The 72,089-nt window shown below is 39.1% G+C and overlaps 1 protein-coding gene across 1 annotated transcript; it reads right to left on the reverse strand.

Annotated features, from left to right (window-relative positions):
* Positions 1-3,503: 3,503 nt before the first annotated feature.
* On the reverse strand, positions 3,504-47,986 carry RAD23B (RAD23 homolog B, nucleotide excision repair protein). Its single transcript, XM_082655912.1, has 11 exons — positions 47,936-47,986; positions 47,555-47,723; positions 34,773-34,854; positions 31,827-31,906; positions 28,650-28,924; positions 23,749-23,804; positions 17,198-17,325; positions 13,808-13,940; positions 11,815-11,942; positions 10,098-10,268; positions 3,504-5,185 (listed from the first exon to the last, which is right to left on the reverse strand). Exons 2-11 carry the CDS (start codon positions 47,618-47,620, stop codon positions 5,072-5,074), a joined length of 1,233 nt encoding a protein of 410 aa, XP_082512038.1. The 5' UTR covers positions 47,621-47,723; positions 47,936-47,986; the 3' UTR covers positions 3,504-5,071.
* Between the last annotated feature and the right edge of the window lie 24,103 nt (positions 47,987-72,089).

Below are 72,089 nucleotides of genomic sequence, written 5' to 3' on the forward strand. Positions count from 1 at the left end.
TAACAATAAATTAGTGAAAAGATTTCTCTCCTTTGTAATTTCCTTACAAGTGGAGATAATATAAAAAGTAGTTTAAATGATGTCAAACAAGCAGAAGCAGGCCTTACTGACAAAAAAAGACATCTGAAAATGAAACAAAAAAAAACCCCACAAAATGCCCCCACCAAAAAATAGACTAAAATGCTAAAAAGTTGCAAGAAAAAAAAAAAAAATCAACTCCAGGGATCATAAAATCACCCAACCAAAAATAATAATAATTCTAACCTCAAGCTGTTCTCAAGGCATAGCCCTACCAGTCCCATTCATTCTCATCTATTTTTAACCAATTTTGAGATAATTTATCACACGTTCTTCTAATCTGCTATTGTTGGCAAATAAAACCCAGTTGGCTTCTATGATTTACAATTTTGGACTTTATTATAGATGGAAGCTGTCAATAACAAAACTCAGGATCTGCATCAAATATCCTTTGAGCCTTAAGGTGGCAATTCAACAAGCAGTAACCAATCCTGGCAGACACATGTTTGAAGTGTGGAAGGCCATGGACAGGAAGCCCATCTACAGCTAGTACACGTGTAGGATAAAGGTGCCCAACATTTTCATCACAGAAAACCTAATAGTTAAACAAAACATTGGAGAAAAAGGGTGAGGCTGCTCGGGGCGAGGCTTGGAGGCCAGCTTCCCCAGGCACCCTGAAGACCACCTCACGGTCTGGAGAGGAATACTATCTACAAACATCTATAACTCATTCTGAGCCAGGTGAGAAGAGAGGATCAGTAAGAACGGGAAATACGTTTTGAGTGAGACATGAGGCAGAAGTCTGGGATGAAGATTTCGAATCTGTGCTCCTAGAAGACAAGTTATGCTGCACCTGTTGAAGGATCCATTACTATTCAAACGGTCTCTAAGATAGTATATCAAGCTCAATGGCAGAGACCGTGTTTCCATTCACTTTGGAATCCACAGCACCACACGTGAAGCAATCTGTCATCGCTGACGTTTCTTTGGTCCTCCTCGCCTCTCCACAGTGCAAACCCTGCTTGTGGGGCCACTTTCCGTCAACTATATCATGATAGGGAAGGCCTTTTATAACCGATTTGTCACTAGCAGCGTCCCTGTGGTTCCCCAACCTTTAGTGCACAGCGCTGTATCTCTTGCCTACCAAGTCCAAGCCTTCTCCTGCCTCCTTGTCACTGCTCCTCCCATCCCCAAACTATCCACACACAGTTCTGGAAACTAGTCTGTCACCCAACAGGTCCAACTGCTATATCCCTCCCTCCAAGGTTCCAGCTACTCTCTTCCAGCTGTGGTTAAGATCCTTGTTCGAATTGCCCCAGCTTTGATCCCAGGGCGCAGGGATTCCCAGATGCATTCATTTGACTTTTCTGTTCTGGTTGATTCATCACTATGCCAGGTGCTTCTGACAGCGCTTAGTGCTGAATTTAGTTATCTTGCTAAAGAGAAAGACATAGCATAGGAACAGCAAAGAATAATTTTAGACACCGCATACATGCCAAACAAGCACACCAGGCACACGATGCGCTCCTCCCTTTGATAACGAATATATGGGGGTGATACCACCCCTCTGGAAAGAACCCACGAGGGTCACAAGCAAAGCAAACTGAAGCTAAGACCTCAAGAAGCCAAGAATGCCAAATAGAGGGGGGAAAACATCATAATTTAACACATGATGGACCTGGTTGCAATTTTTTTTTTTTTTTTTTTGCGGTACGCAGGCCTCTCACTGCTGTGGCCTCTCCCATTGCGGAGCACAGGCTCCGGACGCGCAGGCTCAGCGGCCATGGCTCACAGGCCCAGCCGCTCCGCGGCATGTGGGATCTTCCCGGACCGGGGCACGAACCCATGTCCCCTGCATCAGGAGGCGGACTCTCAACCACTGCGCCACCAGGGAAGCCCCTTGGTTGCAATTTAAAACGGGGTGGCAAACTTTTTCTGTAAAGGGCCAGATAATAATTATTTAGGTTTTGCTGGCCATAGTCTTTGTTGCAACTATGCAACAGCAAACCTCTTTAGCACAAAGGTAGCTGCTTATAGACAATATGTAAATAAATGAGCATGCCTGCGTTTCAATAAAACTATTTATGGACACTGCAATTTGAATCAATCTTCACATGTCATAAAATCCTTTTTGTAAACACAAACACAAAAACAAAAAACATTAAAAAATGTAAAGGCCATTCTTAGCTCATGGCTCATACAACAGACGGTGAGCCAGATTTGGCTCATGGGGCTGCAGTTTGCCAGCCCCTGGCTTAGAACAAAGTGGAACAAAATGGACACTGGGCCGTCAATTGGAAGGACACATTGTACCTGAGATGCACAGCTAGGGACCTCACCAGAACACAGACGTGGTCATGAAAGACTCCCCGAAACTGCTTACTTTGGGTTTAATATTTTGTAGCTATCTTTGGCTGGCTGATACAAGAAAAGAAGTATGGAAAAGGGGGAACTCACTGAAATCTCTAAAAGCTCTCATGAACTTTGATTACATTCTATCAAGTATCCCATCTCTGTGTTGATATTGCAGCTGAGAACACAAACAGGAGACCCAATAAAATCGACCTAGTGCCTGGCCTCCTACACACTATGTTCACCAATTAGTGAAGAAAACAGAAGGATAAGTGATAGAGGCACCATCAATTTCCAATCTAAGATTCCATATGGTAAAATCATTTAAAAAATGAGAAATGCCATGTTGGATATATTGAAAATATTTTATAATTAATTCTCTAGAATCCTAGCCATCTAGTACAAGAAAAAATTGTATGGTGGAACACTTCAGTATTTTTAAACAATGTAAAGACATATTTGACTAGGGGATGGCAATAAGAATTGAACAAATATAAACCTAAGCTTCCTCATTTTCCACAAAGCAACTCAACAATAAATATATTTCAGGGAACAGATGACAGAATACCTCAAATGCAAAATTCCAAAGTCATGTAGACACTTAGATTAACCAAAATTGTTTGTAAATTAAAAGATAACAGCAAAAGGTCACAAAAAGCCTATTTCTTTCATAGCGTCATGGGTGATTCTTTAAGCAGATAAACAAAGTACTGTAAAGAATGGTCAAAACTTGGCTTGAACTGTCTTCTGGTAATTATTAATCCCACTATTTGTAGTTTTGTTGTCCAAGGACAAAAGCTCCATGTGATCGATCACCTTCTGCTGTCACTTTCCAGAGAAAAGAGAGGCTGCTGCTGGTTGTTTTTTCCCTTTTCCAGCTTTCACTATGCTCTAAGCAATTAGTGGCAGATAAAATATCGTTAAAATAAAGTATCCCATTTTCCCACCAGAACTGCCAGCCCTCTTCCCAACTCATTGTTCTGCTTTGAAAGATGAACATATTTAGAAATCCTCATTTTATTCTGAGACATTTCTGCATAATCCATTATAAAACATACAGGTAATACAAAATCCAAAGGTCCTGTTTTGTTTATGGAATAAACACGTGAAGATTAAACTACATGATGACACCATGGGGAGAAATCATGGTTTATTTTCATGAGATAGTTCATGAGTGCATGACGTAAAAGCTTAAAAGTTGTCACCAAACTGTGCTAAGTATTATTTAGAGATTATGCAGGAAGAAATCTGTGCAAATTCATCTTCTTCACTCAGTATCAGATAGTAGAAAAAAAACATTTCTTTAAACAGTTTTTTTTATATTCAGGAAAACAGATTTGAAAAACTGAACAAGTAGACACCTGCTCCCTCTTTATGATCAAATAACAATGACAATGAAGGAGATTCCAAAGAAAAAAGCTGAGATGAAAAAAATCCAAATAAAAGCCAACACTGCTATTAAGATTTTTCTTTTAATATGCCATGAGATATCTTGATTGTATATTTTCCAAAGTACTTTTCCAGCCGCATCTCCCAGCCCTTCCAAAAGATTTCTCCAGTCTGTCCAATGCAATAAAGGATGCTAGATCATAGTTCTGTCCACCTTCTCTTTTCGAAAGCAAATAATCCTAAATGACTTTAATGGTCATACATTCTTATCTAATAAGGAAAAACATTTACAAAGATCAGAAACCCAGTTTTGAGACATTTGCATTAATTTTGAACTGAATCAGCATTTTGTGGGTTTTAAAAAAGGCAGCAGTTGGAATTCATGACTTGCTGACAAACACATTTCTGCTGAGGGAAGGGGAAGACAGGGATAGTGAATGCTGCATTTCTCCATTGGCCCCAAAGTGCTAATTCCACAACGGGATACATCAAAAGCAAACATGCAACTGTGGTTTTAAAACTTTTTACTGCAATATAACAATGAAGTAAACAGTAATTAGACACCTACCAATTTCCCCCCCAAAACAAACCCAAAAAATGTAAACAGGAAAATAACTCTGCCTATACTTGTACAGCTTCTCAAATCATGTTAGAAGGGTCTCACATTCAATGATCAAGAAATTTAAAATAGCAGTAATTATTTTCATTTTAAGAAAAGATTCCCCCCTCTCCCCCCTCAACCCCAAGTATTTATCATGAAAGAATGGGCTTTCTTACACATTAATTTTATACTTATTTGAAGCAGCAACAATAACCATCAATAATTTGGCATTTCTGTTTACAGTTGCTCCAATTTTTTTTTTTTTTTTTTAATTTCACAAAGCCATTATCCAGTGTTGCCATAAAACAGGGACTGTAGATTCTAGGTAGCAAAGATTCTTTCTGAAACCACTGTTAAGTCAAAGAAATATAAAGCAGGGCATTACACTAAATTTCTGGATCTAGTACACTAAAAAGAGTGAAACCTAGGAAAAGTTACCTACTGTTTTATAGAGGAAATAAAGACCTGCAAAAGCTGACTTTTGGTTGTATAATATTTTACACGCTGTGTGGATCTGCGGCATCTGCTAATTGAAGCAGACATGCACGGTATTTATCCCTGCCCTGTATCCTAGACCCCCCTCCCCACCCCCAAGAATCTACTACCTTATACCAAGTATTGTGGATATGAGCCCAAGTCATCCCAGACAATCCAGTGAACAAAGTTAGTGTAATGCACTGGTGTGAAGTGTGAGATAAAAAAAAGTCCCTTTCAATCTTCATCAAAGTTTTGCTGTAGAAGAAAATTGGCAGCCAAGTTCTCATTCTTCTCACAAGCAAAATATGCTTGTATCACAAGTCCTTCAGGAAATCCTAATGCCTTTAACTGGAAGAAAAGAAAGAAAACATATTATGGAGTCCAGCGTAGCACTACTGACAGATCATCACTTGAAAACATACTATAAAGGACACAAAGAAGCTTGAGAATTTTACATGAATTCACCCCTATCTGAATATGGAGTCATTGTCCAATTCAAGGGGGTAGACAGAACCCAGGCCCTTTCCTGTAACCACCTACAAATTCTTTGTTCCTAGTTAAAGCTATTAGGCTAACAGATACTTTGATAACACTCATTGGCATTAACACTAGAAATTAGCTTCTGTGGTGGTTTAAAAATAAATGACTTTACAGAAATCTGTAAATCAAATGGCTTTTAGTACATAAGTGGTGAAGCTATGGATGAGAGCAACCAGAGGTTGCTAATTATTTGTAAAGAGAGCCACATCTTTCATTAGGGTCATATATTACTCAACCTCCTTGCCTTATGAAACACTTCATACTACAAAAATGGGTGGTCAATTATTAGTAATATTACATGATATATTTTTGAAATCAAGACATATGGTGTTTGATTTTTATTTGCTTAATTTTTATAGCATTTTAAATGGTGATACGACCCATTTAATTTTTGTCTTCCTAGTCTATTAAAAATCACTTGTAACTCAGTAATTGCTGCTATTAAAAGCCTTTAAACACTCAGGTCAACTGTCTAATTCCCTAGGTACAGCCAAATGTTATTATGTCAGCCAAATGTTATTTATGAACCCCCTTCCTCAACTGTCTCAATCGTCTTGCATTAGACTATATCAAGAAATGACTTCTAAAAACTGGGCAAAAGTCCCGATTCAGCATGATTATATTCATCCATGAAAGGAGAAGAAACTCAAAAATGATTTTGTTACCTAGGTCTTGTCCAGATTAAAGCTGGGCTAGCTGAAGTAAAAGGTAGATAGGGCACGATCCAACTATATTGCTTCTACAAGACACACACTTTAGATTCAAAGACACAAATATGCTGAAAGTAAAAGGATGGAAAAAGATATACACCATGCAAACAGTTACAAAAAGAGAGCTGAGGTGGCTATATTAGTATCAGACAAAACAGACTTTAAGATTAAAATTGGTACTAAAACAAAGGACATTTTATGATGATAAAACAATCAGAAAGACTTCATTATAAACATAGAGAACAACAGAGCCCCCAAATACATGAATCAAAAACTGACAGACTTGAAGGGAGAAATAACCAATTCAACAATAGTTGGAGACTTTAATATCCCCATGTTCTATAATGCATACGAGAAGGCAGAAGACTGACAAGGATATAGAAGACTTGAAAAATACTATAAACCAACCAGACCTAACAGACATTTAGAGAACACTTAACAACAGCAAATTATACATCCTTCTCAAGAATGCACAGAACATTCTCCATAAAGACCATGTTAAACCATAAAACAAGCCCCAATACATTTAAAAGGATTAAAATTATACAAATTATGTTATCTGACCACGATGGAATGAACTTAGAAATCAACAATAGAAGGAAATTTGGAAAATTCATAAATGTGGAAACTGATACAATCCTAAATAACCTACAGATCAAAGAAAAAAATGACAGAAGAAAATAGAAAATAGTTTGAGATGAATGAAAATAAAACCACAACACACTAAAACTTATGGGATGCTGCTATAGCAGTGCTTGGAGGAAACCTTCTAGCTATAAATATCTACAGGCATACCTCAGAGATACTGCAGGTTCGGTTACAGACCACTGCTATAAAGCGAATATCGCAATGAAGCGGGTCACACGAATTTTTGGTTTCCCAATGCATATGAAAGTTACGTTTACACTATACTGTAGTCTATTAAGTGTGCAGCAGCATCATGTCTAAAAAAAACAATGTACATACTTTAATTAAAAAATGCTTCATTGCCGAAAGATGCTAACCATCATCTGACAGGACAGGGTTGCCACAAACCTTCAATTTATAAAAAATGCAATTAACTGCAAAATGCAACAAAGTACAATAAAAAGAGGTATGCCTATGTATTAAGACAGATATAAAATCAATAATCTAAGCTTCAACCTTAAGAAACTAGGAAAAAAAAGAGAAAACTAAATCCAAGGCAAGCAGAAGGAGATAAAATAGACACTAGAAAAAAAACAGAATCAACAAAACCAAAAATTCTCACTTTTTTTCTTTAAATCAACAACACTGACAAACCTTTACCTAAACTGACAGGGAAAAAAAAAGAAATCTGAGGATTCAAATGACTAAAATCAAAAATAAATGTTGGAACATTACCACTTTTTATAGAAATAAAAACTACTATCAGGGAATACTGAGAACAACTAAGTTGTTGTATGCCAACAAACTAGGTAACATATATGAAATAGACAAATTCCTAGAAAGATAAAAACCACCCCAATTGACTCAAGAAAAAAAGGAAAAATCTGAATAGCCCTATGACAAACAAAGAGATTGAATTAGTAGTCACAAAACTTCCCCAAAAGCCAGGCCCAGATAACTACACTGGTGAATTCTACCAGCCGTTTAAAGAAAAATTAACACCAATTCTTCATAAACTCTTCCAAACAACAGACGAGGAGGGAACTCATTCTGTAAGGCCAATATTACTCTGATACCAAAACCAGACAAAGACATCACAAGAAAACTACAGACCAATATTCCTTATGAATACAGATGCAGAAATCCTCAACAAAATACTAGCAGGCCAATTCCAGCAACACCCCAGGAATGCAAGGTTAGGCCAACATACAAAAAAATCAATCAGCGTAATAAGGCATATTAACAGAAAAAGGAACACAACCACACAACCATCTCAATCAACACACAATTTGACAAAATCCCACACCCTTTGTGATAAAAACATCCAACACACTAGGAATAGAACTTCTTCAACCTGATAAAAGGAATCTAATGAAACGCACAGCTAACATCAAACTTAATGGTGAAAGACTAAATGTTTTATTTTCCTCTAAGATCTGGAACAAGATAAAAGATGTTGGCTCTCACCACTGCTATTCAACTATACAGAGGTGGCTCTAGATAGAACAATTAAGCAAATATATATATATATATATAAAATATGTATATATTAATAATAAAGGACATCCAGATTGAAAAAGAAGTAAAACTACGTCTACCTGCAAATGATATCTTACATATAGAAATCCTTAGGAACACACACACAAATTATCAGAATAAATGAGTTCAGAAAGGTTGCAAGATACACAAAATTAAATTGTATTTCTATATAACTAGCAATGAACAATCCAAAAATGAAATTAAGAAAAACAACTCTCTTTATAACAGCATCATAAAGAATAAAAATACTTAGAAATAAATTTAGCAAACTGAAGACTAAAGAAATTTCTGAAAGAAATTATGGAAATTCAATATGGAAAGACATCCCATTCTGTGTTCACGGCTTGGTAAAGACTTAATATTGCCAACATGGCAATACTCCCCAAATTGATCTACAGAAAAAAACACAGTATCTATCAAAATTCTAGCCAGTTTTCTTTTTGCAGAAATTAGACAAGCTAATCCTAAAATTGATATGAAATTGCAAGGGAACCACAGAGCCGAAACAATCTTGGGAAAGAAGAACAAATATGGAGCTCTCACACTTCCAGATTTCAAAACTTACAAAGCCAGAGCGATCAAGACAATGAAGGACTGGCATAAGGATAAACATATAGATCAGAACAGAACTGAAAGCCCAGAAATAAACCCTCACATTTATGGTCAACATATTTTCAACAAGGATGCCAAGACAATTTAATGGGGAAAGAACAGTATTTTCAATAAATGGTGCTGGGGCAACTGGATATACACAGGCAAAGGAAATGAAGCTAGGCTCCTACACCTCACACCGTAAACAAAAAGCAACTCGAAATGGATTACAGGCATTTTACATTACATAAATGTAATAAAGTTATAAAACTCTTTGGACAAAATAGAGGCTTAAATCTTCTGACCTTGGGTTAGGCAATGTTCTCTTCTATGACACCAAAAGCACAAGCAACAAAAGAAAAAATTTCTCCAACACAGAAATCAAGATTTGATAACTGTAACCTCAAAAAAAAGTTGCTCTAGAACAAGTGAGGCAATTGTCTATTTTCACTTCTATTTATTTGAGGGGGAAAAAATAACACTGCAATATATAAAGTATCTTTTTTGAAATACATAGTTACAAACCTGAACACTTGATATGTTTGTCATAAACAAAGACTAATTATAGTTCCAATGATTTTCTAAGTATTAAGTTAAAATGCACTTTCTCTGATTTCCATCTCAAAACACTTTGTAGGATAAGACAGGGCAAGTACTATGATTTCCTATTTACAAATGTTAACAATGGGGCCTAGAGAAAAATGAATGACTAGTCACAGTATCATAAAAACTAGGTTACTGCAGTGACACATGTATGGGCAGACATAGGATGAAAAGAGAATCAGGATACCAGGTTCTGATGTTTACTACACATGTATTTTATGAAAATATTCATATACATATCTATTTACATTTTAGAGACAACAGTGAAATAAAATTTTAAATATAAATTAAAAATGGATAATCTTGAATTGGGTATATACTTTAAGATCATTTTTCTAAAACATGAATGAAAATTTTAGTTTCTTGATATATTGATAACTATTTCATGCTAGACTGGTATTCAGTGCTAGTCCCTTGGCTTCACAAAGAACACAATAGAGAGCAGGGCTGAGAAGAGACTGTCTCCACTGCAGTCCCTAGGTTAGTAATGCTCTATTTGGCTCTGTCCAGTAAGAGCTATCTACTGTGATGGAAATACTCTATATCTGGGCTATCCAGTGCAGGAGCCACTAATCCCATGTGACTACTGAGCACCTGCAATGTGGCCAGTGTGACTAGGAACTGAATTTCTAAGTTTTACTGAAACTCACCCTTTCTATAGCTTCTTTTTCCTGAGGCGTTACTTGAATGTAGTTCATATGACCACTTCCAGCTTCTGCAATTCCTCCACTGCCACCTCCACTGCCTCCTCCTTGACCACCAGCTTCTTGAACTGGTTCATTTAACATCTGAATAAAATGCTCCTGATGTTGGCTAATTTGCTGCAGTGATTTGAAGGACAGAGAAAAACAAGACATTGATATAAAGTATCTTCAGGAAAATAAGAATTCTAATACAAATAAGAGAGAAAGTTATAACTTTGCAACTGCATTATTTTAGAATGATTCTGGATTATTCAGTCTTTGGAAGGATATGATTTCTTGTACATTAAAGAAACTTCGTATTTCTGAGGTAAACAGTGAAGAATTAAAAGAATCCAAATTCTCTTTCATAAACACTCCCACCACCCCCGTCATTGTTAAAAAACTACTTGATGTATAAGAAAAAATAGAAGTTATATATATATATATATATTTTATCCTCCACACTAGTAGGCAGTAGAATGCTATAACAGGGGTCCGTGATCCCCGGGCCATGGACCGGTACTGGTCTGTGGCCTGTTGGGAACTGGGCTGCACAGCAGGAGGTGAGCGAGCGAGCGGGTGGCGGGCAAGCGAGCCAAGCTTTAACTGTATTTACAGCCGCTCCCCATTGCCCCCCATTAGCGCCTGAGCTCCGCCTGTCAGATCAGCAGAGGCATTCGATTCTCATAGGAGCGCAAACCCTACTATGAACTGCGTGCTCCTTATGAGAATCTAATGCCTGATGATCTGAGGTGGAGCTGAGGTGGTGATGCTAGCGCTGGGGAGCGGCTGCAAATACAGATTATCATTAGCAGAGAGGTTTGACTGCACAGAGACCATAATAAATCAACTGCTTGCAGACTCATATCAAAACCCTATCAGTGAGTGGCAAGTGAAAACAAGCTCAGGGCTCCCACTGATTCTGCATTATGATGAGTTGTAGAATTATTTCATTATATATTACAATGTAATAATAAGAGAAATAAAGTGCACAATAAATGTAATGTGCTTGAATCATCCCGAAACCATCATCCCCCGACCCTGGTCCATGGAAATATTGTCTTCCACGAAACCAGTCCCTGGTGTCAAAAAGGTTGGGGACTGCTGCTATACAAAACTCAAATATTTCATGACCTGAGCATTAAAATAAGCCCACAGGGCTTCCCTGGTGGCTCAGTAGTTGAGAGTCCGCCTGCCAATGCATGGAACACGGGTTCGTGCCCCAGTCTGGGAAGATCCCACATGCCGCGGAGTGGCTAGGCCCATGAACCATGGCCGCTGAGCCTGTGCTCCGCAACGGGAGACGCCGCAACAGTGAGAGGCCCGCGTACCACAAAAAAAATAAATAAATAAAAATAAAATAAAATAAGCCCACAGGTATGTTTTCTATGAGGTAGTGCGCCACTAGTAATAAGCTTGGGAAAGAGAGACCTAGACAGTTAAACATTTCTTTTTGCTAGAGTTTCTCAGATTCTTTAATAAAGTGTTTCCCAAACAAATATCTAACCCAATCCCCACCCCCAATTCTCGTTTTATCAGTACATCTATCTATAGCATGTTCTACTAAGTGCAGCTTAGAAGAACAGTTTATAGACTTGGTGAAGGAGAAGGGGTGCTCATGGACTTCTACAAAATGTGATATACTCTAAACCCATTTTTGGAAATTAACTGATTAAATAGTCACCTGCAGTAACTGAGGATTTTCTCGACCTATCTGTTGTAGCAATGCTGGAAGCAGGGAAGGATTCTGTTGAATAATTTGTCTCATCTGTTGAAACTGAGGCTGATTCCGTAAAAATTCAAGAGGGTGTCCTAAAATACACATGAACATTTTTAAACAAAAATAGCAATTACATATACAAACATAATCTAGACAGCAAACACTGTCAAGAAAAAATATGATTTGAATTCTCAGATGTATATAAAATGAAGTAAATAATGAAAACATCTTCAAACTGCACCAGCTCGCAAGTCTCATACTGCAGAAATTATTCCTATTAGCTAAGGTAGAGAGTACAGAACACTAAAAAAACAAAGTTTTCCTACAATTGCCCTGGGCACTCAATATTATCAAGTAACACGGAGAACTTGTGCCCTTCGTGCACTCTATCAAAATAAAAAGTATTAAAAGTTGTTCTTGATGCTCAAAAGTTCCTAAGAAAAATATATACCAGGATTAAGAAACGCAAAAAACTTACCTACTTTTAATTGCATTCAAAAGAATTATGCTTTTGAGGTTACTAAGAGTAATGAGAATTTTTTAGATGTACACTGTCATCTAAATTATTCAAGACAATCATTCAAATTAAAAATGGCCACATCGGGCTCCCCTGGTGGCGCCGTGGTTGAGAGTCCACCTGCCGATGCAGGGGACGCGGGTTCGTGCCCTGGTCCCGGGAGATCCCGCATGCTGCGGAGTGGCTGGGCCCGGGGGCCATGGCCACTGGGCCTGCGCGTCCGGAACCTGTGCTCCGCAATGGGAGAGGCCACAGCAGTGAGAGGCCTGCGTACCGCCAAGGAAAAAAAAAAAAAAAAGGCCACATCATATGGTTATTTATTCTTCTTTGTGTAACACCAGTTTTACAGAAGAAGAAAACAAGACTCAGAAACTAAGTTACCCAATAACTGCCACTGAATGGGACAGCACCCCAAATCTGAACCAAAGCTGTGGCCTCCTCTTCTATTTCCATGCTGAATCTCAGGAAATGAGAGCCTATCCTCCGGGAGACTGCACACAAAGTGCTTAGGGATTTCTGTCAACCAGAGATGACTGCCACAATTAGAGCTAGGAAATACATAAAAGAATGGTCTCTTCAAAAGTAACAGTTTGGGGGCTTCCCTGGTGGCGCAGTGATTGAGGGTCCGCCTGCCGATGCAGGGGACACGGGTTCGTGCCCCGGTCTGGGGGGATCCCGCATGCCGCGGAGCGGCTGGGCCCGTGGGCCTGTGGGCCATGGCCGCTGGGCCTGCGCGTCCGGAGCCTGTGCTCCGCAACGCGAGAGGCCACAATAGCGGGAGGCCACAACAGGGAGAGGCCCGCATACCGCCAAAAAAATAAAATAAAATAAAAAAATAAAATAAAATAAAATAATAAAATAAAATAAAAGTAACAGTTTGAATTACTTTATCAATTTTACAAAGAAATAATGAAAGAGAGCATTAAATAATTCCTAGGACTACCACGGGCTCCAGGCTTTGCTTTCTAGTCAAACCTTTGCCAATGGAAGAGTGGGTGCTGTAAAGACACCTGAATTCAAGCTCTGCTTTCACCTCTAGATTCAAGATATTAAACCTCCCAGGTTTTATTTCCTTGGTTCTATAATAACCATTAAGATCCTACTGGCTTTGAAGACATTTACTGGGAGAGAAAGAGACAAAGTGAGCAAACCATTCCAAACGGCTTCAGAATATAACACTAAATGCAAACTGGAAAGCATCTCTTCCTTAGAATAAGCTAAACAGAATATGCCCTTTACCAAAACTGTAGTAATGATGTTTAATATAAATGAGAATATCTTTTATAATTTCTTTTGGGCCCTTCTCTAACACTGAATAGAGAATTTAAGAGTTACTGAGATGCTCTGGGAATGAACTTCATCTCAAAAGCATTTTAGATTAAATTATTTTTTACTAAAGATTCAGGACCATTTCCTCCCCATTGAAAGATTCCACTTTACCTCCAGAACTTGTTGTCGTAGTCGTTGCTGTCGTAGTTGCTGCTGCTGCAGCCACTGAAGACTGAGGAGCCCCAGTACTCGCTGCTGGAGGGGGGTCAACCACAGCCTGACTTTCTCTATCTCCGGGAATTCCCTATAACACAATTTCCAAGCTTTAACATAGCTCATCATTCAAAGTTAGTTAAATATTACACAGAGTAAGAGACTTATGAATCTATTTAATATCCTTGTCTAATTTCTAAAAGCATCAAACAGATGTCTGCTTCAATTAAATGTAAAGGATCAAGACATATCTGAAATCTTCACATATTCAAATCAGATTAGAAATGGCCTCAATGTGGTATAGATAAACCCATACTGCTATAATATACAGTAGCATTGTCCAACAGAACTTTCCATGGTGACGGAACAGCTCTATATCTATGCTGTCCAATAAAATACCCATTAGCCCCAAGTAGCTACTGAGAACTTGAAATGTGGCTAATGGTACTAAGACACTTAAAATTTTAACTTACTTTTAATTTTCTTACATTTAAATAGCTACTTGTACTTGATAGTACTCAACAGCTACCCTACTAGACAGTGTACATCTAGGATATGAAGTAAATAATTTTGCAATTAAAAAAATAAATCATGAAATGTTTATCCAGCAACACATGTTAACATCTAACACCAAAGTATTGGGCAAGACCCTAAACTTACATAGAAGTAATGGTGTCTAACATTATAAGGCTAATTATTTAAATTTTCAAAGTATCAACACAAATCTTATTAAAATTAGACACATCTGGCTTTTATGTTATATATCACTCTAATTGATTTTTGAACCTCACAGAAACTTTCACCAGCTCAGTGACAGAAAGGATTGTATTTTTAACCCTAGCCTTAAGATCATCCAAAGAGATTTTGATGCACACATGGCAGTTGTGAAGTGATCACTGGAAAAAGAGTCTAATGGAGACAGAGCAGGTGATGACAGCGGCCAAGTGAGAAGGATGTCCTCTACTGATCCATGGTTCTGAGAAAGCGTCATCCAGAAATGTATCACATACAAAAACTTAAAATTGATTATTCAAAAATTACAAAAAATAAAGGGAATTCCCTAGCGGTTCAGTGGTTAGGACTCCACACTTTCACTGCCAAAGGCATGGGTTCAATCCCTGGTCAGGGAACTAAGATCCCACAAGCTGCATGGCGCAGCCAAAAAAAAAAGTAAATAGGTATAAAAGAATCTTAAATAATTAAGTATTTAGGTAATGCTTTTTCTAAGTTTGTGGCATTTATCTTCTGAAGTTATTATAACTTAAAACTGCACTAAGATTTTTGGAACACCCCTATTTTGATAAACGATTTATAAGACTTCTCATATATAACTTATTAAAGTCTTTATGAAATCTTCATAGATTTTGGAAGGAGAATAAAGGAGAAAATATTGTATTTGAATATGAGATGGTAATAGTAATTGCTTCCATTTCCCAGTATATCAGAAGCCAAAATCATAAACATATGAAGAATGAACGGTAATAAACAGCAGGATAATGGCTGCCTATATTAGAAGTTTATCGTAGGCATTGCAAACAAATGTTTTTCACAATCCACCAATTCAAACCCTTAGATGAGGAGCTATCAAGTGCTAACAAACTATATAGACCGAGGATCCAAAAGCCTCCATCAAATTCTCAAACAAATTTGTTAAACTAAAAAGTTAATCACCATTGCTACAGATCTACCTCAAATTCTCATAGTATTTAGCCCTTTATTAGATCATTATTTCTCCTTTCCCATACACTCACCCTCACTTACACAGAAGTGTCAAAAACTAGTAACAGTTAAAGGTAGCCCCTTTTTTCCAGTCTATGAAACAAACAGTAAATATATAAAACTTTAAACTGTTTCATGAACTTATCTCTCATCTATTCATTTGTATTTGATGCTAAATAGCAGCAACTGTGAAGAGTGATCCATTTTTTTATACCTCAAAATTTCAAATCTATTAGATCAAAATATTTGATATCATTAAATTTATGCAAAATTCCAAATCAGGTATAAATTAGAGCCATTCTATGAAAGGAAAGGCAATATTTTAACATAATATGTATTTTTTGGGGGAGGGGAGGAATGAGCGGCAACCACAAACAGATCCACAGTAACTATCAATCCAGTATGATTCCTCAATTTCAAACAAAATGATAATTAAATGAACTGCCAGCATTTTAAAGACTCTCAAGAGGACAATGGGAAAAATAATTCAAATGATATGCTAAGAAAAGGTTTTGTGACTCTCATGCAAATAAGTAGGCAAATGACTGGTGGTAGAGAAGCACAGTTATCTGCTCATGACAGGGACTCTCCTGAAACTACGCTCTCAAAAGGAGTTTCTAACAGAAGTACAACTGGAAACAAAGGAATGGATTAAACTTGTAGATGGTATTCCCCAAAGAGTTAGGATCTGAGATGATATTTAAGGTAATTGAGACTTTTGATAATATTCCAACACACCAAAGAATTATAGAATAAAATGTTAAGACTAAAAAGTTAATCCAATGTTATTGCAAACTTCTACACTTTGCTTTTGACCCATGTCACATTTGTAAAACAGACATTCATTGTCATAAAATATCACGGGTTTCAGTCCATGCCCACAACAATCTATTTCTCAAAAACCTTCATTAGTAGAAAACAAAACCCAATAATTTATTCAAAATTCCCTCGACTGCTACTGACTATAAATAAGCTAACAATTCAAATGCCAACAGAACCAGTCATAATATCATACATTAAATTAAATGCATGATGCTGTCAGGTAATAGGGAATGGACAGGAAGACAGTGAATTAAAGAGTCTACAACCTAAAACTTTTCCTAAATCTGGGATCTGAGTTGTCCAGATAAACCAGATTATCTGAACTTTTAAGTGAAATCTCCCAGTTTTTAAAAGCTGGCAACTAATTAAGAAATTTACACATAGTACAAAATTTGGCTTGGGCTTCCAACTTGAAACTTTTGCTCTAAATAGCACATCCAGGATTATGCTTGGCAGGCAAAAAAGCTACTAAAATGTTGGATTCAATTAGATTTAAAATCTGCCCCACCCCTACCCCTCTAACACACAGCTGTCATCCTTTGAGGGTACTACTCCAAGTGGATAGCAAATTTTACAACCCATTTAGCCACGTTGTTTTCTAATTGAAAATCCTATCAAAATCTTTTAGAAGAGGTTACATTTTATTAACACAAAATGTTAACATACTAAGAAAAATAAAAGCGTTATATAAATTATCTAGCATACATCATTATTATCTTCTGAATTGTTACTATCCCTTTAAAATCTCTGTTTCTTTGAGATTTTGTTCTTAAACAACTAGAACAAAGAAAGCAAAATGTTTCTCACCATTAAAAGATACTCCACTGCTCTGTCAGGGTTGTTGAAACTGGCTCTCAGGGCTGCAATTACTTGCTCTCGTTCATAGCCCATTGACATGATCTCAGTTACCATATTCTCATAAGACTGACCTGTCACTAAAAAAAGGTGTGTGTGGGTGGAAGAAGGGGAAAGAAAAAGAAAATTTAATAAATAAACAATCTCCATGTAATGTGAGTGCATATACGTATACACTGTTTCAGGCACTACAGTGCCAGGAATACAAAGATGAGTAACAGTTATCAACTACAACATATATGTGGTAGGTAGAATAATCCACCCCCTCCCATCCCTGGAAACTATTAAGTAAGTCAGGTTACAAGGCAAAAGGGAATTAAGGTTGCTAATCAGGTGACTTTAAGATAGGGAAATCATCCTGGATTACCTGGGTGGGTCCGATGTAATCTTAAGGCTCCTTAAAAGTAGGAGGGAAACAGATGAGAGGGTCGGAGAAATAGATGTAAGGAAGAGAGGGACAAAAGCAGGGTCAGAGATGCTATGCTGCCACCTTTGATGACAGAGGAAAGGGATATGAGCCAAGGTATGTGGTCAGCCTCTAGAAGTTGGAAAGGACACAGAACAAACTCTCCCCTAGAGTCTCCAGAAAGGAATGCAGCTCTGATTTTAGCCCAGTGAGCTCCATACCAGACTTCTAACCTACAGTACTATAATAAGATAATAAACCTGTTGTTTTATACCACTAAGTTGTGGTACAGAGCAGCAATGGAAAATACAGTATGTTTAATACACATAATAAAAATATCAAGTACAAGTGTAGCACAAACATAGAAAAGAATTAGCAAGTCAGGGCAGGCAAACTGGAAGAAGAGACAGATGAACTGATTTTTGAGAACAAGTAGCAGGGACACTTCACAAAATCAACTGTGCTGTAATAAGTTGTTTTCCTTGGACACCTTCCGTTATCAAAGCAGAGGGGAAAAGGAGGTTGGAAGCTAGAAAGTTAGAATGTCCCATACCGTATAAAACTGGTACAATTATCCCTGTAAGGCATTTCCCACAGGATCTCTCCAACTCTGACTCACTCTTCATGGAAATGTCAGACAACACTCTGATTTAAAGAAAGCCAACTCTCTCCCACTAAACTTAAAGCTACCACACTTCTTGTCCATCTCCCACCCTTTCCTGCCCACCTAATTATCTTGATCAGCAGTTAACTATGTCCTAGAATGTCATCCTAAAAACAAAAACACGCCTCCCTTGACTGCATCCCAATTCTCTTTCAGGAATTGGTCCATCCGTCTGCTCTCCTCCCTTCACAGCCATAGCTGTCTGTACACGCGGTGTCCACTTCTCACATTCTGCTCACTCCACAACCAATACCAGCATGTGACTTTGGATCTCAAAGATTCCCCCTCAAACATGCCTCACCATTTATCATCTGCCTTCTCCACTTCAATTAGCAGCACCTCTATCCATCCAAGTGCTTGAACCAGAAACCTTGGTGATTTCAATTCCCTTTCCCCTCCTTCTGCATCTAATCCACTGCATACCTGGTAGGTCCTATCTCTAAAATATACCCCAAACCTATCAAGCTTCCTCTTTCTCCCTGCCTTAACTCAAGACCAGTCCACAACAATCTCTGGTCTAGATTATGCCCTGCTTCCTCTTCTGCCCCCAAGCCCACAATCCATTCTTCAGCCAGTTGCAAAAGTGAGCTTTTAAGAAAGAAAACCTAATCTCATTTTGGGCTCCCAACCTCAACAACCCTGCATGTGCCACACTCCAAACAATCCATTTCTTGCTTCACAAGTCACAGCTTCTGCCCCAGGACCTTCACACACACCAGGCTTCTTTGATGGTCTGTTCCTTTACATGCTCCAGTTCTCAATTTAAACGCTACAGTCTCAGAGAGGTACTGCCTGACTAGCCTAAATATAAGTGCCTTTTGTTCTTCTTTATGGAAGCCATTAATTTTTAAAATATCATTTATCATGATTTGCAATTTATTTTATGTTTCACTCTATTTTCTTTCCCCCATCACAGGTTCAACCTTGCTAGGGACCATGCCATTTTTGCTTTACTGTTTCCCTGATATACAGGTGACAAAATCAGTTGAATGATTTTTTTCTGCAGAATTTTTTCTTATTTCATATAGTGTATTACACTAAAACTCTGGTCTATCTACCCCCCCAACCCAGTTTCATTGAGAAATAATTGACATACATCACTGTATAAGTGAAAGACATAGGGCATGATGGCTTGACTTACGTATATTGTGAAATGATTACAACAGGTTCAGCTAACATCCATCTTCTCATATGGATACAAAAAAAAGAAAAAAATTCTTTCTCCTTGTGACGAGAACTCAGGATTTACTCTCAAAAACTTTCCTATATGCCATACAGCAATGCTAGCTACCTAGTCATCATGTTGTACACTACATCCCTAGTATTTATCTTATAACTGGAAGTTTGTACCTTTTGACCATCTTCTTCCAACTTCCTATCCCCCATCTTCTGCCTCTGGAAACCACTTTGAGTTTGATGATTTGTTTTGTTGAAGAGTCTACATATAAGTGAGATCCTATAGGAGCTGTCTTTCTGACTTATTTCACTTAGCATAATACCTTCAAGGTCCATCCATGTTGTTGCAAATGGCAGAAACTCCTCACTTTTTATGGTTGAGTAATACCCCATTATGTGTACACACACACACACACACACACACACACACACACACACACACACACACACACACACACAACCCCGCTTCTTCATCCATCAATGGACATTTAGGTTTGTTCCATGTCTTGGCTATTGTAAATAATGCTGTTATGAACATGGGGATGCAGGTATTTTTTCAAGTTAGTGCTTTCATTTCCTTTAGATAGATTCCCAGAACGGGAACTGTTAGATCATATGGTAGTTCCATTTTTAATTTTTGAGGAACCACCATGCTGTTTTCCATAGTAGCTGCACCAATTTACAATCCCACCAACGGTTTACAAGGGTTCCCTTTTTCCACATCCTCACCAGCATTTGCTATACCTCGTCTTTTTGATGATGGCCATTTTAACAGGCCCGAAGTGGTATCTCATTGTGGTTTTAATTTGCATTTTCCTAACAACTAGTGATGTTAAGCATCTTTTTATATACTTGTTGGTCTTTTGTATATCTTCTTTGCAGAAATGTTTATTCAAGTACTTTGCCCATTTTAAATTGGTTTGGTTTTTTTTTTTTGCTATTGAGTTGTATGAGTTCTTTATATATCATGGATATTAACCTCTTATTATATACATGGTTTGCAAATATTTTTTCCCATTCCATAAGTTGCCTTTCTACTTTGTTGATGGCAAAATTTTCAATAAAGTTATCTAGTAACTACGAAAGCATAGCTTAAAAAACTAAGTATCACTGAGCAAATTTAGCATTTGATACCTTGGTTTAGAGTAATGACTTTTCCCTACCTATTCCATAAAGTACTTAAGCTATTTTTATCTTTTAAAATACCCACTGATATAATTCTAGCACAAATCACTCAGGTGCCAATACACTTTCAGTAATCTAGTTCCCAGAAACAGAAAATATTATCAATAATAAACAAAATTAAGAGTTGTGGAATATCGTAACTGTACTATTTTAACGTAGTGTTTCTCATTTAATTCTTATAGGAACTCTATAAGAAAGGTTTATTTTCCCTTCCTTTTAAAGATTATGAGGCTGAGGCTTAGAAAGATTAACAATTTGATCAACGGCTGTTAAGTCATGGTGCAGAGACACAAACACAAGCTGTCTAGACTCCAGAGCTCCCATGCCTCTCCTTGATGCTATGCGTCCTAAAATCACACTTCTTAGTCGACTAAGTTATTAAAACTCAAAAAGAAATGCCTACACTCAAGTTTGATACTCTTTAGATCCTGAAAGTATGAGGGAAATGACTCCTAGAAAAATTAGGGGCAATGAACAACATGAGACAGAGCTAATGATGAAGTGATGAAGAAGATGTCATTAAGAATGAGTTTTGGGGGACTTCCCTGGTGGTTAAGAATCCGCCTTCCAACACAGAGGTATATGTGGGTTTGATCCCTGGGGATGTGGGTTTGATCCCTGGTTGGGGGATGTGGGTTCGATCCCTGGTCGGGGAACTAAGATCCCACAGGCCGCAGGGCAACTAAGCCCGCATGATGCAACTACTGACCTCACGCACCACAACTAGAGAGAAGCCCACGCGCTGCAACAAAGAGCCTTCACGCCGCAATGAAAGATTCTACATGCCGCAACTAAGACCCAACACAGCCAAAAATAAATAAATATTAAAAAAAAAAAGTCTTGTACTTATCTTCTAGGTTAGGAGGTGCTGTGAAAGGAACAATGACCTCATTTAGATTTGCCTTTTAGAAACTCCACTGTGGCAGAGAATAGAACAGCTAAAAGAGGGTAACAGAAGAGCATCAGTAAGGTAAGGACATGAACCAAGGCAATTAAGTGGCAGTAGAAACAAATATTCCGGAGACTTTAGGAAGGAGGATCAATAGGACTCCTGGCCTCACTGGGCCAAGAGAGGCAGAGGGTCAAGGTTGATGCCAATACTTTGGTAGAGAGTGGAAGATGATGCAAGCAAGAAGGGAACAAAGGAGAAGAATCAGACGGGGGAATTAAAAATGAATAAATTTAGAACCTAAGGAGTTTGTGGAGGTTATAGGTTTTCCAGCTGGCAGCTTAAAGAATGAGTCTGGGAAGTCAGAGGGAGATATGTACTAGAGTTTTAATTTTGAGAACGCTTGTAGTACAGTTAACCCTTGGACAATATGGGTGTGAACTGCATAGATCCACTAATAATCAGATTAAGTCTATTCCTAGTACACTACTACATGATCCATAGTTGGTTGACTCTGCAGATGCAGAACCGTGGATACAGAGGCCTGACTGTAAAGTTATAGATGGATTTTTGACTACATGGGGTTGGCGCCCCTAACCCCTGTGTTGTTCAAGTGTCAACTGTATATGGGTGGTATTTGCCATTCCCATGTCTGAACTTTGAACTATGACCTAGAGCAGAACCAAAGAAAACTCATACATTTAAAAGCCAGGTGAGATAGAAAGAATTAACCAGAAAGCCTGAGAAGGAATAGTCAGAGGTACGGTTCAAGAAAAAGAGTGGTGTCACAGAAGTCAAAGAAGAAATATTTAAAGAAGCAAGGTATCAACACAAAGACTGGATAAATTAAAGATGAAAGAGTAAAGGGGTCTCGAGACCATACAGTTGAGAACTGCTGTTCTAAGAGATGCAAGGTGTAAAAGGTAAGACACCACCACCAGAGACTAGAGCAGGAGCAGCTAGAGCTGTGGACTCCTGGGCTTCCGCCCAGCAGCATCAGTGCATTCCAGCTGAAGCAGCAACGGCAACAGCCACAGCCTCCGACAGCAGCAGGGGCACGTGCTAGCTGGTTTCAGCTCTGAGGGTACAGAGCCCTTTACTCATCTCTGGGTAATCTTGAGCTGTTTCAGCACCTCTGTAACAATCTCCTAAGATTAAGCTTTTTCCTGTTTGAAATAGAGTGATTTCTGTTTTCCTGATTGTTGGATACTAACTCATATGAAGCAGAGTAATCCCAGAGAACAGTCTCTCAAAGATAGGAATGTGGGTTTGGTACATCCAGGTGATCTTAAGTTGATTAAACAACTATTTTGCCCCTATGTGCTATGGGAAATCAGCCAGCCATTTTCCATGGCAATGAGGGCACCATGGAGTTCAAGTTCAATTAGGTCAGAGGGCCAATCCCATATCTTGTGAGATACTACTGCTGTTGGAACCTTGCTGCTGTAGCAGCTAAACAAGGAATCCAGAAGCCCATACTCTACTGAAGCTGCCATTCCCACCTGTTCCCAGCCTTCTACCTCCCTACCATTTCATGTAGTACAGAAGAGTACCAAAGGGAAGGAATGGGGTTGCCACCCAACAGACCAATAATGAGTACTTATAGCAGGCACTGTACCAGCTATAGTTACAGTGGGAAAATGGGCAAAAAACCCCAAATTGATTTTGACAGATTAGATGTGAAGGGAAGGATGGAAAGACATTATTCAACAGGTAAAACTGAAAGTCGGGATAAAAAGGCACTTTCACTGCAAGTACAATACAAGCAACAAGATGCAGATGGGGACCTATAAGGCTACAAGGTGGAATGAAGGCTGGAGGTGAATAAAGATGAAATGTGAGACAGATTTAGTAACATCTTATACTCATTTCAAAGATACTTTGTAATAAACCTGTACACAGATCAAACTTTGTAAAACCTCATTTAAAACCCACATTTGGAAAATGGAAAACTATCTGCTTTAAGGCAAGAAGTATGCTTAACTCTAACAATACAATTTAAAGGATTCAATATATAATACATTAACTTACAAAAGTCTTCAGTAACATCAACTGAATTATCTAAATCATTTAGCCACTTGATTGTAAGCAACCATGAAAATGAACATTTTTGTGATCTAGAAAAATGAAACTTAAACCTCCTCCCTGTCTCTTACAAGGTAATTTACAATGTAGATACTTACCAAGTGCACTTGTTGCATCTTCAAAAAGGTTTGACCGAGAAGAATCACCTGATGTACTGTAAAATGTTTTTAGAAAATCATGTATGAGAAAGTATGTAAAATCTACCTTAAAGTTTAGTAGCTATCCAATTTGTAGAGATTCTTTGATTTTAATTGAATGTAGAAGTCTGGCTACAGTGTTCAAAAAGGCTTCCAGATTAAACCCCAAAGCTTTATCCATAACATTTACGGCATGGGAAGAATTTTCAATTTTAATACTCATTCTGTTCTGCAAATCCATCATTTAAAATGTCCAAAGATATAAAAGAACATCCTTACAGAGAGCTTACCATTTAAGGAATACAAAAAAGATAACATACAACTAATTCCCTGAAAGAATTTACAAGAAAAATTAAATAATCTATAAGTCAAGTCACAGTAAAAGAAATATCAAAAGCTGTATATGATAAACAGCACATGCAGAAACTGCATTAGGCTGGAAAGGCCTGGGAAGTCTTTACATAGTAGAATTTCATTAGGTCTTATAGTTAAGTTCTGAACACAGAAACTGCAAGAAAGCCTTCAGGTCAAGGAACGCAGCATAAACAAAAAGATGCAGAGGGAGGATAGACCCAAGCTGTAACCAAGTTTTAAGCCAGTTTAGAAGGACTAAGTTTTGTTAGGCAATTGCAGAAGATGAGTCTAGAAAACAAAGAAGACACAAACACAATAATGAAAGACCATAAAGAGAAGGCCAAAGAAAAATAAATTGAGGTTTACAAAAGTGGTAAAGACAGCAGTTAGCAGTTTGGAGTAAAACATACACACAACACAATACACACATATACCTCTGTCCCAATTTTAGAAACAAAACACAGTAGACTTCAGTTCTGAGAAAACCCTACAGCATAGTAAGAGTAACGGAAATACCTAAGTTTGAATTCATAAATTACTTTGTAAGCCTCAGTCAGTTCTTCACCAATACAATGAGGTCAACAATGGTACCCATGTATCCCTAAGTGCTGTGGGTAGGGTTACTGCTGGTAAAGTGCTCAGCGAAGTGCCTGGTATCATAACACTCAACATGATTGTTATGATTAAGACAATACTTTGGTATAATTTTTAACATATCTTCATCAACTAGATAGTAAAATTAACATGTAGAAGGCAAAATATCAAAAAGAACTATATACTACAGCTCTATACTATATATATAGGAAAACAAATTCTCCTGCCTTAGACCTGACCTGTGTCTTGTTGTTGTGTGTTTGAACAATTACTGCATGTCAGCAGAACTACAACTGCCTAAATTTTCCCCAGGGGTGCATAGTATTCCATTTAATTGACCAAATCAAACTATAAAGACATTTTTTGTTTGGTTTCCAACCTTTAAATTCTTTCTGTAGTCAAATGTATTAATCATTCCTTTTATGACTTTTTTGGGTTAAGATTATTTTCCCATGCTCTCCTCTAGTTTACGGTTTCACTTTTACATTAAATCTCTATCCATCTAAAATTTATTTTTATGAGTGTAAGATGTGATCCATCTTTTTTTTACCTCCAGAAGGCTAGACATTTATCCTAATAGCATTTCCCCCACAGTGGTCTGCAATTACATTTTTATCTTATATTAAGTCCCTGTATGTATTTTGGTCTGTTTCTAGACTACTATTTCACCAAGCAGTCTTTCTAGTCAAGAGCCATACTAAATTGTAATCATTACCATGCATAATACATTTTACTATCTGGTAGAATTAGACCCCTTTGTTACTGTTCTTTTATAGAACAATTTGTGCTATTTTTGCACATTGTTTTAAAATTTCTTTTTAAACATTACAGATAAGACTGAGATACCGTTTAACCACCATTCAATCTTGATTCTGCCTCAACACTCCTCCCCTCCCCATCCGCAGAGGAAACCACTTTATCCGTTAGTGTGTTGTCCCTCTGCTACTGTTTTTCTACACATTAATATGCCACCCACAGAAAATATGCAATGTTGTTATGTGGCTTTTGTTTGGTTTGTGGTTATTGCCTATACTGTTCTGCAATCTGCTATTTTCACTTGATAACAAAGCCTTGAAACCACATTTATTTAATATGCATATACACTGCATACTTTAACTGGCCTGTAGTATTGGATATCAGAGCTCCTCCAACTTTAGGAAGCCCAAGAATTCACCAGGAGAGCTTGTTAAAATACAGATTTCTAGGACCCACGTCCAGAAATTCTTATTTAGAGGTCTAGGGTGGAGCCTAACAATTAATTTCAAACAAACTCCCAGTGATGCCGATGTTGTCTATTCACTACCACACTTGAATAGCACAGTTCTCTAATACAAATAACATGTCGAGTCATGCCCTTACTAATGGATATTTAGGTTGGTTCCAATTTGTCCTCAATTACAAGCAATGCAGTCCTTGTGCACAAGTGCAGTTTCTCTAATGTAGATATCAACAAGTGGAATTTGCACTGCAATATGTGGTTTTTAAAAGAACAAAACTGACCTAAAAAAACAAATCCCTAATAATGAAATGTCAGGCCAGGGTGATAAACTTTCTGACACTCCTCAAAATTCATACCAGCGTATCTCCTGATAATTATCTCACTGAGTTCTGTGCTTTATAAGACACTAAATGTTTTATAGCACAAATGAAGAAACTAAGGCACATTTAAGCAGCTGGTTTTCTGAGCTTCCCTCCCTTCCCTTTCTGTGCTATCCTTCTCTGAGGTGTATAGTTTGGGGAAATAAGAGTATAGGGTTGGGCTTCCCTGGTGGCACAGTGGATAAGAATCCGCCTGCCAATGCAGGGGACATGGGTTTGAGCCCTGGCCTGGGAAGATCCCACATGCCACTGGGCGACTAAGCCCGTGCGCCACAACTACTGAGTTTGCACTCTAGAGCCCGTGAGCCACAACTACTGAGCCCACGTGCCACAACTACTGAAGCCCACACGCCTAGAGCCTGTGCTCCGCAACAACAGAAGCCACCGCAATGAGAAGCTCACACGCTGCAACGAAGAGTAGTCCCCGCTCACCGCAACTAGAGAAAGCCACACACAGCAACAAAGAACCAAAAGCAGCCAAAAATAAATAAATAGACAAATAAATTTATATTTTTAAAAAAAAGAGTAAAAGGTTGGTGTACAAAGCCCAAGTAAGTAGGCAACTCTGGAGTCTGCTTTTCTGACCATCAACTCCTTCATGTAATCTCTATGGGTCTGAAAAGATAATCCTGACTCTTGAGAACAGATGAATAAAACTGTACCCCCAAGAAGAAATAAAAAGAATAGAGATAATAAAAAAACTTGAATTGATGATATTAGCACATTAAAATGGATTGATCAATTTGGGAATTCTTACACTATGGAGCTTTTTAAAAGGAGCTTAAAGCTATTAAGAAAATATGATATACTGTACCAACTCAAGACATATTTAATTAAGTTTACAATGTTTAAATGATTTGGAAAACCAATTTGTGAAATTTATAAGTTCCCTCCCATACACAGAAAAGATGTAACAGCCTTTAGATGCAATAGCATAGGCCGACTCTGGGTTGTCTCCCACTAGTTAAGGGTGATTGTATGCAATTCTAGCTGCACATGGGAGAAGTACCAAATTAGGCAACAGTGTTTCAGAATGCCTAAAGCAAAGTACAGCAGGCTGACATAGGGAAAATATTTTACTACCTGAACCTGTGTTCTCTTGGGGAATTAAATCCTTCAAAAGAGGCCCGAAGCAGCAACAAACCAGGTGACTCAAACCCCTCCCAACATGGCTGACTGACTCAAAGAAACGGCACTCAAAGACAAAACACTAAAGTGAAAGATGATGAGAAAGAATTCATGACTAAATTCTTTCTCATCATTGTATTTATCACAGACATCCTTCTATGTCAGTGTTTCCAAATGCTGCATAGTTTTCCATTGTGACTGGTCCTGATTCCAGGACGCTACTGCCACTGAGGTCCTGAGTTGCACCAAAGTCACAAAATACAAACCGCTTGCTTCAGTGCCAATACATACTGGACACAAAGCAACTCAGGCTCTCAGATAAAGAAGAGATTCCCGTGTATGATTTCCAGCCAAGAGAACTGAAGCATTGTTTTGGTTATTTTATTTATCATTGGGGAAAAAAACCTTTGTCACAAACTACTCAATAATCCTAACTGCCAACTTCCCACAAGAACTTTTTTTTGCTCCCCAAATATCCCAGCACTTTTTCTTCTGTTCTAAAGATCTACGTAGGCAAAAACTTAAATTTCTATACAACTTCACAAAGATGTAGATACTTACTCAGCACATACTGTGTGCCATGTGCTATATCATATCTTTTACTTATTTCATTTAATCCTTATAACAACTCTATGAGATAGGTCCTGCTGTCATCCACATTTTGCAGATGAGGAAAAATCCAAAGACGTTAATTTCTTTTCTAAGGTTAAGACCTAACAAATGTTAGACCCAAACACAATACTACGTAGCAACTGGAAAAATTTACTGACATGGAAGGATGTTTATGATAGATGTGACAACAGTCAAAGAATATAGGTCAAATATAATAATGATTGGGGGACAAATGTCAAGTTATTTATAATGTGTCAAGCTATAATATACTGTCAGATTATTTTATAATTCTTCTTCTTTTTGGTCATTTGTATTTCCTAACTTTTCTACACAAAATGAATAATGACTGACCCCTTTCCCTGCACCCTGGGAGAAAAAAAACAATGCAGAGTATACAAATTCAGATTACCGAACAGACACAAGCATACTGCTTTAGTCAGGGTTCAAAGTTTAGAAAAAGTTTAACATAGTAGATAGAAAGTTAGTTTGATCAAAACAATAATCAAAATAAATACATTCATGAAGTCACTGTTATAAACATATTCCTATACAATTTCCTAGAATCCAGTTCTTACCTGTCAGTTGATGTTGGGCTAGCAGCCACTGGTGTTTCTGCTGGCTTTTCTGCAGGTTTCTCTTGTTTCGTTGCACTAGCAGGTGCAGGTTCAGAAGATGCTGTCGTTGATGCTGGAGTGACAGATGCAGGTGTGGGAGTGGGAGCAGGAGCCAAAGTGGGGGCAGGGGTTGGGGCCTGAACCACAGTTGGTGCTGTGGAGGAACTAACTGTGGTAGTGGTGGCAGAATTTGATTGCTGAGTTGTAGCTGGTGCTGGTGTTGTCACTGCTTTGGGCTAAACACATTACAAATCAAAATAATGCATTATGATAAAACACTGCATTATTACCTGATCTCTGGATGCTACAAACATAACACTAATACAAGTTTGTAACTTGAAAATAATTTTGTAAGGTGACATAATGAGTGATCAATAGCGGCAATGTGAATCACTATTTATGTTATTCTTTCAAAGCTGATGAGAGCATATACATTAACTATCAACTTCCATTAGCTTTAGCCAACGGTTTCAGTCTTCGGATCATTATGAAAAAGAACCAAAAGAAGCAAATATTTTAAAACGTACAGAATGTGTATCCAGAAAAAGAACCACATAATCCCCCCCCAAAACTTCACAATTAAAGTTTCTTGGTTACAACTTCAAAGTATTTATCGTCATTTGAAAGCAACAAAAATAACTTTCTTGAAATGAAAGTATAAACAGAAGTATGATTAATGAACATGCCAGAAAGTCTACTGTATTTTAGAGAAGGGAAGAAAATCCCAATATTGACTACAAGCCAATAGGTGTAAGTACAAAGAGATTAACATAACTTTTGAGATGTATATACAGTTAAACCGACAAATAAAGGCCAAATAAAGTTATAACCGCATGCTCAGCACTTTCTGAACTAGAATCAGAGCCATAAACATTCCCACCAAGCAAAAAAGCAATTACATATGGGTAAAAATCATATTATATGAGTTTTATTCTTCTCCAGCCTATCAATACTCACTACCTTCTTAGCTCATAACTTACCTAAGGTGAAAAGGTAACTGATTTGATGGAAGATGAGATTAAAATTCAACATAATTTGCCCCAAGTATAAATCAACAAACTGTAAATGCAATGAGTGGATTTGTGCCTTGTTCTATTTGAGCTAGTATAGAGTGTACTGGAAAAAAGTGCCTTGTGCAAGGTAGGGGGATGGGACTTACCTATCCTGCTTAACTCTTAGTTATGTTCTAAATAGTCAACGTTACTATAATAATAAAGGAAATAAGACCATAACAAATACATACCCAAATATGTGGCTACCACATTTTCCACTATGTACTATGTATGATAAAACTAAACAAGGGAATACTATTCAGCCTTAAAAAGGACAGAAATTCTGGCACATGCTACAATGCGGATGAACCCTGAAGACATTATACTAAGGGTAATAAACAAGTCACAAAAGGACAAATACTGTATGATTCCACTTATACGAGGTACGAAAAGTAGTCAAGTTCATAGAAAGGAGAACAGTGGTGTCAGGGGCTGGGGGGCAGGGGAAATGGGTAGTTACTGTTTAACAGGTACAGAGTTTCAGTTTGGGAAAATGAAAAAAGGTTTAGAAACAGATGGTGGTGATGGTTACACAACAATGTGAATGCATTTAATGCCAATGAACCAAACACTTAAAAATCGTTAAATCTGTAAATTTCGTGTTGTGTACCACAGTTTTTGAAAAAACTAGATGAGGCTAAGTTTCCTCATATGATTCTGTTCCTGTGTATTTAAAGTTTAACATTTAATAAGTGCTTAAATATAGCAAAATCAATATGGTTCTTAATAGATTAAAAAAAATTAAGTCCAGTACATGTAAACTGTTCAGCTGCTTTTCATTTCTCACTACAAAAGTATTCCATAATTAAAATTTACTTGTTCACTAGGGGCAAGACGGGAATAAAGACACAGACCTACTAGAGAATGGACTTGAGGATACAGGGAGGGGGAAGGGTAAACTGGGACAAAGTGAGAGAGTGTCATGGACATATATACACTACCAAATGTAAAATAGATAGCTAGTGGGAAGCAGCCGCACAGCACAGGGAGATCACCTCTGTGCTTTGTGACCACCTAGAGGGGTGAGATGGGGAGGGTGGGCGGGAGGGAGACACAAGAGGGAAGAGATGGGGATATTTGTATATGTATAACTGATTCACTTTGTTATAAAGCAGAAACTAACACACCATTGTAAAGCAATTATACTCCAATAAAGCTGTTAAAAAAATTTACTTGTTCAACTTTGTTTTCTACTGCATATATCAATTACTTTGAGACTTTAAAAGAAACTCACATTTATTCTATCTACAGTCTTTGACAAACTGGTTTCCAATTACCTATTTAAATTTATTTTGGGTGCTACAAGTAACACTACTCTTCTGAGATTATTAGGAGTTTAGAATTTAGGATCATAATTCAGTCCTAAAAGTATCATGAGCACCACCACTCCTCTATTTGTCTTAACTCTCTACTGCATGTTTATGTATCTTTAAACAAGTATATAAATAAAACAAAAATCCTGAGAGAATCCATATTCATTCTCTGCTTTAGAGAAAAACTTTTGACTTTTATTTCAGTCCAATAAATCACAAAAAAGTTCCTGTTAAAAACCTTCTCACAATAATCATTCCATCGTTCGCTTAGCTGTCTTTTCCCTTTTTTAGTTTCTAAAAATCTATCCCACTGGCTAAGAAATATCACTGAAATTGTTAATCTATATGTCTTTTTGGCCCTGAAGTATTTGTTAGGTCTAGTACATCAATTAGCAAATCCTTTTAAGGCACTCTTATTAAAAACTACAAAATGAGAAACACTTATTCAATTTCTAAGAATCACATTCTCTAATAATTATACAATTAGTGATTTTACTAATCCAACAATACCTAATAATTTTTAACATGACACTTCACATATCAGTTGTTTTGACATATTTAAAATTATGCTCAAACTACAAATATATGAAACTATTAACTTTATAGTTGACTCAAAGCAAACTGTTAAAATCTTTAATAACAATTAAGTGCATGCCACTATGGATGTGTATAAACTGTTTTCACTTGAAAGTGTAAAGCAAGACTTGGGATCATCTTTTTTTTCTTTTTAAACTCACATGCATAAAGATATATACAACAAGGTTGAAACTTACTTTTGTCACCATAACTACCACGAAGTTTTTCTCATCAATTTTATATTCTTTTAGAGCAGTATCATCATTGAGGATTTTGCCTAGCACATTAAGAAAAAAACATATTACTGAAGGCACCGTAACTTTGTCTTACACTAACTGAGGTTAAAACAATCACCAACATCAATTCTATTAAAACTTTCCCCAAAGAAAAAGATTAACCAGTCAGCCAAGATAAACATAAGTGGATACATGATTAGTTAAGAAGGCATAAATAAGCATTTGACTAAAAGATAGCAAACTCATATACTGTATGTAGATATCTCAATCCCAAACATTTCTTAAAAATTATTACTTATAATAAAAAAGACTTGCTGGGTAAGGAAATATTAACTAGGTCCTGAGAAAGAGGAGATCATTTAGACAAACAAAATTCAATTTTGAGATGCTCAAGGATTCCCCACCCCTTCCCCGGAATAACCTATAATCCCTCGTGATGGAAGAAAAAATGAACGAACTGCCTGCTCCCACAAATACTGGATACCTGCAACACAGAAATGTTCCACTGCTATAAAAATAAGATACTCATAGTGTCCTGATACACAGAAATGGTAAGATAATATAGAACTGAGTAAGGCACACAGACTATGTAAGATTTTAGTCATGCAGAAGGACAAATGAAAGGTCAGGATTCCTTCAGGCTTCCTATTCCTTGAAATTCGTTTTCCATTTTTAAAAAGTTATTGAATCAAAAGCTGCAAGCATTAAGACAAAAGGGAATAGTGTCTCTACTCAGCATAGGATTGAAAAAACAGGCCAAGACTAGGAAGCAGAAATTCTAGTTTTATGTCTGCCATCAACTACATGCATCTCTTCAGGCTTCTGATTCCTCATCACAGGGCTAGTGTTTCCTCTAAACCACCTCAGTTAAGAAAATACTTTAAAATCTCTATGTAGGAAGAGACAAGAATCCATGGGCAACTCAAGATTCACCTTACCGACATCTACAATGACAGTGCTCAGTATTTCTTCTCAAGAACAAAGAAAAGAATTTTCTCCACAAAATTCACATATCAAGTCTATTTTTAACACACATTTTTCTGGTTACTAGTGAGGCTAGTTAATTTACAATTTCCTATTCATATCCTTTGTTGCTTTTTAATTGGGTCATCCTCTCCTTACTGATTTGTAAGAGCTCTTTATATAATCTGAATATTAATCTTTCTTCTCCTGTCGCTTATTTATAGTGTCTTTTGACATATAAGGTCTTCTGTATTCTTCAATTTTGGTATTTTATTTAAAAAACAGATAAACTGAAATTTAATTTCACAGGAATGATTCCAAGTACATTAATACACATAATCAGTATAAATGGTTTCATTCCAATAGATTAAAAAAGATGCTCAGCTTGATGGGAAAACTGAAGAAACACGTGGACCCCTATCTTGCACCACTCACAAAAATTAACTTGAAATGGATCAAAGACTTAAACATAAGGTCTGACACCATAAAACTCCTGGAAGAAAGTGTAGGGAAGAAAGTCAGAGATTTTGGTCTTGGCAATAATTTTCTGGGCATGATGCCAAAAGCACAAAAAATAAAACAAAAAAATGGACAAATGGGACTACACCAAACTCAAAAGCGCTGCACAGCAAGAAACAACAAAATGAAAAGAATTCCACAGAATGGAACAGACTACAGAATGAGAGAAAATTTTTGAAAACCATATATCAGATATGGGGTTAATATCCAAAATACATAAAGAACTCAGTCAACTCAATAACAAAAAACCAAACAATCTGATTAAAAATCATCAGAGTAAACCAACATTTCTCCAAAGAGGACATCAAAATAGTGAACAGACAGATGAAAAGATGCCCAACATCACTAAGCATCAGGGAAATGCAAATCAAAACGAGGTATTACCTCACACCTGTTAAAATAGCTATCATCAAGAAGACAAGAAACAACAGGGGCTGGTGAGGTTGTGGTGAAAAAAGAATACTTATACAGTGTTGGTGGGAATGTAAATTGGTCCAACCACTATGGAGTATATGGAAGTTCCTTAAAAAATTAAAAATAGATCTACCATATGATCCAGCAATTCCACTTTTGGGTATACACCGAAAGAAAATGAAAACAGGATTTTGACAAGACATATGCACTCCCATCTCTACAGCAGCACTATTCACAATAGCTAAGATATGGAAACAATCCAAAATGCCCACCAATGGATGAATGAATAAAAAAGACGTGACCCATATACACAATATCATTCACCCATGAGAAAGAAGATATCTTGCCGTCTGCGACAACATGATGAACCTTGAGAACATTATGCTAAGTATGATATCACTTATATGTGGACTCTAAAAACCTAAACTTATAAAAAAAAAGTATTTTACCTTGGTGGTTACCAAGGGTATGGGGTTTGGGGGGAGATAAGAGTGATGGTGTTTAAGAGTACGAACTTCTAATGAGTAGTAAATAAGCCATAGAGATCTAATGCACAGTATAATGAACACAGACAATAACACTGTACTGCTAACCATGTAATCTGATAAAGATCGTTACACTGGCAATCATATTACAATATATAAGTGTATCAGAGTAACACCCTGTACACCTTATACAATGTCACACAAACTAATTCAATAAAAAAATTTTTAAATTCAAAAAACAAAACAAAACAAATACAGCCAGTTACATAATACTTACAAAAGATAAAACTAATAAGCAAAACTATCTAACATCACTGCATGGAGAAATATATAAAGCAAATGTGAAAAAACAGAGGACTGAATATTAATAACATTCAAATGACTGTTCATTCTCTGCTTTTATTTGTACAATGTTTCTGACAATCAATTTGTATACACTACAGTTTGTAAGATGGCAATTTCTAAAACTAAAGAATGTCACAGTACACAAGAAAATGGCATATTAATTTCAGCATTTAATGCATACCTGCATAAATTAATTTTTGACCTGCTACAGGAAAGGCATCTTTACCCTTTTCAGATTCAATCTTCTCTTTCAGTGCTCTTACCTATAGGAAAAAATTTTTTGATTTTTGAAAAAGTCTAAGCAAATGAAAATCCAGAATCTGAACAAATGATGCAAGATAAAAATTTTATACATACTATCAATGACTCCAAAAACTTCAAAGATCATGTCTTTATAATATTACGTCAAAAAGACCTATTATTAACAACCCATACTACTAGGTAGAAGTATAAACTGTTTTACCATCTGTTCCACGTACACAGTTTTTTAAAAAAAGACTTTATCAGTTGACTTTATAAGTCTATTCAAAATAAAGGTTTCAAAAGCAGAAAGTTTTGATTCTCACTATAAAGTTTATGGGCTTATTTCTCACAGAGTAAGAAAGTAAAGAAAAGCTCTCTAATCTAAAAGGTCTAAGAAATAAAGTGGTCTTGTCCACAATAATAAAAAAAAGTTAAATGTGAATGTTAAAAGGCAAATTATTCACTTTAAAAGTGGCTAATGTTTCATTATAATCACCTGAGGGAGCTTTACAAAGACCAATTAAAATATAATTTCTGAGGGTGGGTCTGGACATCAATATTTTTGAAAAGCTTTACAGTTGGTTTCAAAGTTCAGCCAAACTTGAGAACCACTGTATTACTTCAATGATCTTGAACAGGTAGCTCAGTTTTTCTCAACATCAGTCTCATCTATAAAGAGGGACTGGAATACATGATCTTTATGGTCTTCCATCCCTAAAATTACATGACCACAGGTTCATTATGAAGTATTGATACTTAGAAAAAGAGTGCAATCAATTTCTGAAGTAGGGTGGCACAGGAGTAGGAAAAAAAAAGGCAAGGAGACATAATGGAACTAAATTTCACTACTTTAAATGACCAAGAATCAAGGGGGAAAATTCCATTTCCTTCAGTTCCCAGAATTCTTCTAAAAATTGTCTGGGGCTCCCCTGGTGGTGCAGTGGTTGAGAGTCTGCCTGCCGATGCAGGGGACACAGGTTCGTGCCCCGGTCCGGGAAGATCCCACATGCCACAGAGCGGCTGGGCCCATGAGCCATGGCCGCTGAGCCTGTGCGTCCGGAGTCTGTGCTCCGCAATGGGAGAGGCCACAACAGTGAGAGGCCCGTGTATCGCAAAAAAAAAAAAAAAAAAAAAAAATTGTCTGAATTGATAGCTCTGAGCTTTAAGTGGAAAACTGTCACAATAGGGATACAAAAGGTAGGGTTCCTCCCCAAATCACATTGCTACTCTAAGTAGTAGCTGAAATCCAAAACCAGCTCTTCTGACTCCAAGCTTTAGAGCAGAGTATTTTGCAAATGCCACATAAATCACCCTTGCTATACTGATCTTCCTGAAGTGGGCCAGTAGCATCACTGCTATTCTGATATCCCCAAAGTGGAAATCCATCACAAGAATCTCAACCTGCTATATATATGATTAAGAGTGGGAAAGGAGGACAAACAACAACAAAAAAACCCTCTAGTCATTTTACTACTAAATAACATTGCTTCAAAAAATCAAAACTGTGATTAAAGAATACTAAAACATAACAATGAGAACTCTACATAACAATACCTATATGATGTGGTTAAAAAAGTAATCATAGACTAACACTAAACATGTTTATTATTAAAGAAGGAAAATTAATAAACTAAGCACGCAACTCAAATAGAAATAACAAGACACATAACAAAAGAAAAAATGCAAATAAAAAGTTAAGAGAAATGGTAGAAAATGGTTCTTGTGCCAACAGAAAAATGGACAAATGACAGGGGCAGGCAATTCACAATTATACACCCAATAAAAAGAAAAGCTCAACATCATTAGTAACCAAAAGCACAAATTTTAATGTCAGACATCATTAATCCAATAGACGGTCATACTGGAAAAGACTGTCTTGAACAATTTTTGGTGATAAGTGTGAAGAGACACACTCAGAACAAGGGTATCAAATGATATAATGTTTTGTGGGCAATATGCCAGGACACCTTGACATTTTGGGGGCAGAGGGTGTGTGTGTGTGTGTGTGTGTGTGGATTCAACGCAGCAAAACCACCTTGGGTCATGTGTCAAAGAAAATACGTGAACTTTTGTAGTATTTGAAGTATATCTCAATAAAGATGAAAAAAATACCTTGTAGTAAACAATCCTGTTTACAACGGCATCAAAAAAAAAGAAAAGAAGTGAACCAGACTTTGGAACCAGGTTCCCTGACCTGTCCAAACTTCTGGCATTGTTCCTTAACCTCAACCCAATGATCTTTACTTCCAATCCACTTAAGTCATCTACTCACAGTCATTCAGGACACAGGCTGAATCTCATCATCCCCAAAATGCTCTTTGAAATGGTAAGTGCCAATCTCCTATTCCCACCAGCTCTCTCAGTAACTGTTCACTACACCTGGTCTTGCATCTCATTACAACTTTGGTTCCTTGAGCCTCTACTTTCATTCATTCTGATCTTTACTGCAAGCTCTATTCAGCTTAGACAATAATGCCACTGCTTCTATCACTTTCTTCCTAACATCACAGACTTGTTTGCCTTTCTGTTGCTCCTACCAGGTAAAACTCCACATCTGGACCAGCACAGTTGAATTTATTTGTCAGTACTCAAAATAAAATTTACTTCAACCACTGTGGTGTCATACTCTTCTACCTCACTTATCTAACACATCTCACCTTTAATGTCTAACCAGCTGCCTATCCACATTTATATCCAGTCTTCTAAATGTTACTGGAGAAAAAGAACGACACCCCCAATCCTTCTGTTCCCCTGGTTAGCCCTCTTCTCCCTCCTCCAAGAGGTTGTTTGAAACCTGTACTCTCCTCTAAATCTGATTCCCAACACTCCCCCGCAACCCCCTGCAGATGACCATTTTCTACTTCAAGGTACAGAAGACACCACAGGAACTCACACCCTCAACTTTCTGCTACCAAACTGACACATGGTTTTTTGCGTCCAGATCCACCTAATCTCAATCTTCTTTCCTACTAAATGAAAGCTATCCCTCTCTTCAAATCTAATTCCTTTCTCCAGTACCTTGCTAGATTCATTGTTTCCTACTCCCCCACCCCGCCGAGTTGTATTTTCAACCTCTCCCTCAAAGCCACTTCATTTCCATTCACACTTAAACAGACCCAATTCTCTATCATCTTAAAAACACACAAAATCCCCCACAGTCTCCTCCTCCTCTTAGTCTCAAGTAATTTTCAAAAACTTAACTATACATTGTCTTTACTTACTCATAACCCCACACTTATTACTCCAGGGTGCAACACAATGCTGATAAACTGAGGCACAGACTTTGTTCTCATTCTGCAGCTTATTTTCTGCAGTAGTGCTACTCCCACAATTCCATTAAGACTGCCCTCACCAGTACCACTAAATTCAGCAACATCATCATCAGATACTTCTTAGTCCTCCTCTGTAGTATTACTTGACCTCTCTGCCACATTTGACAGTACTGACTCATCTCTCCTTTACGCACTGTTTTCCTTTGGCTTCCATAACACCACACTCTTCTGGTTTTCCTCCTATCTCTTTGTTCACTCCTTTTTGAAATCCTCTTCCTTGCCGAGACCTTTAAGTGTTACTTAGGGCTATGGCCAAGACTGCCTTTTCTTCTACACAGACTTCTAGGATAATCCATTTCAACTACTCCTAGTTTTAAGAACCATTCATATGTCATGTGTATCTCTAGCCCAGCTCTCTCCTGACTCTACTTGACACCTTCACTGGATGTCCCATAGGCATCTCAACCATAATGTAATTGCTGAAAGATGGTTTCTAGACTACTTTGTCTAAGTCTTCCCTAACTCAATCAAATTGAGCATACTTTAAAACAGCTATAAAGAAAGGCCTTCTTTCTGGATGTTGCAAAGAAGGAAAAGGTAGCAACTCTGCACATGGTTTCCCTTGGAAAGGTTATGTCCAACAGCCAATGTAGTTATGACTCCTCTGTGCTGAGCCCCGTGCCAATACTTCCAATAAGTCATCTCAACAGGATGGATCTAAAACTGAGCACTATGATCCCAGTAAATAACCAGGCTTCTCCAAGGCTAACAAACAAGAAGCAGGAACTAAACTTTCATTTTGCTGCTTATTTCCCCCTAGATAAAGAATGGGAGTTTACCATTGATTCAACTAGAGACAATGCATGGTTAACACTCAAGAAGTCAAATTTTTTCTAGCCACATACTTCTCTCTTACAAAATTGTGCATTTTAAAAGAAAAATATACTCAACATCTAATACTAAACATAGTTGACGTAGTTTTTATTTTTTCCCCAAAAGGGAGATAATCACTATGAAAAAGTGCCAACACAAAAGCAGATCAGTTATCCTTTTTCATCCCATTCCCTTGTGAGGTATTTGTCTCTTCCTTCTCCTATATTCCTCACATTAAATCATTTATTCAGTTGTTCCAACTTACCATCTAACTACTTCCCAATGTGAACACTATATTGCATCCCATGGCACTACCCTAGTTCAGGCCAACCACCATTAAAAGTAGTTCTTCCGGGCTTCCCTGGTGGCGCAGTGGTTGAGAGTCCGCCTGCCGATGCAGGGGACACGGGTTCGTGCCCCGGTCCAGGAAGATCCCACATGCCACAGAGTGGCTGGGCCCGTGAGCCATGGCCGCTGAGCCTGTGCGTCCGGAGCCTGTGCTCCGCAACAGGAGAGGCCACAACAGTGAGAGGCCCGCGTACCACAGAAAAAAAAAAAAAAAAAAAAAATTAGTAAGAGCAAATAAGTTTTGGCAATTAAACGATTAGCAAAAGGAAACAGAGACCTAAAGCCAAATATGTTTACAAAAGAATTTCATAGATTTACGCTATGGGCAAAGCTTTTTCCTCTTTGGTTCCTTGGGTGGTATCCCTCCATTTGAGAAACTGGTGCAGGCACCAAGGAGTATTTCCTGAATCTCTTCCACAAAGTTGGTTTCTGCTAATTCTAAAAACAGAATTATGAAGATGTTGGTTGACATCAGTGCAACAGGAAAAATCTCCCTACTGGACCCAAGGAATGAAAAAAATGTGGCACAAGAGTTTTGTTTTTTTTTTTTTAACTGAAATAACTAAGACTACAGTATTAATAATATGTGGATAAACAGTAAACAAAGGCAACCAATTCTCAAATTAGGGTTATGATCCAAAAGGCTACTTTTTAAAATATAATTTTAAATACAGAATTAATTTCCCCCCACAGAAACTATGGTATTCAGGCTCCTAAACCTACCTATTTACGCCAATTTAATCTCTTCTATTATAAAATATATCCCTAACAGTATGGTTTCAACAATCAAAACAGACACAGACTTTGAAGACTGAAAAGTAGAAACTCCCAAGTTACTTGTAAATTTTCAAGTTTCTATATAGGCAGAAAATGGATCTAACATACTACAAAGAAGCCACCTACCTCATTCAACCAGAAGTGTGTGGCGGAGAGGGCAGAGGGAGAGACAAATAACAATTTTTATCTACCTGTTGAAGTATCTAGGACCTATTCGTACATATTAGTCATTTGTAGTTGGTCTACTTCCTCTGCTGGAATAGGTATATGTAATGTTAAAGGGTTTATAAAGTTCATTCTATTATAAAATTAGCTCTTTGAGACATTACACAAGGAATGTATTTATCCAAACTTATAGGCAACAGACATGGTGTCCTTCAGCAGGATTCACTGTTCTACAGCAGGCTTAAATTTAGCACATTTCTTTCCAAAGGCAACAGAAATTTTATACATTATCTATCAAATAATCTCAATTTCCAAGCTAAAGCTAGAACACTGCTCTCAACACTGAAATTGCTGATTACATCAAGCTAAGAAAATGAGGATATCTCACTTACACAAACCTTGTTCAAAAAGGACAGTGAAAATACTGATCAAAATAACTGTAAACAGGACTTGTTAAAAAAGAAATTGCATAGATTTATTTCTGATTTCACAATTCACCAAAAATTTTTCAGATCCATAATCTCATCTGATTTTCAGATCAACTCTACGAGGAAGGCAGGTAAAGTATTATTACTCCCATTTTACTCACAAGAAAAGAGATTTAAGTACTATGCTCAAGGGCACAGGGCAACTATAAAGTGGGAGAAAACTCTCCTCTAGTTTAGGAATAGCATGATGTATTTGAAAGAGCAAGATGTTAAAAAAAAAAGCAAACAGACTCAAGAGCTACTCTTAAGTTCTGATGTGAGGAAGAGGGAGAAATGGAGGAGTAGACAAATGTGGAGACAAGGGAGGGTTTTATTAAGACAAGGAAAATGTTTAGATACTCTAGAAATGGAAAAATTGGGCTTCCCTGGTGGCACAGTGGTTGGGAATCTGCCTGCCAATGCAGGGGGACACGGGTTCGAGCCCTGGTCCGGGAGGATCCCACGTGCCACGGAGCAACTAAGCCCGTGCGCCGTAACAGGAGAAGCCACTGCAGTGAGAAGCCCGAGCACCACAGACAAGAGTGGCCCCCTGCTCACCACAGCTAGGGAAAGCCCGCGCAGAGCAGCAAAGAGCCAATGCAGAAATAAATTAAATAAATTTAGAAATGGAAAAATCAATGATTGTAGAAAAGGAGAACTGATGGAGTGATGTCCTTCATAAACGACAAGAGTTTAGGATGCTGTGTTAAAGTGGGGGGGGATTGGCCTTAGATAGCACCATCCACAATACATAGCTATCTCCACAATAAAAGGAGGCTAGCAGGTAGGGAGTTCCAGTAGGATCTTGTAAAAGTTCTGTCCCGACTGTTTCTATATTTTCAATAAAACCTAAAATCTAGGGTCACTGATTGAAAATAAAGAGAGAAGATGATATGAAATCTGCCTATGACAGTGGAAAAGTGAATAGTGAAATGTATGACTGTCACTACAAGGGCCTGATTACGATTATTGTTCAGGAATTTAAGTGAGACAAGTCAAGGTGCCTATGTGTTCGCCTTCTAGCTGCACAGGTACAGACACAGACTTGAATTTAATCATATTTGGAGTATTTCAAACAAGAATAATGGAGTGAGAGTGGGACCATGTTGTTAAGCACTATCACTAAGCACTCTGTGTATCACATCAAACTCATATAACCATCAAAACAATCCTGTGAGGTTAGTACTTCCATGGCTGTGTTCTCTTTTTACAGATGAGGAAACAGGCACAAAATCGGGTAACTTGCCAAAGGTCACATCACACAGCAAGTACTAAGGCCAGGATTGAAACTTAGGCAGCCTGGCTCAAGAGACATGCTATACCTGACCCTTGCAAGGGAGTGATTATAGTCACTGACTCTATCTTAGCTGGGCACGAGGGGAAGGCCAGTGAAAAGGAGTATGGATGGAATAGACTGTAAGTCTCATTAGCATTGGAATCAGAGGGAAGTTAAGTGGGATACTAAAAACTGATCACTGTGGATGGGGGGAAGAGCTACAGTTACTGGTTGTGATAAGAGGTGGTTACCAGTCATGAGTCTGAATAACTGAGGTAGAGTAGAAGGAAAGATCAATGGATGAGCGATTAAGGAACAGAAGGTCAGAGTATGGGCAAGAACATCATTCACAGACAGTAAAACTACCAAGGCCATTGCTGTATGACCCCAGGCAAGTTACCAATAATGCTGGTCTCCATTTCTTCTTTTTAAAACATACACTATTACATATTTTCCACAATTCTGGTGTGTGTGTGTGTGTGTGTGTGTGTGTGTGTGTGTGTGTGTGTGTGTGTGTGTGTGTGTGTGTGTGTGTGTGTTTTAAACGATGCCTACCATAGGCTGTGACGCTCAGAATTATTGTGATCATTTTCACATGTTTCCCACTCATTCCTCAATCCTACTTCTGATTTCTCAAGCAGTAGATACATTTGACCTTTTCTTCCTCTTTGAAACTTTTTTCTTCTCTTGGATTCTTCCTACCTCAAAGGTTGCTCCTTAACTGACCTCTTCAGTACTCAATCTCCACGTGTTATAGCATCCCAGGCTTCAGCCCTAAGCCCCATCCCACTACATTCTCACCAGGGTTCCTCAATTCCAGTAGCAGAGAAGTTAATTACACATAAGGGATAATCTAGGCACTTGGACTCAATTTTGCAAGGCATGGACACTGAAAAAGACTGTGGCAAGATGGTCTCATCCAGTCCAATGGATTGAGGTCAAACATATATGCTGCTTATTGTCATGTCTCTAACTCCAGCCCAAATGCCCCTTTGGGACGGAAATTCATAGCAAATCTCCTTGTCATTTCCACCTGAATGTTTAATAGGCATCTTAAACTTAAGTCTTGAGTTTCCACCCCAACCCCTAAACCTGCCCCTCTCCCATCCCTCCACATCTCAGGAAAGAACACAAGTATTCACACAAGTTATACAACCAAAACCTATGTTTAATCTTTGATTTCTCAATTTTCCCCACTCCAACGCATCAAAAAATTCTCTCAACTCTATCCTCCCAATCATATCTCAAATCCCTCCACCTCTCTTTGTATCTCCACTCCTACTTCCCTGGTCAAAGCCTTGACCTCTTAAGACTGTTGTGCAAGCCTTCTAAATGGTCTTCCTACTATCTATTCTCCATACAGCAAAGTAACCTTTTCAAATCATAAAAAAAATAATTTTTCTCCTCTGCTTAAAAGCCCCCAAAGGCCTCCTATTTTACATTGAAAACCTTCAGTTTATTACAAAGCCCTACAGGCCCTGGCCCCTTGCCTAACTCTAATCCCTTACCTCTCTTCTCCTTTAACTACTAGATCAACAATACAGGCCTTTTTTTGATTCCCAAAACACACTCTTAAAGGTCTTTCCCTACAGAAAACACTCTCCCCATCTCTGAGTGCTTACTATTCAGATCTCAGTTTAAATGTCACCTTATTTAGAAAGGCCTTCTGTGACCAATTTAAAAGTAGCCACCCAGTCATACACTATCAAATTACCTCACCCTATTTCAATTCTCTACATAACTCTTACCACTATGTTTTTTAAAATTTGCTTTCGACTAATTTATTCCACTATAATGTACACACCATGACAGCAAGACCTGATATTTTTAGTAAGTATTCAACAAACAGTAAATAAATCAACATGCAAACACTGAGGGATCATTGACTTGGCAATTCACCAAAAAATGTATTTAATTCATTCAAAAGATCTTTATTAAATGCCTACTGTGTGCCAAGTATAGAAAGAGCAAAGGTCTGATACAAACCATACCAGGCTTCCCAGGTACTACAGTATTTTGTTTTACCAATATGCCAAGAAACGTTAGTTTTTACCTCTGTGATACAGTGTTTTAATATGTTTACTACTTAATGTTTTAATAATCTAGGGAACTTCCATAATAAGGTACTATCTTCAGCACAACTCTGTTAAAATACAATAAGCCACAATGGGAACAATTTGCTAATAAATGATGGCTAGTAAATCCCATGTACAAGACTAGTACTCAAGTAGTATTTTATAGCATAATCACCATTACACAAATATACCACAAAGTGAGGTTAATTCTTTGCAGATTACTGCATAGCATATTAGATATACTGTCTATAGAAATTAAAACTACTGTATCTTCACAATTCTCTTACCAAAAACTTCCAATGTATACACATAACTTTGATGTCACTTATATAATACAATCATATTTCAGCTTATGCATTTAAAGTCTCACCTGAAACTTACTGTTGGTTTTTTCCCCAGTTATTCTATGAGGAGATGAATTATTATTGTAATAATAAAATCACTGTTTTGTAATGGTTAACACTAAAGGCAGTGCATGGTAATGGTCAAGTAAATGGTACAAAATGGCAAATGAATGTTAAGAAAGTTTCTCTTGTTAAAAAAGAGGCAAGGGAGGACTTTCAACATTCAAACACTAAAGCAAATACAAACACCTTAAAAACAAATCCTCTTGCTTTTTCTACTTTGTGCATCTACTCTATAGCCACTGACGGAGCTAAGACTATGTCAATATGGCTCCCAAGAAGACCCAGACCATGTCTCCCATGTCCCTGTACTCCTCCAGTTCTGCCAGTCAAAGCTCACTGAACATTCACTTGTTGAGCAAATGATTCACTCCCATGATTCCTCTTATCTCTGAGTCCTTTCACTCATTTTCGCTCCTGCTCATCTCAAGCTCACAAGTTTCTATACCGGCCACCTCAAGTTACTTAAGTTCCTTAAGGTTTCTTAGTTCCTTCTAGGTAAAAATAAAACCTTTGAGCAGCCAAAACAGAGGTCTTAGAGACCAAAATCTGTTCATTTTATGTGAATCTCCCTAGAGGTCTCAGTAAAATCCTATTTTTTTCCCTTTATTTTAGATCTATTTCTAATATCCTTGGTTATCTAGCTTTCACAAATTATAAACAGGACACTTACAGCCTCCCTCTATTTATGTAATTTTCATTGCTTCTTTTCTTACTGGAATTTTCTCAAATACTGTATCAAAAATAAATATTTAATTAAAAATCACTATAAAGATGGAATTAAAATAGTTCTAACATTTTTCCCATTTTTAAAATTTAAGTCCATTAAAGTAAAAACCCACAAGTCATTTTAATGTAAATGTTCCAGTATATCCAGATTAAGTGTTTTCATTTCTTGTCCCAGCCTAACAATGTTAGCTTTTATATTTACATAAACAGCAACAAAATTATATTTGGACAAACAGCAATAAAAAGCTAAAGAAGCAACTCTCTGTAACAACTGAGCTTTCTGAAAATATACCTCTAGAAGTATGTTTCATATAACTTAAATCCCCTTGGAAATAAACTGGAAAACAGCAAGTACAGTTAAGAATCTATACAAATACAATATTGGCTCTAAGATAAAGAATGCATAAAATGCCTAAAGAGCTATACAAACTTTATAGAACATAAATAATTCAGTGGAGCTGTAGAAAGTCACTGCATAACTTCAATAAATCCACAGATATTTACCAAAAAAAAAACCCTTTAGGTTTCAATAATCTTGGAATTAATTGTGAATATAAGCTGGTAAAGTTCCTGCAGCACCAACACGTGTCACTACAAAAATCCAAAGTCAATAACATTTTATGAAAAGTTTCGTCTGAAAACATTAAACAGCTGCATTAACTTTCATCCTTTAACTTCCAAGTATACACCAAGCAGTAAAGGAATACTCAGGAAGAATATGATTTTTGTTAGTAATAGCAATCCACAGGGTGTTGTCAATTACTTCTGAGAACACTGAATTTCTCATCTAAAATTGCTATCTCCTGCACCTTTAAGAATTTACCACACAGCATATTTACACATATAATTAAATATCTTGAACTAAAATCATTTAGTACCACAATTCCAAAAAGGTTGGGAACTACTTTTTTTAAATAATTAAAGGTGTAGAAAACTTTAGATTAAATGATATAGGTAAAACATAACACTATACCCTCACTCAAAGGTATGGAGTGATTAATAATCGATTCCATTTACTGACCACCAATTAAATAATATTTAATCTTCACATCTTTGCAAAACAGGCACATAGCAAATAAGTTAGAGCCACACATGGGAGCTCAGGATTATTTAATTAACTAACACTAAGGCCCCAGATCTCCACCAAAATTGAATTACCTATTCTTAAAAATACAGATGGGCTGAAAGTTGCTGCTTTAAATACAGCCTTATGACAACCTCAATGGTGTACAGCATCACAATTCCAGAACACAAATAAGTTTACACTGAATGGCATTTTTAGATCTTGGCAAAAAGTTGTACTGATTTCAACACAGTGCCTTTTTGCACTCACAAATACACAGGATGACATGAGAATTTAACACGTGAACTTCTGAGGTGTTCAAGAGTTTACAGAAGAGATTCAAAGTTTTTATTTTCTTTTTTTCTCCCCTGAAAGGCTATTACTTGGGGGTTGGGTGCAGAGTTCCGACTCCTACAACTTCAAGACTTCTAACACAGGGAACTCATTAATCTGGAGTTAAGTTTGAGCCTGGATTTCAAGGGCTCTAACCCAACAAACTTCACCACCAAAGAGGGCTCAAAGGGCAATCTACACATGGGTGTGGGTTGGGTGGCGGGAGAACTGCAGCGAAACGATTCAAGATATAGGCAAATAAAAGGGTCACCAATTCTGCGGCGAAGGGGGCAAAGAATGCATTTTCACCACCCCTCACCACTCGCCTCTCACTGTGCAGCAGACGGAATCTGATACTTTTTATTTAAGGCTCATTATCTCCAGTTAGCGCTTCCTAGACCTCAGCGCCTAACCAGGTCCACTCAGGGACAGTGGTGACGCCGACATCTCCCTCCCCCACCCGTGCACCCACCATCGGGGAGCCCGGCTAGACCGCCGAGGCAGCCCTGACCTCCCCTCCCCCTCTGGACCCTCCGCCGAGAGCGCCCAGGCCGAGGCCTCCTGTGCCCAGCGGGCGTGTACTCCACGCCATCTGCCACCAGGGCTTCGGTGTCCGACCACTGCTTCCCCTTACTCCTGCCACAAAGCCCACAGCCAACTCTGAAGGTCCGGTGGGCCGCTTGCCGCCGGGCCCCCGGGCCGTGCCCGCGCTCGGAGCCCGCAGGCCTCATCCAGCGCCCGGGGCCCAAGACCCCGCTCGCCGGGCCCTCTAGGGTGTACCGGAGGTCTCCCCGCTCGGGCGCGCCGCCGGGCCCCTCTAGAAGCTGAGGCCGGGGCCCCGCACACGGCCCCGCCGCACCGCCCCAAGCCCAGGCCCGGTGGGCGCCTCGCGCGCCTCCCCTGCCCGGTGCCGGGCTCCGCGCTCCCGCCGCACTCACCGTCTCGTCTGGGTCGATGTCGATCTTGAAGGTCTGCTGCTGTAGGGTCTTCAGGGTGACCAGCATGGTGCCGCCGCGCAGCTCCGCTGCCGGGCCTGCTCCGGGTGCTGGCCGCTGGGCGGGGTCTGTGGCCTGGCGGGGCCCCGGGGTCGCCCGCGCTCCTCGCGCACTAGGGAGGAAAGCGGTGGGGGTGGGGGCTTGTCACATTCGCCCTGCAGAGCGGCCTCTCCCCCAGCCCTGGCCCCGGGCCGCGCCGCTGCCTCCGCGACTGCGGCCTTCCTCGCGAGCACGAGCCACCGTGCTTCCTCACGAGCCCGGCGCCAGCCACTGAGTCTGCAGGAAGCGCCAGGGGCTCTGCGAGATCAGCAGAGAATCCGCTACCTCACCACAGGATGGTGGCCGCCATCATCGTGACTCGCCGAGACGCACCCCCTCCCCCACCCGAAAAACCTGGGGGATGGGGTCGGGCTGGCTGAACGCGCAGGCGTAGGGTGCGGCGAGCCTGTGCGCAGGCGCAGCCAAGAACTCCGCCCCGGAATTGGGGCGGGGCGGCGCGGATTACCGTTTTGGAATGTCGGCGGCCTGGATTGCGCGTGCGCAGGCGCAGTCAGTGGGCGTCTCGGGGTTCTCGGGGCTTCCATGGAGAGTCTTCGGCCCGGGCGTTCTCCAAGCCCGCCGCGGTTCGGCCTACGTCCAGACTCCGCCCACGTCCAGGCTCCGCCCTGTTGTCTGAGTTGCGCAATCCATAGCCGGGGAAGCGCTACGTGGAGACCGGACTGAGTGGATGCGGAGCCCTGGAGCTGGGGAACTAGAGGGCGGTAGGTCGGGGCGGGGTTTAAGTGAAAGGATTGTGACAGCCACAGTAGTGGGCCGGCGCTTGCAGGGCGCTCGCTGTGTGGCTGAGTCCTTGTGCCGGCGACTGATTCTTTTATTCTGAGAGAATTGACTCCAGCGCTAGACTGCCTTGATGGACCTTGAGCCTAAATACAAGGTCAAGTTATATCACTCCCCCGGGCAGAACTGTCCAGTGGTTCCTCATCTCACCCAGAGTAAAAGTCAAAGTTCTTAGAACTGGATACACAGCCCCTTCCTTTCATATCTTACTCTCACGGCTGGCCCTAGGCGTTGTTGGTGGATGTTAGACAAACGCTCTCACCTGAGAGCCTACCTTCGCCCTTGCTGTTTCCGCTCCGAGTCTTCTTTCCCTAGCTACCTGGGTGGCTCGCTGTCTCACCTCCTTCAAATCTTTGCTCAAATGTCGCCTTCTCGGAGAGGTCTACCCTGGATACCCGACTTAAAACAGCAACTTTCCTAGCTCCATTACCCTGGTGTTTTTCCTATAGCATTTATCATCTTCTAATTGCCATATAGTATACATATTTATTAGGTTTATCATCTTTCTCCTTTCAGTAAATCACAGACAAGCTGCACAAAGGCAAGGACTTTGTTGTATCTCCTGATGTACCCCTAGCATGAAGAAACATGTAATGCAGGCACAGTAAATATTTGTGAATGCGTAAATATGCTTTCGGTTTCTCATCAGTAAGATGGGGATAATAATAGCATTCAACTTCATTGATTATTGGAGGGGGGTGTTGAATAATGTATGTAAAATCTTAGTACCAGAAACATAGTAAGCATTCCCTAAGTAGATAGCTATTTGTAGTATGCCTATTTACAGATAAGAAAACTGAAGTATAGAGATGATGAGTAATGTACCTGGAGTCACCCACCTGGTAAGTGGCAGGTCCAGAATTTGAACGCAAGCAGAATGACTCCAGAGCCTGTGTTCCTAGGTGCCTGACTATCCTGCCTCTTAATAGGTTTTGACTTAAAGTAGTTCAAGTATAAAGTTACAGTTAGGTCACTAGCTGTGTGACTAATTGCAAATTACCTCTCTGGACCAGCATCCTCACTGATAAAATGTCACTGCTTGGTTTTCTGTGGATATAATGCTTCCACAGAACTTTGCCGACCAGCCTCCCTCTCCACTAACCTGGTGTTGCCCCATTCACAGCACATATCTCCCTGTATTGTAATTCAGTATCTAACCTTCCGCCCTCTGTATTCCTGTATATCTACTGCTAGTCGCCAGGTGATCTCATCCTGCCCCTTGTTTTGAAATACCTCCAGCCTGGACCTCTCCCCTTAGCTATGGATAGAGTTAGCCAATTGCCTACACAATATCTTCACTTGAAATATAGTAAGCCTCTGAAACTTACCATGGCCAAACAGAACCGTTGATTCCCTCTGGACCTCCCCTCCCTCTGAAACCTGCTCCTCTCCCAGTTTTCCCCCATCTTAGTTCCTGGCACCACCATCTACCCAGGTGCTCAGACCAAAAATCTAGTCATCATCCCTGATAAATCTCTTCCCTCTCTTCCTCCCCCCACCCCACCCCTGCCAACCACCACACCTAATCCATTATCAAGTCCTATCAACTTTATTCTCCAAGTTATATCCCCAATTCAGCCATTTCTCCCAATTCTACTTCTACAACCCTAGGCTAGTGCATCAGTATCTTTCCCCTGCCTCCCAACTGGTCTCTCCACTTCTACTCTTTTTTCAACCTCCCCAGCAGAGTGGTCTTTTTCAAATATAAATCATGTCACATCTACTCTTAATACCTAATTATACTTAAGAATAAAATTCAAACTCTTTACCTGGCCTTGGGGAGCTCACATGATCTGATACTTGCCAAACCCTCTGGCCCCATCTCTTTCCTTCTGTCTCCCTCTTGTTCACTGTCATCCCTCGAACAGGCCAAGCTGGTTCTCGTCTCTGGGCCTTTGCAGCTGAGGTTACTTCAGCCTGAAACTCTCTTTCCAGATCTCTAATTGACTATCTCCTTTTCATCATTCAGGGTCCAAGTCATAATTTACTTCCTCACAGAGGACTTCTTCAACAACTTTAATAATATATAATAAACATACATTAACGCTTTAGGCAAGGCACCATTTGAGGCACTTTCCATGGATAATCTCATCTGAGCCCCACAAAACTCCATGTGATAGTACAACAGTACCCTGGTTTAAAGATTTTCATGGCTCTACCTGAAATTATTACTTTTTATTTGCTTGGCTAAATAGTACAGGTTGGACAGCCTGTATGCCTCCTCGTCTGATGTAGATGTGTTTGCCAAGAGTCCCACCGTTCACATGACAGATGATAAGACCCCCTCCAACCCCCCAACGCAAAGGCCACCAAGATGAGGGTGCTTATGAGCAAGGCCTTGTAGGATAGGCCTTGGGCTTCTTCAAGAGCTATTGGGCCAAGATAAAAAGACAGGAGGGAGTCATTGATTCCAAATACTTGGTAACAAGCCAGGGAATTTTGCTTGCATTTTTGGAAATCAGTCAAGTAATTTCAGGGAAGAAGATGAGCAAGCAGAGATGCAGCAGCTGCTGACTTAGAAAATACCAGGGTAAAAATGCCACACTCCAAGCCATTCACGCATCAAATAGTTCTTGAGACTCTCTCCATGCCAGGAACTGTTCTAGGTGCTGAGGATACAACAAGAAACAAAGTCCCTGCCCTCATGGAGTTTGTATTCTAGTGGAATAATAGATAAACAGATAATAAACTAAAAATCAAAGTTATCAATATTTATAGTATATGGGGTACTGATAAGTGCTTTTTAAAAAAAAAAAAAACATGAAGAAGATCAATAGTACAGAGCCGAAATAGTATTGCTACAGCGAATGTGCCAGATATTTTTCATTCCCCTCCCCCATCTTCTTACCCCTTTTTCACCCAGCAGTTGGCCCCAAGAGGGCTGCCCTGTATGGGCTACCACAGTTGGCTTCCTGGGGAGTCCCAGCAGGAGATAGGACTAAGGGAGGAGAATGAAGTTAGGCCATGTATTCCTCTTTGTGGTTGGCAATGCTCTTGATACAAGGTCATTGCTTCTGTATCCTGACCTTCCAGGTGACTCTCTCCTTCCAGGTTCTGGTACCTGCTCCCCACCTTGCCCCTTCATGCCTAGAGGGCCCCTACTTCTCACTCCAGGGTGCTGTACTGTCCTTGCAGTGTCCCCGTATGCTTCCCTACATGATTGTGAAGAGTCCCTTTAATTGAATCTCCATGAACTGAGTGGCTTAAAACAATCGAAACTTATTGTCTCACAGTTCTGGGGGCTAGAAGTCCAAAATTAAGGTGTTGGTAGGGCAGTGCTCTCTCTGACACCTGTCACGGTGAGTTCTTTGTTGCCTGTTCCTAGCTTCTGGTGGTTTGCTGGCGGTCATTGGCATCCCTTGGCTTGCTGCATCACCTCAGTCTCTGTCTCCATCGTCATGTGACGTTCAACACTTGTATGTCTGTCCCTCTGTGTCTCTTCTTATAAGGACACCAGTAGAATAGGAAAAACTCTATTGTTTCTCCTCTACTCACCGCTCAATTACTACTCTTAATATTTACTTCCGATCACCAAATGTGTGGGCTTTTTTCCCACACCAAGTAATTCCCCAGTTCTCAGCAGACACCAGCTGGGTGTCCTGCCGTTCAGTTCAGTTCTGACACTACCTGGAGTTAGCACCTGATCACACAAGTTAAGGGCTCAGTCCCACCAGACTGCCCCTACTTCAGAGGCCAATTGCAAGTCCTAACTTGTCACCTGTACTTCAGACTGAGCAGCTACCTACTGGCATTTCCACGACCCCCTCCTTGGGTTTGATCATTTGCTAGAACAGTTCACAGAGCTCAGGGAAACATGTTTACTAGCTTATTATATGATAAAGCATATGATAAAGGATACTGATGACCAACCAGATGAAAAGATATATAGGGTGAGATCTGGAAGAGTCCCAAATGCAGGAGCTTGTGTCCCTGTGGAGTTGGGGTGCCCCACCCTCCTGGCACGTGGATACATTCACCAACCCAGAAGCTTTCCAAAATCTGCACTTTGGGGATTTTTATGGAGGCTTCATCACGCAGGGGTGATCAATTATTTACCTCAATTTCCAGCCTCTCTCTCTTCTCTGAAGAATGGGGGGTTGGGCTGAAAGTTACAACCTTCTAATCATGGCTTAGTCTCTCTGGTGACCAGCCCCCATCCAGGAGCCCACCAAGAGTCCCCTCATTACAACAAAAGACATTCCTATTACTCGGGAAATTCCAAGGGGTTAGGAGCTCTGTGTCAGATAACTGCTATCACTCAGAAAATTATAAGAGTTTTGGAGAGCCCTGTGTCAGGAACCAAGGTCAAAGACCAAATATTAGCAAGAACCAGGGGCAGAGACCAATAGGTATATTTCTTATTATTTCATAGCAGTCATATTGGATTAAGGACCCACCGTACTCCAGTATGACTTAATTTAACTAATTAAGGTAAATCTTTTGGAGGGGCACAGTTCAATCTGTAACAATACCTCATTTGAATGTGGTATATTTTTCTGCTGAGACTGCCTGATATATGGGTCAATCAAGGAAAGTCTTCCTGATAGTTGATATTAGAGTAGAGAGAAGTGAGGAAGGGAGACATTCAGCTGCTGAGTAGAATTAGAGGGGACTAAGTAGAGGGAACAACAATAATAGCCATAAATGTTCACACTCACATAGCATTTGTCACATGCAGGTACAAGGCCATGAGGTAGAAGTATCCTTGACATATTGGAGAAATACCCAGGATGTCGGGTGAAGGAGCTGGGACAGCTGTGGGGAGAGAGTAGCTGGTGGCATTAGAGGTGTAAAGGAAGTGGGGCAGTGAGCACAAAGCCACTGTAAAGGCTTTGGCTTTTATTCGGAGTAACTTGGAAAGTCATTAGAAATTTTAAGGGGGAGGAGTGACAGGATCTGACTTAGGCTTTAAAAGGATTACTCTGAGTGCTGCCTGGAGAACTTCTTGGTGTGGGCTGGGGGGACAGCAAGGATGTACACAAAGAGACCAGTTAGCAGGTTATTGCAGTAATCCATAAGAGACTGGTGACTTGTGTTAGTGTGGAAACTTTACAAGTGGTAAGAAGTAGCTGGATTCTCAATTTATTGAAAATAGAGTTTACAGGTTTTGCTGATGGGGTTGATGCGGGATGTGAGAGAAAGAGGCTCACTGCACATGAGTTTCACATTAGGAAACTTCCTTGGAATTCTCTGGTCCTCCTGACTCAAGAGTGTCTGTCCTGACTGACGGTGTTCCGTGTGGCACACCCCTATCCAGCAGATACTCTCTGAGCATCTACTCTGTGCCAGGCATTGTGTTGGATATACAGTAATGGATAAAGACTGATTAGGGATCCTATTCAAAAAAATAGCAGTGGGCTTCCCTGGTGGCGCAGTGGTTGAGAGTCCACCTGCCGATGCAGGGGACACAGGTTCGTGCCCCGGTCTGGGAAGATCCCACATGCCGCGGAGCGGCTGGGCCCGTGAGCCATGGCCGCTGAGCCTGCGCGTCCGGAGCCTGTGCTCCGCAACAGGAGAGGCCACAACATTGAGAGGCCCGCGTACCACAAAAAAAAAAAAAAAAAAATAGCAGTGTTTGACTTAAGCCCTTCCAAAGGCAAGGCGCATGGCTCCCATCTCCATTGGTTATAAAACCTATTGGTGATTTATGATGTAAGCTTTATGTTAATAGAACCTCTTTCCAAGTTCTAGATGTTTATAGAGTGGTGCAAATATTTCCTTATTGTAATTAAAGTTTTCAACTCTTTATTAAAAGTATTTCCTTTTGCAATTAAATATACTTTTAAAAACAACTTCAGCCCATAACAATTGAGCTTTGAAAATTTCTTCTGTCTTCTAGCTCTGCCTTCCTTCCTCATTTTCCACCCTGCCTCCCCCACCCCAAGTTTCTCAGCCCTGTGAGTCTCATTCATTGTTCAGTCACTAGGTCAGTTCAGACACTGAAATGGAGTTAGGAGTACAAGAAGTTTTTTTGGTGGATATCAACTGTGAAGAATACAAGGGAGGAAGCAGAATGCTTCAGAGCACAACGCTGATATGTTTGCTGTGAAAGGAAAGAGAGAAGGAAACGTTGGGTAGAGAAAGACTCAGATTGTGATGTAGATCTGACAAAGTATTAGCCAACCCAACGGGAGTAAATGGTGTGCAGATTACCTGTTAGAGCAGTCACTCTTTGGATGAAATTGCCAGACTCTGGTATCCCTGCCATGTTCAGTGGCTAGAGGCTGCCCAGGAAGAGCTGTCAGCTAACTGTACTCCTCATAGCTAAGTTCTCACAGGTAATTTTTTTCTTGAAGGGCTATCCAGGCAGTGCACTTTTTTGGCTGAAATAGGCCTCTGCTTGCACCATGTAAACCCGCTTCTCCATACACACTCAGGAAACAGCTGTTCCAGGGGCCCATTGAGCCTCTCTTACTAAAGGGAAACCTAAATGAAGTGGGACAGTGGGACAAACCCCACACTGCATACTGGCAGCTGGTCTCGGGGCCACTACTGGTACTCATCATTTCCCTCCTCCACTATCCATCCTAAATTCCCCTTTTTCTCATCAGTTACCTCTGCTGGTCTTGGTGCATTGCCTAGTGGTGTGACCCAAACCTTTACTCCTGAAGAGGATGAGCCTTTGGTGTTTCCACTGTTCTCAGGTCTGGTTGCTGTACTTGTCCATTCATAGTCACAACTGGGCAAGGGAGTAGCAAGAGGCATCCAAGTCAATTGCACATATATTCCTTCTTGTTCTGAGTATAAGGTGGTCCTACCTTCTCTCGCTGATAAGGAACAATTGCCCCTCCCAAGTTGATGACTCTTCTTGCTTTTTTGGTCTCTTAATATAAGCAACAAAGCTTGTAGTTCAGTGGGACCATTGCTGTGTCCCCTGGCAAAGTACTCCCCCTTTGAGGACCAAGACTTCTAACACCACAGGTCCCAGAATTGTGGGGACAGAAAAATCCTCAGTAGGTCACTGGGAGTGGTAAATGAGACCATTCTGCTTCCCTGCCTTGATTCCTGGACCCAATTAGTCTTCCTGCTGGGGACACCGTGCCCTAGACTCTAGAGCCTAGAGGGTACTTTTATTCAGTTTGTAGATTGCACCCTGGAGAATGAGACCCTGTTCTTACACAATATTGCCCCTGAGATGGTGCTTCGTCTGCACCATCAGCAGATTGTTCTGTCACTCTCTCAGGCTGGCGCTTCTGGGGAAGGGTGGTATGTGATAAGACCAACATGTCCCATGACCATGGGGCCACTCCCAAACCTCCTTCACTGTAAAGTGGGTCTCCTGGTTGGATGCTGTGATAGGTAGGGTTCTGGTCTATGGATCAGGCACTCTGTAAACTCCTGTAGAGTGGTATAGGCTGAAGCTCTGCTGGCAGGAAATGTAAACCTGTACTCAGAATAAATGTCTATTCCTGTGAGAATGAATTGCTTGGCCTTCCAGCATGCATAGGGCCCAACGAAGTCAACTTGTCACCAAGGGACCAGTTGGTCCCTCAGAGAATAGTACCACATTGGGAATTCGGCAGGTTGGACATTCAGAGGTGATGATGGCTAGATTAGCCTTACCGAGAGTTCATGCCAAGAGGCCATACATAGTCCCCATCTCTGCCACCATGGTCACTCCACTCATCATGTTTCTACTCTTGCTTCCTATAGTCTATTCTAGATACAATAGCCACATTCTTTTAAAACATGGATCTGTTCACTCATGCTTAAAACCCTACCCTGGCTACCCACTTCAATCAGTAAAATCCCAAATCTTCACATTGCCCCCTCCCCCATCCTCTTCTTTACTTTTCTGACGTCATCAGCTACACAGGTTCAATCTGCTCCAGCCGCACTTGTCTCCTTGCTGTCCCCTGAGTTGAACAGGTCCACTCCTACCTGATCTTTTGTTCTCTCTTCCTGAAATACTCTTCTACAGATATCGGCCCTCTCCTTCACCTCCTCCAACCTTTGCTCAAATTTCACCTTCTCAATGAAACCTGCTCTAACCCCTTAATCACCCTATGTAATATGACAAAATGCCCGTTTCCCAGTCCAGCACTCCCTATACCCCTTACCCTGTTTCCTCCTCTTTTAACACAGTGCATTATTTATTTATTATGTTTCTTCTTTAGTGTTTGTCTCCCCTGCTAGAACACAGGGATCTTTGTCTATTTTACTTACATTCTTTAAGCACCAGGAAGAGTGCCTGAAACAGAAAGAACTAAGCAATGAAAGGAAAATTTAGCCACCCATCAAAAAAAAGCAAAGTAAAACAAGGTGATATTGTTACATGTTAAAATGAACATTTAAGGCTTAATAACCTCCAATAATATCAAAAAGTATATGGGAAAAATGCTTTTCATAGTTTGCTGGTGATTTTACTATTTGTTACAACCTTTTGGAAAGCCACTTAGCATATAGGTGGTTCTTAACTTCTGGAATTTCAACTCTTGTACACTCTACATGAAACCTCTGAAACTACTTTTCTCAGCTTAGCTATCTAACTATGATTTGAAAAGTTGATACAATGGTGCAGTCAGCTAGCCACTAGGGCGAAGGCTTAGCATTCACATGTTTTATGTTTAAACAGTATCATTTATGCAACCAAACATTCTTTTTTTTTAAATTTTATTTTATTAATGTTTTTTATACAGCAGGTTCTTATTAGTTATCTATTTTATACGTATTAGTGTGTGTACATCAATTCCCATCTCCCAGTTCATCCCACCACTGTGCCCCACACCCCCGCTTTCCTCCCTTGGTGTCCATACATTTGTTCTCTACATCTGTGTCTCTATTTCTGCCTTGCAAACCGGTTCATCTGTACCATTTTTCTAGATTCCACATATATGTGTTAATAAACAATATTTGTTTTTCCCTTTCTGACTTACTTCACTCTGTATAACAATCTCTAGGTCTATCCACGTCTCTACAAATGACCCAATTTCTTTCCCTTTCATGGCTGAGTAATATTCCATTGTATATATGTACCACATCTTCTTTATCCATTCGTCTGTCAGTGGACATTTAGGTTGCTTCCATGACCTGGCTATTGTAAATAGTGCTGCAGTGAACATTGGGGTGCATGTGTCTTTTTGAATTATGGTTTTCTCTGGTTATATGCCCAGTAGTGGGATTGCTGGGTCATATGGTAATTCTATTTTTAGTTTTTTAAGGAACCTCCAAATGGTTCTCCATAGCGGTTGTATCAATTTACATTCCCACCAACAGTGCAAGAGGGTTCCCTTTTCTCCACACCCTCTCTAGCATTTGTTGCTTGTAGATTTTCTGATGATGCCCATTCTAACTGGTGTGAGGTGATACCTCATTGTAGTTTTGATTTGCATTTCTCTAATAATTAGTGATGTTGAGCATCTTTTCATGTGCCTCTTGGCCATCTGTATGTCTTCTTTGGAGAAATGTCTATTTAGGTCTTCTGCCCATTTTTGGATTGGGTTGTTTGTCTTTTGACATTGAGCTGCATGAGCTGTTTGTGTATTTTGGAGATTAATCCCTTGTCAGTTGCTTCAATTGCAAATATTTTCTCCCATTCTGAGGGTTGTCTTTTCGTCTTGTTTATGGTTTCCTTTGCTGTGCAAAAACTTTTAAGTTTCATTGGGTCCCATTTGTTTATTTTTATTTCCATTACTCTAGGAGGTGGGTCAAAAAAGATCTTGCTGCGATTTATGTCAACGAGTGTTCTGCCTATGTTTTCCTCTACGAGTTTTATAGTGTCTGGCCTTACATTTAGGTCTTTAATCCATTTTGAGTTTATTTTTGTGTATGGTGTTAGAGAGTGCTCTAATTTCATTCTTTTACATGTAGCTGTCCAGTTTTTCCAGCACCACTTATTGAAGAGGCTGTCTTTTCTCCATTGTATATCCTTGCCTCCTTTGTCGTAGATTAGTTGACCACAGGTGTGTGGGTTTAACTCTGGGCTTTCTGTCCTGTCCTATGGATCTATATTTCTGTTTTTGTGCCAGTACCATATTGTCTTGATTACTGTAGATTTGTAGTATAGTCTAAAGTCAGGGAGTCTGATTCCTCCAGCTCCATTTTTTCCCCTCAAGATTGCTTTGGCTCTTCGGGGTCTTTTGTGTCTCCATACAAATTTTCAGATTTTTTGTTCTAGTTCTGTAAAAAATGCAATTGGTAATTTGGTAGGGATTGCATTGAATCTGTAGATTGCTTTGGGTAATATAGTCATTTTCACAATACTGATTCTTCCAAAGTAAGAACATGGTATATCTCTCCATCTGTTTGTATCATCTTTGATTTCTTTCATCAGTGTCTTACAGTTTTCTGAGTACAGGTTTTTTACCTCCTTGGTAGGTTTATTCCTAGGTATTTTATTCTTTTTGTTGCAATGGTGAATGGGATTGTTTCCTTAATTTCTCTTTCACATCTTTCGTTGGTAGTGTATAGGAATGCAAGAGATTTCTGTGCATTAATTTTGTATCCTGCAACTTTACCAAATTCATCGATTAACTCTAGTAGTTTTCTGGTGACATCTTTAGGACTATCTATGTATAGTATCATGTCATCTGCAAACAGTGACAGTTTTACTTCTTTTCCAATTTCTTTTTTTTTCATTTGAACTGATTTTCTCATTCATTTTGCAAGAGGGAGTCGAAAAATTGTTAGCAACAAGTTGTGAAATAGATCTTTTGCTGAAGTTCAATATGTTTAAATAGTTTGGGTTCTTTTGTTTTTTCCCAGTTCATCATTCTTTTTCTTTCAGCAGGTTTTTTCATTACTAGCTAAAGCTGATTTACTTATGATTTATTTCAAGTATACCTGGCTTGTCTTTTGAGCTAAAAAGCATAGCTGGCTTTTTGTTGAAATCACGTTTATGTGTTTATTAGTTTATTGTCATTTTTTTCTCCAATATTTATTGGGAAGCAATTATATGCCAGGCCCTACCTATGTCTGATGAGTCTCTGAATCTCTGCCCTCAGGAGGTTACTAAGAGAAATAAACAAGTCCAAGATCTCTGTTATGTGCTGGGATTGAGGTAGATTCCAGGAAGGCAGTAAGGCTTGATTGGCTCTTGATGGGGTAGGAGATGGACACAGGGATCCAGCATCTTTTCAGCTCTCTGTCTGTCTCTGTTTCACAGCTGGCTATCTAATCTATATATTGGTCAAGTGTTTTGAAAATTATATTAGAGTTATGATATTATATTGTCACAAATGAAACTATGAATAAATTAATATAATCCTATGGGCTTCTCTAAAGAAACTTTAGAGCATTTAAAATTTTTTTTCTACTTTAAATAGAAAGTATGGGTTCCTTTTCCCAGACCCATGCTTATAATTTGTGGTTTTGCAATACATGCAATACATGTGTTTTGCAGAGCTGTTGCACTATATATTAATTAAGAAGAGTCCCAGGACCCAAAGTGTTTGAAGCTTAGATAGTTGTCGCACTGATACATCTTTTCTTGCATATTCATTGTTGAGTGAAATTGGTTTTATGGTTTTAGTTCCTACTGGTATTCCCAATCTGTCTCATTTCTTATTGAGTCTCCTTACTGCCAGTTCCAAATTATTATAAAGTAGTTGTAAGCCATGTTGTAGTTTATGGGCTACATAAAATATGGGCTAAAAATAAAATAAAACCAAAAAATACGGGGGCTGTGAATAGGGTGTGCTCCTAAACGTAGCAGAGCTGTACCTCTTGCTCTTCCATGTAGCTTTCATGATGAAACCACTGGCTCTGAGAAAGTTAGGAATGAAGAAGACTCTGCTGGTCAAAGTATAGGTTTTTGGCAGAGGGAAATAATTTGTTTGTGTTGTTGGATTATATGACATTTTAAAAAGGAATCATATTCAGCTACTTATAAAAAGTGATTATAAGCCACTTAAAGAAATATCACCTCTCATATTGGTATAAGAAACAGAGTAAAAACTGACAGCCTGAGACTTTAGTATATACCCATTCAATTTAGGATCTGATGGCGCAATAAAAGACTATTTAATAATCTTTAATAGGGAAAAGTGTTAGCAGTAGAATAATTGGTTAGCTATGTAGAAACCATGGTGGGTTGAATTGTGTCTCCCCAAAAGATATGTTTAAGTTCTAACCCCCAGTACTTGTGAATGTTACCATATTGGAAAGAGTCTTTATAGATATAATCCAGTTAAGATGAGGTCATGCTGGATTAGAGTGGACCCTAATCCAGCGACTGGTGATCTGATAAGAAGGAGGAAATTTAGACACAGACACAGACAAAGAGAAGAATGCCATGTGACAATGGAAGCAGAGATTGGAGCGATGCTGCCATAATCCAAGGAATACCAGGAATTTTTAGCAACCACCAGAAGTTAGGAAGAGACAAGGAAGGATCTTCCCCTAGAGCCTTCAGAGAGAGCATAGCCCTGCCAACGCCTTGATTTCAGATTTCTAGCCTCCAGAATTGTGAGGCAATACATTTCTATTGTTTTAGGCACCCAGTTTGCTGTAATTTGTTACAGTAGCCCTAGGAAACTAATACCAAAACTTCTAGGAACACTAACAACAATTCCAGATGGATTGATTAGTAAATATAAAAAGTCAGACTATGGAAACAGAATAAATAAGGTGCATATATTTATCAAATTTCTGGTTGGCAGCAAATATCCAAGTTAAAAAAAATAGCCATAATGGATTGACTAGATAAAGATTTCATTATCTCATCATGTGGTAACAATATAAACAGAATAAAAAGCATGCAACAAACTGAAAAATATTCCCAACATGTGACAAATTTAATAGCCTTAATATATAAATTACTCATACAAATTAAAAAGAAAAACATTACAATCCAATTAGGCAAAAGCACAAATGGTTTATACAGAAAATTTGCAGGAAAAGTACATTTAGCCAGTAAATAATAATGTGGGCCATTGTTGTTTTCTTTTTAAGATTTTTTTTTTTGATGTGGACCATTTTTAAAGTCTTTATTGAATTTGTTACAATACTGCTTCTGTTTTATGTTTTGGTTTTTTGGTCGCGAGGCATGTGAGATCTTAGCTCCCCGACCAGGGATCGAACCTGCACCCTCTACATTGGAAGGCAAAGTCTTAACCACTGGATCGCCATGGAAGTCCCGTGGGCCGTTGTTTATACAGTGCTTATTATGTGTTCAGGTCCTTTTCTAAATGCCTAATATATTAACTTTTAACCTTCACATCATTATGAGATGACTCTGGTCGAGTTATTTAATCTTTCTGTGCCTTTCAGTTTCCCTCCTCCGTGAACATGTCTGAGAATTACTCCACGAAAGATGCAAAGACGTGAGATTGCTAGGTCAACAGATAATGTGGATTTTCAATTTAATAGAGCCTACCAAAGTTCTATTGAAATTGCCATGTATATTCCTATCAACACGGTTTGAGAGTACCAGTTTCCCCTGCCCCCCAGCCAACACTTCATAGGTTCTATAATTTTCTTTCTGCCAATCTGATGGGCACATCACTCTTGCCTCTCAAGAATTCAAATCCTATTCATCCTTAAAGGCACGTTCTCCTTGAAGATTTCCTTCAACTGCTCAGTAAATCATTTTTCCTTCCTCTCAATTCCCTTATCATTTTATCTACTCATTCAACAAATATTTATTGAGCATTTACTGTATGTTCTAGTCACTGCAGTTAAAGCAATGGATAAATCAGGCAAAAATTTCTACCTTTATGGAGCTTACATTCTAAGGGGGAAGGCAGACAATAAAAATAAAGTTAAATTTATAGAATATTAAATAGCGGTAAGAACAAAGAAAGCACACGTGGGGGTGGGGTAAGAAGTATCAGAGTGGAAATAGGATTGAAAATTTAAATTTATTTATTTATTTTTGGCTGCGTTGGGTCTTCATTGCTGTGCGCGGGTTTTCTCTAGTTGCGGTGAGCAGGGCCTACTCTTTGTTGTGGTGCGTGAGCTTCTCGTTGCAGTGGCTTCTCTTTGCAGAGCACAGGCTCTAGGCGTGCGGGCTTCTTTAGTTGTGGTATATGGACTCAGTAGTTGTGGCTCACAGGCTCTAGAGTGCAGGCTCAGTAGTTGTGGCGCATGGGCTTAGTTGCTCCGCGGCATGTGAGATCTTCCCGGACCAGGGCTCGAACCCACGTCCCCTGCATCGGCAGGCGGATTCTTAACCACTGCGCCACCAGGGAAGTCCAGGATTGAAATTTTAGATTCCATGTCTGAGGGAAATCCTAGGGAAAGGTTACTTGTGTCTCTCTTATAGCATTTATCACTTTCTATTCTATATGTTTATTTTATTTATTTTATTGTGGCAAAATATACACAACATAACAATTTACCATTTTAATCATTTTAAAATATATAGTTTAGTGACAATAAGTACTTTCATATTGTTGTGCAACCATCACCACTGTTCATCTCCAGAACTTTTCATCGTCCCAAACTGAAACTCTGTACCCATTAAACTATAACTCTCCATTCTGCCCTTGCCCCCCCGACTCCTCCCCCCATCCTCGTCCCTAGCAACCCTTTTACTTTCTGTCTATGAACTTGACTACCTTAGGTACCTCATATAAATGGAACCATACAGTATTTGTCCTTCTGTGTTTGGTCTGTGTTTGGTTTATTTCACTTAGGATAATTTCTTCAACCTTCTTCCATGTTGTATTATATATCAGAATTTCCTTCCTTTTTAAGTCTGAATAATATTCCATTATATGTATATAGCACACTTTGTTTATCCATTCATCTGCCCATGGATATTTGGGTTGTTTCCACTTTTGTCTGTTGTGAATAATGCTGTGAACATGGGTGTACAAATATCTGTTCAAATCTCTACTTTGAGTCCTTTTGGGTATATAACCAGAAGTGGAATTACTGGATCAAATGGTAATTGTGTGTTTGATTTTTTGAAGAACTGCCATACTGTTTTTCCTTGTGGCTGCACCATTTTACATTATTACTAGCAACGTACAAGGGTTTCAACTTCTCCACGTCCTTGCCAAAGCTTCTTTTAAATAATAGCCGTCATAATGGATTTGAACTGGTATCACATTGTGGTTTTGAGCTGCATTTCCTTAGTGATTAGTGATGCTGAGCATCTTTTCGTGTGCTGTTTTGGCCATTTGTGTATCGTCTTTGGAGAAACAGCTGTTCAAGTCCTTTGCCCATTTTTGAATTGGGTTGTTTGTTTTTTTGTTGTTGAGTTCTGGGTGTTCTCTATATATTCTGGATGTTATTCCGTTATCAGATATATAATCCAGAAATATTTTCTCCTGTGAGTTGCCTTTTTATTTTAATAATAGTGTCTGTTTTAGTCCATTTGGGCTACTATAACAAAATTACCATAAACCAGGTAGTTTATAAACAACCGAAATTTACTTTTCACCATTCTGGAGGCTGGGAAGTCCAAGATCAAGGTGTCAGCAGCTTCAGTGTCTGGTGAAGGCCCACTACCTGGTTCATAGATAGCAGTCTTCTTGCTGTGTCCTCACGTGGCAGAAGGGATGAGGGAGCTCTCTGGAGTTCCTTTTATAAGGGCACTAATCTCATTCATGAGGGCTGTGCCCTCATGACCCAGTCACCTCCCAAAGGCCCCACCTCCTAATACCGTCACCTTGGGGGTTAGGATTTCAACATAGGAGTTTTGAGGGGACACAAACATAGCAGTGTCCTTTGGTGCACAGAATTCTTAATTTTTATGAAGTCCAATTGGCCTATTTTTTCTTTTGTAGCTGTTCTTTTGGTGTCATATCCAAGAAATCATTGTCAAATCCAATGTCATGAAGCTTTCCCCAGTTCTAAAAGTTTTATAGTTTTAGAGCTTGTGGTTAGGTCTTTGATTCATTTTGAGTTAATTTTGTATACGGTGTTAGGTAAGAGTCCAGTTTCCTTCCTTTGCACGTGGATATTAGATGTTCATTTTTATTGCATTTGCTAATTTTCCATGTTGCAGGAAGGCCTCTTGAGGGCAGCACTGTGTCTTATAATTCTTTATATCCCTTACAGTACCAGGCATTCAACAACAGCTTAATGCCCTCTAAAAAAATGCTTTCTTGTTCCTGACTATTGAATTGAATTGAAAATATTAGTCTGTTTGTACCCTAATTGTTAGGACGCAGCACATAATTGGCATTTTTAAAATGTTTATTAAAATAAGAATTAAATATATTCTTATTCCGCGAGATCTCATTGTCCAAGAAAGGTTATTTTTTCAATTAAGTGATATTGAGAGGATTGGAGAATGAGTAGAGTATTGTAAATGTTGTATTACATAATACACATATGTAAAAGGAGGATGACATAAATAGCAAAAAATAATTTGCATAGCCATCTTCAAAACAAATATTTCCACTTTGAAGAAGATGAATTAAAACTAGGAATTCACCATTTTTCTCTCCTTGAAATCTTTTTGAAATAATCTAGTTTTGTTTTGTTTTTTAAATAAGAGCTCTGGAAAACCAGGAAGGTGATGTGATAGTTAATATAAAAGTGTTCCCAGTGAAACAGGCACATTGGTACTCAGGTCCTTGTGTAGTTCTCCTCTCATATTGAAGCAGGACTTTAGCCAATAGAATACCAAGAGTGGTACTGGACCATTTTGTATCTAAGCCTTTAAAAGTCCTGGCAGCTTCCTCTTTTACACTTGCAGGGAAGGAAAGAAAAACTTTTTTTCTGTATCCAACTTAGGTCATTGACTGGGGCCCTGCCAATTAAACTACCTAAAGACAGAGAGAAGAACAAAAGAATTTTATTAACACTTGCATTATGTGTATGCTCAGTGATGAGTTGCTCAAAGGAGTGGCTAGAACTTGGGCTTGTATGGGATCTTAGCAAAGAACAATAAATTTGTAGAGAAGTGACAGGACAAAGGGAGATAGTTTTAGGCTTCCAAGGGTGACAAACTATGGGAAGGTAAAAATGTGGGGGAAGCTAATGGAGTGAGGTTGGTTTCTGCAGGTCCATATCGGTGTTGACTTTCCATCTTTTTCATGGCCATAAAACTTCCCTGGGAGAGGGAGTTATGGCAGCTCTCATTTCTCAGAAGTTTCTGCTTTTTGTCAGGTAAGGGAAGCTCCTGGAAGGTGTCTTTCTGCACTTGTCAATTCTCATTTGCCTCTAGCTCAAAATAATCCTTATGCCAATGGCATATTTCAGGGTGGCATATTCTGGCCCCTACCCACTCTTGGAAGCTCGCCACCATGTATGAAGTCCAACTACCATGCTATAGAGAGAGGCCATGTAGAAAGACCTTGGAGGATGAGATACCCCTGAGGATGGAGAGAATGGCCATTTGGAGAAGCACCAAGGGGCCAGATGTGTGAGATCATCTCGGATGTCCCCATGCAGCTTAGCCGTCTGAGTGTAACTGCGCGAGAGACCTAAAATGACACCAGGAGAACTGCTCAGCTGAACCCAGTCAACACATAACGTCATGAGAGATCTTAATAAGTTAATGTTTTAAGCCATGAAATTTTGGGTTGATTGATACTTGGCTATCATTGTAGAAGCTATAAAGCATCTGGAAATGGACTGACAGTAAACAAACAAACGCAGGTAGACCTTCCTATATGTGTTCCAGGCTCAGAGCAGAGGCAATGCTATCAGGAGCCAGCCCTGAGATGCAAAGAATTGGGTGGGGTTGTGAACTTAAGGACCTTCACTTTGCTAGGCGTGCTGGCTAAGGGAGGGGTGAGCCACAGCCAGCTCCTGGATCGGGCAGTAAGGGGTTTGGTGGCTGCAGTGACCCTTCAGGTTGCCATGGTAAATTGAGCATGTCATGACAAGTCCAGCATATCACCACCGCAGTAACCTCCTGCAATATCTGTAATATCCAAGGACAGAAGCTGGCATGTTTGGCAATTTTTTAATGGTGCAGGGAGGGCATCAAAGCAAAGAATTTAGAGAACTCCATTTATCTTACTTGAGAGAGTTTCTAAACTGTCTCTAGGGAGGTGTGTAGCTGAAAATATTCCAAGAGCAAAGGTCAAGGCTTACTGAGATTGATCTCACCAAATGAAGCAGGATGTGAAAACAAACAAAAAACACAACAGGAGAGATCATTTAGCCAGTGTAATAATAACAGCTATCACTTAAGTACCATTTACTATGTGCTAAAGGCCACTGCCCCAGTTCACTCACAACCTCATAAAATACGGTGACAAAGAGGACGGCAGCAGTCTGATCCCAGGGTTTTCACTATTAACCACTGGTCCATATAAACAGAATGTGATAAAAGTGACCATTTCAAATCAGTGGGAGAAGAATGGATGTTTCAATAATAGTAAGCTTGTACTGCAGAAATTAGGCCAGTTACAGAAAGGGGTCAGTGCTCCAGCTAACTTCATTCACAAAAAAGAGCAGAATTAAAATGAAGACAAAAATAAAACATGTGCTATGTTAATATCTCTAAGTAATAGAGCATGCTTACAAATTGATAAGAAAACGTCTAATAGGAAATTTGCCAAATGATATGGACAGGCAATAAACAAATATAAAACACAAGTGGTCAATATACACATTAAAAAAAATTACATTTCAACTCAACACAAGAGAAAAGAACACTTGTCCTTTAGATTGGGTTGTCTGTTTTTTTGATATTGAGCTGCATGAGCTGTTTGTATATTCTGATTAATCCCTTGTCGGTCACTTCATTTGCAAATATTTTCTCCCATTCTGTGGACTGTCTTTTCGTTTTGTTTATAGTTTCCTTGCTGTGCAAAAGCTTTTAAGTTTAATTAGGTCCCATTTATTTGTATTTATTTTCATTACTCTAGGAGATGGATCCAAAAACTATTTCTGTGATTTCTGTCAAAGAGTGTTCTGCCTATGTTTTCCTCTAAGAGCTTTATAGTATTCAGTCTTACATTTAGGTCTTTAATCCATTTTGAGTTTATTTTTGTGTATGGTGTTAGGGAATGTTCTAATTTCATTCTTTTACATGTAGCTGTCCAGTTTTCCCAGCACCATTTATTGAAGAGACTGTCTTTTCTCCGTTGTATATATCCTTGCCTCCTTTGTCATAGATTAGTTGACCATAGGTGCGTGGGTTTATCTCTGGGCTTTCTGTCCTGTTCCATTGATCTATATTTCTGTTTTTGTGCCAGTACCATACTGTTTTGATTACTGTAACTTTGTAGTATCGTCTGAAGTCAGAGAGCCTGATTCCCACATCTCCATTTTTCTTTCTCAGGACAGAATTTTTTGAAATAAAATATCAGTACTCACTATTAGCAAAGATGAAAAGAGGTGGCCATTTTCTTACAGTGTTTATAGACAAATGAATTGCAATATTCCTGGAAAGTTAAATGGCAATATGTAAAAACATCTTTAAGATTTTTATAATTTTTCATATAATAACTCTACTTCTAGATATTAGTCCTAAGGAAATATCAGAAATATGAACTCCCTTTTATAAACAAGATTTATATATCCTCATTAATTACAATAGTAAAAAACTAGAAGGTGGAAATAGCCCAACTGTTGATCACTTAGAAGAATGATTCAACAAATTACAATGTATACATTTGATGGAATTGCTTAATTATTGTAAATCATGATTTTGAAGCATATTTACTAACACAATAAAGTGCCACTTATTCATTTATTTGTCCATTCTGCCAATATGTATTGAATAACTAACACGTGTCAGGCACTGTTATAGGTGCTGTGTTTTCATAATGAACAGAACTCCCTTCTGGAACAACTGCTGTTCTGGAACATACATTCAGTGAGGACAGAAAATAAAAAAGCAAACGTATTATGTCAGGTGGCAATAAATGCCAAGAAGAAAAATAAAATCAGAGCAGAGGAGGGTTAATACTGTTAAAATATGATAGAATGATACAGTGTTAGGAACTGTTTATATATTATAATCCTGGTTTTGTAAATAAATAAACAACCACCATTACCACCACCATGATAAATATATGTACATAAAAACAGAACAATAACTTGAAGAAAAAAAGAATCAGAACATTCACAATGGTTAGCCCAGGGTAGTAAAATAAGTTGTGGTTTTCATTTTTTTTAATTTTATTTTTAAAAAATATTTTTTAATTTTTAAAAATATTTTATTTATTTTTGGCTGCGTTGGGTCTTAATTGCCGCGTGCAGGCTTTCTCTAGTTGCGGTGAGCAGGGGCTACTCTTTGTTGCAGTGTGCAGGCTTCTCATTGCAATGGCTTCTCTTGTGGAGCACAGGCTCTAGGCGTGCAGGCTTCAGTAGCTGCAGCGCGCGGTCTCAGTAATTGCAGCATGCGGGCCCTAGAGCACATGGGCTTCAGTAGTTGTGGTATGTGGGCTCAGTAGTTGTGGTGTGCAGGCTCTAGAGTGTGCAGGCTTCAGTAGTTGTGGCATGTGGTCTCAGTAGTTGCAGTGTGCAGGCTCTAGGGCACATGGGCTTCAGTAGTTGTGGCACGTGGGCTCAGTAGTTGGTGGCTCGCGGGCTCTAGAGCGCAGGCTCCATGGTTGTGGTGCACGGGCTTAGTTGCTCTGTGGCATGTGGGATCTTCCCGGACCAGGAATTGAACCCAGGTCCCCTGCATTGGCAGGCAGACTCTCAACCACTGCACCACCAGGGAAGTTCCACTTGTGGTTTTTAAATATGTTTTCATTTTTCCAAAATGTCAATAAAGAACTTTTATTTAACATTAGAAAAGTAAACCACAACACAAATTATTTAAATATTTGCTGAGTTACGTTTAAAATGGAAATATTATATTTACATGTTTATTGTTAAGCTTACTGGCTTAGAAGAACACAACACTTGCTAAAACCCATAGAATGTACAACACAGAGCGAACCCTAATTTGTGCCGTGGACTTTGGGTGATAGCGGTATGTCAGTGCAGTTTCATTGCTCATAAAGAGCATACCCTGTGGCACAGAATGTCCGCAATGCGAGAGGTTGTGTGTGTGAGAGGACAGGGAATACATGGGAGCTCTCTGTGCTTTCCACTCAGTTTTGCTGTGAACCTACAACCTACTCTAAAAAAATTAAGTCTATTAATTTAAAAAAAAGAACACAGCAACCGTAATGATGTCAGGCATAGGATTTCTTTAAGGAAGGAATTTTGTAAATACCCTTTATCTTGGTAAATTTGGCATAAATTTGGCACGTATCTGTCCTTCAGTCCAAGAAGTACAGTTTTTCAGTATCATGTGAAACGTTTACCACATTTATAAGCGTATTTGTATTTATTTAAATACCAGGTCCGTCAGATTGAGGTACAAAACCAATGCCTATTTATTACTGAATAAGAAAGTTCTGGTCACATGGGCTGGAATACACGTATTGCTATAAGCAACATATTTTCTTTGTGAAGGAATGGAAGAAGGCTATATTATCAGAAGGTGGGCTGGAGAGCCTGAAATTAGAGGACTTAGGAACTAGTTTTATGATTTGATTATCTAAAGTGTTTCTCAAAGTATAAGTCCATTGACTACCTCCATCAGTCTCCCCAAGGATGTTCACTAAAATGGAAATTCTTAGACACTAACCTAGATTTACTGTATCAAAATCTCCAGGTATGGACCCAGAGTCTGCACTTTTAACAAACATCCAAGGTGATATTTATGTGCATGGAAGTTTGGGAACCAGCAGTACTTGGTTCCAGTGTAACCAGGAAAAAGGGTAGTGGTGCCCCTTTTCTACAATATGGGAGACTTTGCCAATAGGAAATTAACAGGTCAAGGGTGTTGGTAAGACTGACTTTTCACTAAATCTACTGGTAGAGTACTGCTCATTTCAAACTCTGAGACTGCTTTTCTCTGATTCCCTGATGTTCTTAACTTCATTCGATCGCTGTCAAGTCATGGGAGAAAATCATTCTTTTTTCACTTCATATCACTGCCCAGATTTATTATATACTTTTTATATATTTTTATAGAAGTGTAATTGTATACAGTGACAGTGACAATTTGATGAGTTTTGACAACTGCAGATATCCGTGTAACCAGTGCTCCAGCTGAGTATGCCATCATCCTAGGAGGTTCACTACGGTCTCTTCCATTCTATCCCTGGCCCTATCTATCCTGGCAACCACTATCATGATTTCTCTCCCCACAGATCAGTTTTGCCTGTTCTATAATTTCATAAAATGATGTATTAACTATGGGCTAACTCCATAATTTTTATAAGACAGTGACACTCATTTTTCCAAGTTCTTTTAAGAGAAACCACTCTAGACAACCCTTGGAAAACTCCAACACATCTCATTTTGTGTTGGTAAAGGTAGACTACCTTACAAGAAGTATAAACAGTATGCCGCTGAGGACTTTAGAAACTATTCTTCTGTAATTAGTTAGCTAGTTTTAAGCCTTGAACTAGACATATTTCAACTAAAAGCACTCTGATAATAGGAGAGTATGCAGATGATCCAAATGGAATCAATTCTTCTGATCCGAAACAGTGATACCCCCAATCTCCTGTAAGAATTTGGAGATCAACTTGCTAACATGCTATTGGTAATACTTAGGAAGAAGGAAGAATGTGTGGAGATAAGCAAATGAATGCCACTTGATCCATAGACTGTGGACCACCAAGTTTGATCCTGTATTAGCTTTCAAAAGGGATCAGTAACATCTTCCCCAACCTTGGATTTCAACATATTCTTATCCACTTTTGTCTTTGCAGCCCCACAATTGCAGTCTTTTTCAGACCCTAAAAGAGAAATTTGAGAAATAGTACATCCTTTCTACCATCCATTATCATAATTCCCTGGTACCTGTAACACATCCTCTGGTCCTTGCCAGTTTTGCATGCTTTGATTCCTCCAGGATTTTAACATTCCTGCTACTATTTGTATGGTTCTCTGTCACTCTGATCACTTGCCTCCGTCTTTTTGAGTGTTCATTCTATATGCTAGTTTAAAGAGCTCTGTGCCATCTCTCTAATTTCTTTAAGAATATCCGCACCTCTTTTCTCTTCTTTGGAATTGCCCAAAGTCATGCTTCTGAGCACTTCCTGGTACTGTCTTCTTTTGGAAACTTGTGGAATTATGCCTATTTTAAAAGATATTTTGAAGTCTGGCTTCCTTAAGTCCTCTGTACGCATTTTATCCAGCTCATCCTTGTCTTCCCTTGAAGACGACATGGCCACATTCTCCCGGGGTCTCATCCCTTCCACTCTAACAAATGGCTTCTTCCCATTGGTTGGAAGCAGTCAGAGCATAGTTATTTTTATTCTTTCCTCTACCTTCTAGGATGTGAAGGCAAGTGAAAAAACTCTGCTTTTATCTGAATGAGATATCCAGAATGTTATCCCCAGCGTGTGTGCTCTGCCAATTTTGTGGCTTTCCCCCATGTGGCTCAGCTCAGTTTCCATAAAAACATCACTTCTGTTCCTCTCTCCTTTCATCTTCATCCAAGTGTTCAGGGATTCCTCTGAATCTATTGTTATTACAGCCTACAATGCTGTTCCATCTCCTCTCAACGGGTCTTTTGTGCACAGCACACCCTCTATCACTATGTTCCCATGGACCTGTTCCATCCTGCCAACTCTCTTGGTATCTATGAGGTCTTGTTTGTCACCCTGTACTGTAATCTCAGGGTTACTATGTTCTGTGCGTGATATCAGGACATCTGCTGTCTAGTTTGTTTCTGATGTCCTTCCCAATAGTTTTCTCATGGAATCACTCGGCACCTCCCTCACTGTTGAAATTCTTCCCAGGCCTTCCTTCATGTCATCCATGGAAACCCATT

Source organism: Grampus griseus (genome assembly GCF_964374135.1).
Source record: "Grampus griseus genome assembly, chromosome: 6".
NCBI lineage: Eukaryota > Metazoa > Chordata > Mammalia > Artiodactyla > Delphinidae > Grampus > Grampus griseus.

Bases quoted from the DNA above. Each gene is read 5' to 3' on its own strand.
- RAD23B (XM_082655912.1), bottom strand. From the start codon at position 47,620: ATGCTGGTCACCCTGAAGACCCTACAGCAGCAGACCTTCAAGATCGAC. The intron at 28,925-31,826 runs GTAAGTTTCAAC...TAATGTGTTTAG, and splicing joins TGGTAGTTATGGTGACAAAA to CCCAAAGCAGTGACAACACC. The intron at 10,269-11,814 runs GTGACTATTTAA...AAATCACTGCAG, and splicing joins AAAATCCTCAGTTACTGCAG to CAAATTAGCCAACATCAGGA.